We start from the raw sequence: 72089 nt of genomic DNA, 5'->3' as shown, positions 1-72089 counted from the left end.
AACCTCTCATCATCTTCACACCCTCTCATCCTCCGTAATTGCAATGCCCTTCCCCTAATTGGCCCCAAGACAGTCTCATCTCATCACAGTTATCAAATCTCCATGATCAACTATTAGGGGAGTTCACCTTAGATTTTGATGCAAAAGGAGACAATCATAAGTGACTGAACAGTTAACAGAAGGATTTTACTTTGCCCTAAACCAACAAGAATACAGTAGCACTCGGGATCTCTATGCACCCACCTCCCCTACTTCTCATCTCTCTATGGAAAGACATCTGATCAGCAGGACAAGGTATGGTGTCTCTTGTGGTCTTCAGACATCCACCAAGTCCTGACTCTACTTGAATGGGACTTTTAATGCCCTTAGGTAATCAGGAAGCTTTATCAAGTAGGCAGGGGCCAGTGAGGACCTAGGGACAGCTTCGTTTCCTTTTAGGGAAAATTAATTCCTGTTGTGGGAAAATAGAGGAACCCTGGTCCTATCAAAAGCAAATTTCCCTTTGAAGCCATTCCTAATTACTCCAATTCACACTGTTTTTCCACTCTAAACTTCTATTGTGCTCAGTCTATAAATAATCAATTATACGCTATGTCATATCATCAGCTCTTGTGATTTTTCTGAGGTTGTGATGTGTCGTGATTTGCAGCCAATTTTCATCGCCAGGAAAAAAAAAAAAATTTTGGAAGGGTCTGGTCTTGTAATTTCATTATTGAATTCAGCTTCTGGTATGGAAACTTCCAGAGCAGAATAACAGCTCATCTATATGGCCTTAGAAAGTTGCCTGGGGGCACTGAGAGGTTAAGCGACATGTATATAGTCATATAGCTAGTTCATATCAGAGCCAGGATATGAACTCAAGTCTTCCTGACTCCAAGGCTGGTCCTCTATCTACTACTCTATGTTTCTGTCAGAAGAGATGGGCTTGTGAGAAAGGAAGCAGCTTATGATCATCAGATGATCTGGTTTGATTTCCCAAATGCAATCTATCCTATTCTCCTCCTCACAATTGCCAACAACTCAATGTGTATGCATGTGGTAACTGGCATCAGCAATATCATCACAGACATAAAGGACAAGAAAAAGGAAGTTGGTCAATTGTGGTAACTAACATAGCTAACATTCACATATCATTTTAACATTTGCAAAGCACTTTAAATATTTTCTTATTTTTCCTCAAGACAATCCTGTGAGGTAGATGCTATTATTAGCATTTTATCAATGAATAAACTGAGGCTGTAAAAGTGCTGCTAGGTGGCGCCACAGTGCAGAGAGCGCTGGACCTGGAGTCAGGAAGATCTGAGTTCAAATCCAGCCTCAGATACTTACTAGCTGTGTGACCCTGGACAAGTCACTTAATCCTGTTTGCCTTAGTTTCCATAATCAAAATGAGCCAGAAAAGGAAAAGGCAAACCACTCCAGTACATCTGTCAAGAAAACACTAATGGGGCCATAAAGAGTCAGATGTGATTAGAAAATGACCAAACAATAAAACTGAGTCTGAGAGATAAATGACATATGCAGGGTCACACGACTAATAAATGATGGAGGCAGGATTTAAACTCGGGTCTTCCTAACACTAAGTTGAGGAGCAGCAAGAGTGGGGAGATTGCAGGTGGGACAGCAACCTCAATGTTGCCCCAGGATCCACGAGATAGTAAAAGACTCTGAGCAAGGACTCTTAACACATAGAGTTGCTCTTCTAGGGACAATTTATGGAAAAGACTTGAACAAGCCCTGCATGGAGTGGCAGGCATGGATAGGTTGCAATCTGCGCCATTAGAGGGAGATCATAGGTCCACTACAGTACAAATATTCATTCAATATAACAAGCATTAAATGGCTATTATATATGGAAATATGCTTTGCATGACCTTTACATGTACAATCAATATCATATTGCTTTACTTCTCAAGGGGTAAGAGAGGGATGGGAGGGAGGGAAAGAATTTGGAACTCAAAATTTCAAAAATGAATGTTAAAATTTTTTTAAATATAATTGGGAAATATTTAATGAAATAAATAAAAATGCATTTAAAAATGCCTATTCCATGCCAAGTACTAGAAACATAGGGACAAAATTAAAATTGTGCCAACTCTCAAGGAATTTATATTCTCCTGGGGAAAAACATGTACCCAGATAAAGGCATACAAAATACATAAAAATTCCCAAGTAACTTTGGAGTTGGGAAGGGGGTGGGGCATTAACCTTGGGGGGGGGAAGCTCAGAAAAGGTCTCCTTTAAGTGATAGAACTTGAGGTGGGCCTTGAAAAGAGTTAGGGATTCTCTGAAGTAGAGATGAGGAGGAAGAACACTCCAGGCATGGGAGTCAAAGACATAAAGGTGGAATTCTTCTATACAACATGACTAATATGAAAGTATGTTTACTAGGAATGTATCCATAGAGCCTATATCAGATTGCAGGCCATCTTGGGGAAGAAGCGGGGAAGAAAAGGGAAAAAATTTAAAAGTTATGGAAGTAAATGTTGAAAACTAAAAATAAATAAATTAACTTAAAAAAAGACATAAAGGTAGGAGATAGAATGATGTACACCAAGAAGGGTAACTGTGTGAATGAATGATAATACTATGAAATTAACCTAAAATAATAGGTTGGAGTGAGATTCTATGATTTCCTTTGTATTCTTCCTATCTCCCATGAATTCCTTGAAAGTAGAGACAATATCCTTATCCCTTTGTATCCCCCAAACCACCCAGGAAGCACTTGTGCTTTGGCTTGATTGATTTTTGCTACTAAACTCTGCCTTCAAATATATGAAGTAAACTCGAGAAAGAAGAGTGGCCATTTCTCCCTCTTCAATGAGTATTGCACAAGAGACACCAGACAGTCTATCTAGCGCAAAGCCTTGCTAATACATGGCCCTTGGCCTCTTGTCTCCTCCATTAGACTTGAGAGTGGGGATTGAGTTTTTTGTCTTGCTTTGTTTTGTTTTTGCTTTCCTTGGTATGCCCAGTATATAGCACAGTGCCCGTCACATAGTAGGCACTTTAAAAATGCTTATTGACTTTTAAAAAGTGAGCTTGATTAGCTAGGTGGCACAGTAGAGAAAGTGCCAGGCCTTGAGTCAGGAAGACTCATCTTCCTGAGTTCAGATCTGCCTTCAGACACTTACTAGCTGTGTGGCCCTGGGCAAGTCACTTAACCCTGTTTGCCTCAGTTTCCTCATCTGTAAAATGAGCTGGAGAAGGAAACAGCAAACCACTCCAGTATCTTTGCTTTGTTTTCTTGAAAACCTAAATGGGTTCATGAAGAGTCATACAAGACTGAAATGACTCAACAATAACAATATATAGGGACCTAGAAAGGGACCTTAGAGATTATATAATCTAGTTCTTCATTTCACAAAGGAGGAAACTTGGGCCCAGAGAGGTTTAATGATTTCCAAATGCTCAGTAGCCTTCTTCTAAAGTGTTTCAGATAGACATTTGCTTATCCTATTTGTAAAGAGTGTTAGGGGCAAGGGTTCTATTATGACTATCCACCTCTGTTCTCCTGGACCTTCCCTTTGTCAAACTGAAATACCTCTCGCCGTAGTTTAAGACCACGTTTCAGGATTCAGAATCAAAAGGGATCTTACATATCATCTCATGTAACCCCAGCATTTTGCAGATGAAGAAGACCAGAGAGGTCAAAGAGACTGGAGGAACTCATAGGACTGGTCCTGATGGTCATGTGAGTGGAGAAGAAGGACCACGTTCAAAAGATGTGGAAGAAGAATCACGAGGTTTGGCAACTTGCTGCATATGTGGGGTAACAGAGAACGAGTAGGACTTGTTAGGGAATTGTGGGATCGTAAATACTGAGCTGAAAGAGATGTTAAAGGTCATCTAGCCCAACCCTTTCCCTTCATAGATGAAGTGATGTGTTTCGCCTGAGGTCATACAAGCAGAACGGTAAGTGGCAGAGCCAGGACTCAGCCTCAATCCCTCTGACTCCAAGTTCCACACTCGGTGGATACTAGGCTCAGAGGCCTTCCACCTTGGCAGCATCTGCCAGAGCTCAGGCTCCCCTGGCATAGTCATTGACAGCTCTCTCTCTATGGCAATGAAGCAACAGAGGAAGGCTTTCAAGCTCTCTCTCCAATAACCCAGTTACTCAGTTACTGCAAATTTCATTATTCCTACTTTACATGCTGACGGCTAGCTAGGTGGCACAGTGGATAGGGTGCTGGGCCTGGAGTCAGGAAGACTCCTCTTCCTGAGTTTATATCTGGTCTCTAACATTTACTAGCTGTGTGACCTTGAGCAAGTCACTTAACCCTGTTGGCCTCAGTTTCCTCATCTGTAAAATAAGCAGGAGAAGGAAATGGCAAACCATTCCAACATCTTTGCTAAGAAAACTCTAAATAGGGTCATGAAGAGGACTGAGCAGAACTGAAATGACTGAACAACAAAAATTTTACAAACAATGGGGCAAACTAACTCCCACCCAGTTCTTTGGTTGCAGGAGCTGTCACAGCATCTTTACACCATCGATTTGCTGGGAGACCCACATTTTATAGGCCTTATAGCGCTACAAAAGTGTGAGTTATTCTTCTTTCTTTAGCCCCTCCTGTAATGCAGGATCCTCCAAGAGCTTTGTAAACAGCTCACTGAAATGATTTCCCTTACCCCTGCAAAAGCTGGCTGATGTTTTACAGCCGCAGCCTCACTGAGGAATAACTGAGGACTGTAAGTCAAGGGGAGTGTGTGCAGCAGAAACCACTAGGGAAATATTGGAGATGCAGACCATAATGATCTACATCAGGACCCCTAGTGTCCTCCCCATCTCTCACAGAAAGCACTGCCAGCATCTTTAATGCCCATCAGCCTTCAAAGTCACCGCCCTGTCTCCCTGGAAAGATGGGCCCTTCTCTCAGGCCCTGTTACTCCCTCAGGAAATATAGCTCTCTGCCTGCATCTGTCTGGCTGACTGACAGAAGGAGGTGGAATAACATGTCACCGTGAGCCTCCTGAGACCACAATCCATTTCAGTAGCAAAGAGAGGAGGGGAGGGAGGAAGCGAGCCGTGGGAAAGCCAAAGACCTTTCTCCACAAAGAACAAAGGCTCCGGGGGAGGGGGCCAACCACTGTGGAGACACCTCACATCAATGGGTCCCGCAGCATCAGCCTGGCCCCCTGCCTGCTCACTCTTGCCCAGGACACAGAGATGACACCTTCAGGGACAGGGAGACTTATCCTTTCCCAGTCCCCTCAGCTGCTGACCCCCTATCCTTTCAGACCACCTTCATCTTTCCTTCAGACCTCTTCTATGTACCTAGCTATTTACATGTTGTCTCCTCCATTAGAATGTGAGCTCCTTGAAGGCAGGGAAATATATAGATATAGATACACACATGTATATTTTATGGTTGTTGAGTTGTTTCAGCTGTGTTGATTTTTCTGTGATCCCAATTTGGGTTTTCATGGCAAAGATACTGGAGTGGTTTATCATTTCCTTCTCTAGCTCACTTTACAGATGAGGAAACTGAGGCAAACAGGGTTAAGTGACTTGGCCAGGGTCACATAGCTAGGAAGTGTCTGAGGCCAGATTTGAACTCAGCAAGATGAGTTTTCCTGACTTCAGCCCTGGTACTCTTTCCACTGTGAGACCTAGCAGCCTCTTTCCCTGCCCCACCCCACCCTACCCCACCTCTCTCTCTCTCTCTCTCTCTCTCTCTCTCTCTCTCTCTCTCTCTCTGTCTCTCTGTCTCTCTCTCTGTCTCTGTCTCTCTGTCTCTCTCCCTCTCTCTCCATACACACACACAAACACACACACGCACACACACACAAGTATGTGTGTGGGTATTTGCCTTTCTATGCCCAACACCTAAGTGCCTGGCATATAGTAAGTGTTTAACAAAGGCTGGTAGATTAACTGATTATCCAAACACTCATCCTCCTTACAGGAAGGATCAGCTAAGTGTTGATCTATAACCAATCCTGCAGTAGCCCTTGCCTTCTTTGCCTTGGAAAGAAAATAAAAAGAGCTCACATTTCTAGAGTGCTTTAAGATCTACAGAACACTTTCCTCCTAAACTGCAAGGTGTGCATTGCAAGCATTATTTTCCCCTTTTTGCAGATGGGGAAACTGAGGCTTGGAGATAGTGAGTAAATTCCCCCATTTTCACATTGCTAGTAAGGCTCTGAACCCAACCACCTGATTCCAAATCTTCTGCTTTTTTTTCCATTGCCCCAAAGATAAGAAGAGCATGGTGTTATTTTTAGTAATGTGGCGTAGTATGGCATATTGCGTGGTAAAGGGTGGTATCATGTGATGTGAGAGGAAAAGGACTGGAATGAGAGTCAGCAGACCCATGTCAACTCTTTGGGCAATCATTTTATCAATCAAGGTTTGAGTTTCCTCAAATGTCAAGTGGGAATAATAAATCCTGTTTACTTTGTAAGAATCATGTGAGATAACATACCCTTGAAATTTCATTAAAAAATAGCAGATAGTTTTCCATCCCTTCTTGCACAAGGACTATCAGTGTGGAATATTGCATACCCATAGAAAAACATTGCAAATGCTTCGAGGCATCACACTGGTTATTATCTGATTATTATCAGTTCCCTCATCTGTAAAATGAGGATAGTAAGTGGGGTAATAGAAAAACTGCTGAGGTTCAATGCTGCTTCACCTACTAGATATGTGCCCCTGGGCAAGTCGCATAATCACAGATCTTGAGGGTTAGAATGGGCTTCAGTGGTCATCTAATCTAATTTATACACACAAGGAATTTATACTATAATACAGGTGTATGGGGTATTCAGGGAAGAGTTTTTTTTCTCCTGACTAGCCAACCCTAGTTTCTTCAACTAATACTTTTACGTCATGGACTCAAGGTCTTTTAGCATCCTGGGTGGCCTTCTCTGGACTATCTCTTGCTTTTCATTGTCCTTGAATGCCTTTCAATGGCCCCCAGAACTGACAACAACACTCCAGATGTGGAGTCTGGGTCACTTAGCACTTCTCCACCCTCCTTGAGACCCCCTCCACATGGCGATGAGGCAGCCTTTCCTGTGAGTCAGTTAATGTGATTATTATCAGTCTCCTCCTGTGTAAAGGGGGTAATAGCAGCACCTACCCCGTAGGCTTATTGTGAGGATCCATCGAGATAACCAATATAAAGTGTTTTGCAAAACTTAGGAAGACACATAAATATTAGCAATCTATTATATTGTCAGACGTGCTTGCTCTATTAGTTTGGCTGAACAGTTTTCTTTCTGTTTTTTAATTCTTTGTTACAATGGATGACTCTCTGGGTAGGAGGGAAGAGATATATTGAGAAACTAAGATGATGAATAAACAAGACAGCAATACAAATTTTTTTAAAGAAAAGTACAAGGAAATGTAATGATTGAGTTTGTTACTTGTGCGTGAGCATGTACATGTGCAAGTACATGCACACACACACACACACACACACACACACACACTCACCTTGTCTCCTTGTGACCAGCAGCACACATGGACAACGTGGCTGGCCTAGAAAAGGAATGCCTTCCATAGCCACAGAACAGCACAAAGCCACCTCAGCCACCCAGGGATCAAAGGAAACAACAGACCAGGTCCCTGCTCTGTGGGAGCCATGATGCCAGCATACGTTCTGAGCTAGAGCAGCACCCTTCCAGTAACATGACAAGAGAACAGTGACTGCATGTTCATCCTCGATGTTCCATGCATTAGGGCAAAATGAATGGAGGACTGGGCTGGGAGTCCAGAATACTTCAGATACAACTTGGTTCAGTGACAAAAGAACTGGATTACTAGTCAGGGAACCCAGATTTAAACTCCATCTTGGCTACTTACTCCCTGTTTGGCCTTAGGCAAATGCAACCTCTCTCAGCCTCAGTTTCCTTATCTTTAAAATGAGAGGAACTGGATTCAACGACCCTCAAGGGCCTTCTGGGCCTAGGTCTATGATCCTAAGTCTTACGTCTGACACACACTAGCTGTACAATGATGGACAGCTCATTCAGTTTCTCAGCACACCACACAGAGCTAAGTCTAAAAGCACAGGGAGTTAGAGCTGCATCCATAGAAGGAGTTTCCACACTGGGAGTTCCTTATGCAGACTAAATCCCAGGTCAGGTTGGACTCCTCCCTCATGCCAGATATAAATTCCATGTAAGCTGCCACTGGCTTTTTTTTTACAAATGTCTGTCCCAACATCCACTCTGCCCTCCAAAGCCCACCTCCATATTCATTTGGCCACAAAAATTCTACCTTACCACCTAAACAATTCCAATTTACCCACATAGACAGTGGAGTAGAATGGTAAGGGCACTAAACTTGGAGTTGAAATACCCAGGTTCAAGCAGTGGCTTTGCCAGTCTTGGTTGTTATCTTCCTTCTGTGGGCCTCATCTGTAGAATGGGGAGAAGGTAGGAAGGGTGGGATGGGCCAGATAATCTCTAAAGTCCCTCCCAACCCTAATATCCTTCAATTTTAAATTAGTCCAGTCTGGAAAGTAGGGTTTGGGGTGGGAGAGGGCAGAGATGGGTGATTTAGCTCTGGGCCTAGCAAGGCAATTCACCTTATTTGTTCTAGGGGCAGGGAGGGTAGATGGCACGCATTCTCAACCATGTAGGCTGGTTTCCAGAAAGCATGGTCAGGAAGGCAGCTCCTTTGACTTCATTTTTCCCTAAGACCTCTCATTACCCCCAATTCAACCCCCCTTGTAGACACCTCTCTACACTGCCTAAGACAGAACAGTGTGACTCTTCCGGCACAGGGAGAGGAGCTGAGTCAAGGCTGGGATCAGGCCTAAGGATGGAAACAGATTTCTCATCTAGCCTCCCAGACCATGGCAATGACACTTGTCCTTGTCCTTAATAAGGACAAGCTCTCTCTGTCCCACTGAGCTGTGTCTGACCCAGGCTCTGAGCTTCTGGAAATGGAGGTTGTTTATGTAATCAATTTCAAGGATTCTTACCTTATTTTGGGTCATGGACCCCTGTGTTAAGTCTGATGGATTCAGACTACAGCACTCTTTTCAGAATAATGGGTTAAAAAAAAAGATTTATTGATGCTTTATTTTTACACTAGAAACATTTCCAGATTACCCCTACCCAATGAAAGCTGTCCTGTAATAATGTAAAAAAATTCAACAAAACTAAGATTACAGTGTCCTTATCTGAAAGTGCATGTAACATTCTACATCTGTAGATTCACTCCCGAACCGTTCTTTATAATGTTTTCAAGTGTGTAAAATGCACAGTGCCTGACACATAGTAGGTAGTTAATAAATGTTTATTGTTGCATAAAGTACATAGCATTATAAAGGAAACCAATTATACTTAAATGTAGTCATCAAAACATGTTTTAAAACAAGTTTATAGACTCCAGGTTAAGAGCCTCTAACCTATATTATTAGGGCAGTGAGGTGGCACAGTGGATAGAGTGCCAGGCCTGGAGTCAGGAAGACTCATCTTTCAAAGATCAAATCAACCCAGCCTCAGACACTTACTAACTGTGTGACCTCGGGTGAGTCACTTAACCCTGTTTGCTTCAGCTTCCTCAACTATAAAATGAGCTGGAGAAGGAAATGTCAAACTACTTGTATCTTTGCCAAGAAAACCCCACATGGGTGTCATGAGGAGTCAGGCATGACTAGAAGGACTGAACAGCAACAACAATCCATATTATTGCAGAATGATCAGATGATCCCAATGATATAATATTATTCTGTATGTCCTCTGTTCTCCTGGAAGAGGACAGAGAAGAGGAGGGAGAAACAAATACACACACAAAAAAAACCCTAAAATGGCCCAAGCCATCCACTCTGTCATACATATTTACCACACTTGACATAATGACATTTGTCTGGGGGGAATGGCCAGTTGGTCTAGGAGTCTGGAGTACCAAACTGGGGTAATAAAATAGACCACAGCCAGGTCAAAGGGCAAATGACTTAAAGGGTGTGTCTCTCTGGCAAGTAGAACCAAACTGAATTAGCCACCCTGACTTATACCATGGTTTAAATACAGAGAACCTCAAGGGCCCCCTAATCCAATCTGTAACCGAAGCTTGGTAGGCATGGCAGCATAGAGAAAAAACTACTGCTCTGAAATTAGAGAGTCTGGGTTCAAATGGTTCAAATCCTGGCCTTGCCCCTCATTTCCTGTACGATATTGGACAATTCACTTAATTTCCCTCAGTCTCCCTTTCCTCAATTGTGAAATCACAGTGGTGTTAAGGTTTAGTCTCTGCCCACCTAAAGCCACCTCTAATCCAAGTATAGGCATTTATTGAGATTGACACCTCTCATGAAGTGGGCTAAGTTCCAAGAGGAACCAGAAACTTCAGAGAAAGCAAGATGGGTTTTTATAGGGTAAAGATGCTGATTCCACAATCAAAATTTACATGGAATATAGGAATATGATTAATATTAAAAAGGCAGGAGGAGTTTGTTAAGGGATTAGTTAATAGAGGAAGGGTTCCATCTATGGTCCGGTGGTTAAACATTCTGGTCGTGCTGCCCTCCACTTAGCTAGCTATGGCAGTCCTGTCTGGTCAAGATAGAAAGGTAGGTATTGTGGTCCTGTCTTGGGGTAGATGGATGATGTGATTGTGAATGAATACAAGGACACACCTGTTCAAATACGTGGGAATGGGTCTGGGGGGCAGTAGCTAGGTAGAGGCAGTGGCTGAGTTCCTATCACATGGACACACCTGCTGTTTCTGTGGGAACTAAGAGTTCAGGGACACACCTGTTGTTCTAGTGAGCAGTGAGGCATAAGTTAGGACATTGGTGGGGGGGCTAGGTAGGTACAGTGGGCTATAATGAAGTTAGAATATGGAGTCTGGGGGCAGCTCTATTAGGACTCCACCAGTGGGAGTCAGACTCAGTGGCCTCCGAGGCCCCTTCTTGTTCCAAATCTAGGATTGTAAGACCACCTCTGCCAAGTGATCATCCCATTTCTCCTAGAAGACCTGCAGTGATGGAGAATTCTCTATACTCCCAACAGCACATTTCACTTTTGGATTGCTCTGACGCTTAGAAATGGGCAGCTAGGTGGTGCAGTGGACAGAGTGCCAGGTCTCAAACCAGGAAGACTCACCTACCAGAGTTCAAATCTGGCCTCAGACACTTACTAGTTGTGTGACCCTGGGCAAGTCACTTTAACCCTGTTTGACTCAGTTTCCTCATCTGTAAAGTGATCTGGAGAAGGAAATGGCAAACCACTCCAGCATTTTTACCAAAAAAACCCAAAAGAGGTCACCAAGAGTCAGACACAACTGAAACAAATGAACACCAAGATGCTTAGAAAATTTGCCCTATGGATAAATTAGAGACAGTTAAGTGGTAAAGTGGATAGAGCACTGGGCCTGGTGTCAGGAAAACCCAAGTTCAAATCCAGCTTCAGACACTTACTAGCTGTGTGACCCGTATGTCACCTTAACCATTGTCTGCCTCCGTTTCCTCAACTGTAAAATGTGGAGAATAATAGTGTTGGGTTGTTTTATATTGTGTAATACTTGTATTGACTTGAGCAAGACTCTGCCTCTGTGGAGCCTGCCCCCAGCATTCCATCTGGAGGCAAGCAGATCGAGTCTGATCCCCTTTTCATGGGAAGGCCCTTCGTACGATTGTAGACAGTGGTCATACCCTCCCCTGTGAGTCCTCCAGCCAAGCAGCCCCAGTTTCTTTCAGTTAACCCTCACTGAATGTGTACTCGCATCTCCTCCACAGCCTGGTCCCATTCCTCGGGATTTGCTCTAATCTCATCCGTGTCCTTCCTCAAAGGTGGTGGCCAGGATGGAACACAGTACTGAAGATGGGGTCTAACCAGGACAGAAAACAGCAGGATGCTCCTTCTGGACAAAGGCTTCTATTCATGCAGACTAGGCTTACATTAGCTTTTCTGGATGCCATTTCACGTGACTGACTCGGTTGGGCTTACAATCCACTCCTTCATTCCCCAACCTTTTTTTTTTTTGTACAAACTCTGCTCTTCAGATGTCTCTCCAATTCCGTAGTTGTAAATTTGTCTTTGTTTTTTAAATATAAGTTCAGCATTATATATTTGTCCCTATTAAAACTTGTGTTGTATCCATTATATTTAGAGATGAAGTTACCAGAGGTGATGTAGAGCAAGGCTGTCCAACCTTAGGTTTTTATTGAAACAGTAGACAATATATTTTGATTTGCCTTTTTAGTGAGAGCTCTGTGGTAGCTCGGCTTCATTTACTAAAGCATTTTATGTAGATTTCTATGCTTTTAGGTGGGCCCCATTTTGGACAGCCTTGATGTAGAGATTAAAACATTAGAATTCACACCAGAAGATCTGAGTTTGAATCCAGACTCTACTAATTACAAACTGTGGGTCAAGTCATTTCTAAACCTTGGTTGATGGTATAGTGAGCATTAAACTTAGATTCAGAGCATCTGGGTTCAAATTTGGCTCTACTGCTTACTACATATGTGACCTTGACCAAGTGATTTAACATTTCTGGACCTCAGTTTCCTTATCTGCAAAAAGATCTTTGTGTCTAACTCTTGGTGACCCTTTTTGGGGTTTTCTTGACAAAAATACACTAGTGATTTGCCATTTCCTTCTCCAGATCACTTTACAGATGAGGAAAATGAGTCAAACAGGGTTAAAGTGACTTGCCTGGGGTCACACAGTTAGTAAGTTTCTGAGAAATCATCTGAATGACTTCTAAGGTCCCTTCTAGCTTTGAATTTATAATAGGCAGCTACATGGTAGAGAGGATCAAGCACAGGCCCTGGAATCAGGAAGAGCTGAGTTCAAATCCAACCATAGGAACTTACTAGATGTGTGACCCTGGGCAAGTCACTTAATCTCTGTCTGACTTAGTTTCCTCTACTGTAAAATGAGGATAATGATAGTACATACTTCCCAGAGTTATTGTGAATTGCAAACACGAGATCTTTGTAAAAAGTACTTAGTACAATGCCTGGCATTAGTAGACACTTAAGAAAAGGTTATTTGGTTAATAATCCTATGTACTCTCTGAAGTGGGTACTATAAGTATTTATTATCTCCATTGAGGCACAGGCGAATGAAATGACTCATGCACAGTCACAGTGAAAAGTATCAGGTCTGGGATTTGAACCTTGGTCTCCTGATTCCAAGTCCGGGTCTATGTCCCCTTGAGACTTCTGCCAAACAGGAGACCTCATGTGCAATTTGCCTCAAATGCAGAGTTAATGCCCTCACATTTGTCCATGTTGTAGGAAAGTATCATTGACACTTGAACCATCTGGGAGTCATGCCCAGGTGTACACAGTGTGGCCAGGGGAGTGAGAAGATAGTGACTCACTACAGGGGAAAGGAGGCCCAGGAACGGGGGCTATGGGTGATCGGCAGTTTCCACTTAACTCCTTGATGTTGTTTATAAACAGCTAAATAGGGTTCATTTGCAGAAGTGGGAGTGTTTAGCCTGAAGTAGAAAAGACTGAAGGGTCAGAAGGCATAGCAGCTGATACAATGAATAGAGTGCTGGGCTTGGAGTCAGGAAAGACCGAGTTCAAATCTAACCATAGACTCTTAGCTCTGTGACCCTAGGCCAGTCACTTAACATCTCTCTGCCTCACTTTCCTTAACTGCAAAATGGGGATAATAATAGAACCTTCCTCCTAGGGTTTTTGTAAGGATCAAATGGGATACTGTTTGTAAAGTGCCTGGCACATAACAGGTAATAGAGAAATTCTAGTTTCTTTCCTTTCAAGTAGGTAAAGTGTTGTAGCATGGGAAGAAGGATTAGACCTGTTCTGCTTGGCCGCAGCAGGCAAAAAAAAAAAAAGTAATGAGTGGAAAGTTTCAAAGGGATAAATTTAGATTTATACAGGGTGTTCCCAAAGTCTGGACACATAGACAATTGACGGCAATGTGGAGTTATTGCATCGAGGTCACATGAATCTTGCAACCTTTGCATCACAAATGGAAATCATATTGAAGATGTTATTTGTTAATATTCCAGTTAAATAAAATGTTGTTGAAAATTTCATTCATTTCATTTCTTGAAAATATGCATTTTTGCCTATGTGTCCAGACTTTAGGAACACACTGTATAAGGAAAAACTTCCATATATGTGTGTGTATGCATCTTTAGAGATGAGGTTGCCAGAGGTGATGGAGAGGTTAGAACATTAGATTTTATACCAGGACACGTGGACTTGGATCCTAGCTCTGCTACTGTATACATACATATTACACATATACTTATTTTGCTCCAGACCTGTGTTCTCATTGATGTAGGTCAGGAGTGGGGAGCCTGCACCCTCGAGGCCACATGTGGCCCTCTAGGTCCTCAAGTGTGGCCCTTTAACTGAATCCAAACTTTATAAAACAAATCTCCTTAATAAAAGGATTTGTTCTGTAAAACTTGGACTCAGTCAAAAGGCTGCACCCAAGGGCCTAGAAGGCCACATGTGCCCTTGAGGCCACAGGTTCCCCATCCATGCAGGGCTCCATGTTAGGGAGGGATCCTCCTTTCCCACAGCACATCAGAAATTGTTCTGATACAGAGCTGCCTGCAGCACTGCAAGTTTGGTGATCTGTTCAGGGTTAATAGAGCCAGTATATACTGTCAGAAATAGGGGGAGGGAAAGGGAAAAAAAAGAGAAATTTACATGATAACTTTATTATATATGTAAAAGGAATAGCAAGTTGTACGTAATAGATTTGCAGTTTTCTGTGCTATCATCTTTTTTATTATACTATGTTGCAGACATGCTTGTTTTATTTCATGAATTAAAAAAATAAAATAATTTCAAAAAAAGATGCAGGACTTGAAACTTGGTCTTTGTGATTCTGGGCCAGTCCACAAGAAGCAGCCATGGGAGGTGGTATGTTCTTCCTTGTTGGAAGTCTCCAAGCAGAAGTTCCATCATCACTTAACTGGTACGTCAGAGAAATGGATTCTTGTTTGGGCATGGGACTAGGCAGCATTGAAATGAATTTGACTAAGGGAGTTTCATGCAGTCTTTTGACTGGGGTTGTCCTTCCTCTAGTCTGACTGAGGCACGCTCCCTTTCACCACAAAGGGGTGATAACAACAATTTTATTCTTGCATCCCTACCGGTGATTTCATGAATGAGTGAACGAATGAATAAGTGAATTAAAAAACTATTGTAACATGCTTACTCTGCACCAAAAACCATGGTAAGTGCTAGGGAACAAACAGAAAAATGGACACTGCCCCTGATGTCAAAAGGGACACAATCTATTGGGGGAAAATACATCAAAAGGGAAAAGCAAGAGGGAAAGAAAAGCCCAAGGATTCATCAGGAGGGTTGGATGACAAGGTCAGAGGTCAGATGACAGTGCTAGAGGGCTTGAGGGCATAGAGGCAGGGCAAGAGATAAGACCTGGAGAACCAAGAAATAAGAACCTGGAGAACCTCATGCAAAGGCAGAGAGGACGGTAAGGCCTCACTGTGCTCCATTTCACTGCAAGACCCAGTGGGTGACTCATATCCCATCCAAGCTGGGTGAACAGTCGCACAGCCCAGACAGATTTTGGATAAGCTGGGAAAGCATGGGGGAAAGGCAAAAGTATCCAAGATTCCTGGAAAGATATAACCTTGTTTAACAAGCCTCATATCATAAATATCAGATGAGGCATAAATGAGAAATGTATGCTCACCAGAGGCATTTGCCACTGTGGAAGAAGAGACATAGGTGCAGAGTCCGAGAAGAAAAGGTATTTATGCACTGGGAGTGGTGAAGTCCCCCGGATGCTACTAGTAAGTAGGCCTTGGCTTATAAGGATGCTGGTACCTGATCTACTCCCTATATGAGGCCCCCATATGGCCAAAACTGGAATCACTTTCCACCAGAGGAGACCTGTCTGGATGGCTCCCCTTCCCTTTTTCCTCTGAGCTGTTTCTGGTTGTAAGTGACTAAACCTGATAAACCTGTGTACTCTGCCTACTCCCTACTTCCACAGTTGTGGCTGCTTTTGAAGCATCTCGCCAGAATTCCTCTTGGTGCATCTGACCTCCACACTGATTCAGGCATCCCCCCTCCCCTCCGACCTCATAAGCAGAGCCAGTAAGGGCAGCCAGGTCACTAGCAGGTGAAGTGATGGGCCCAGGGTCGTTTATAACCATATTTATCACAGGTAAAACTTGGACCGGGTCTTCTGTCTTCAAGGTCATTCTGTTCTCTATGCCATACCAGACTACATTATAACATGAAAATTAGCATCAATTCTGTAGACAGAGATTTCCAGTTCAGCTATTGATTATAAGAATGTGAGCCCAAAGCTTGAGTACACTAAGATCTTGGGTTAAAACCAGATGAATTTCAGCCACAATAGCTCGAATCGATTCTTTTAAAAATAGAAAAGCACCACAGGAAGAAGTTGTGTGTAAGCAATACTCAGGCATGGCTGTATAGGACAGCGTGAAATGTTAGACTGGAAGTAAGAAGGCCTGTGTTCAAGTCCCAGCTCTGGTTTTTATTAGACTTTATATAGCTTTTGGTTCTAGAGGTTGCCGGGTAGTGCAGTGCCTAGAGTTCAAATCCAACCACTTATTGGCTGTGTGACCCTGGGCAAGACACTTAACATATATGTGCCTCAGTTTCCTCATCTATAAAATTGAGATAATAATAGCACCTCCTAGGGTTGTTGTGAGGATAAAATTATTTGGAAAGCACTTTGCAAACCTTAAAGTGGTATATAAATACTAGATATTATTATCAGCTGTCTGATTTTGGTCAAGTCTCTTAAACTCTCCGGACTTCTGGGCTTTACCCGGTAACCTGAGATATTTTACAACAAAGCTTTAACCACATCCTGGCAGTCTATAATCTCCATGGGTAACGTGGAGTTGGGAAGACCTGGATTCATGTCCTGCCCCTAACAAGCCCCTGCTATAGAACCCCGGGCTAGGCTCTCAGAACCTAATTGCTAATCTTCATTTGTATGGGTAAAGAGATTGATCGGGGAGTATTATTAGGTGCCTACTATGTGCCAGGCACTATGCTAAGCACCTGAAGCTCCCTATACCTGTGAAATCACAGTCTGGTAAACAACAACAAAAACCAGGGCAGAGGTTCGTTTTCTGTTCTTTAACTGTCTGGGTTGGTTGTAAATGAAAAAGCTAAACCAGGAGGCGCAGTGTATGATTTTTAACACAACAGTGTCACCTGGTGGTCTCTTTCCTGCATCACACTTTACTGTGTTAACTTTTCAGCACCTGTGTGGGCTTCTACTTTTTGAGGTCGTGGGTGTGTGCCAAAGCCTGGCTCAGTCTCCATTCCCATTCCTGTCTGTACCTGGGAGGTTGGATTCTGCATGTGGAACACAATTATTCTCACAGTTCTGTCAGCCTAGCACCAGGAAATGACAAAGGATTTGGAGTCAGAAGATTTGGGTTTGAATCCTGATTACAAGCTGCATAACCTTGGGTAAATCCCTTCAACTCTGATGGACCACAGAGGTAGAAACCCCTGAGGTCACTGAGGCCAACCCATCCATTTTACATATGAGGAAACTGAGGCTGAGAGAGGTAAAGTCTCTTGCCAAAGGTCACACAAAATAGAGCTAAGAGTCTAACCTAGGTCCTCTGACTTCAAATCTAGCACCCTTTCTACAGATGCTCTCTGGCCTTCAATTTACTCGCTTATAAAATGAGGGGATCTCTCAGGCCCCGGTCTGTTTGAAAACCCCAGGACCCAATGTCCTAGTCTCCCACTACAGTATCAGAGAGTATTTAATGAAATTGACAGCAAACCAACCACTACTATGTACGACATCACTTGGGTTCATATAATTATCATGTCATGAAGGCTAAATGTTTCATCTCCTCTCAGTGCTGACTTAAATACTCTGAAGGCATTCCTGATTTCACCGGTATGGACATTCATTGCCTCCACCGACAAAGAATGCAGTCCTTCCACACTTTGCTCTGGTCAAAAACAATTCGTCCTCTTGCTGCATTTAGCTAGGCTAGTTTTTAGCTGACAGGAAGTTTGTTCCTAGGCCAAAGCCTTTCTGGATTGCTGGCCCTATTAGAATTTACAGTCTGCTAGCAGAGCCTTTGAGAACCCTGAGTTTCTTCTATAAGAAAGAATTTAGTAGAAATGACTAGAATTATTTTTTTTCTTTTCTCTTTGACAAGGTTAGGGAACCATGTTTTTAGGGGTGCTCAAGACCCCACAATACCGACACACCAGGTCCTGCTCAAATGAATTCAACTCAAGCCTTCTCAGACAAAGAGAAAAACAAAGTTTTTTAAAGATTCGCCATAATGGGTAATCTTAAGAAATCTCACCATTTGTGACACTTGAGCTGGCCAGATTCAATCTGAGGAAGATGAAATCTGAGCACCTTCATGGAGGCAAAATGAAATTTATATACACAAAGGGAGAGATCTAGGGTGGTCCTGGCGTGATGGGAGGAGGGGTTTAGGGAGGGTTTGAGGAGGAGTCTAAGGAGGAGCTTGACGAGACTGGGGTGAGGTCAGACTCCAGGAACCAAGAGAATGGGATTATGGGTGGGAAGTAACTGAAGACTACCAGGAGATAATAGACTACGTAGGGCTAGACTAGTTTAAGGGTAACAGATTTGGGCATAGACACTTTGATAGGATCAAAGGTGGGAAGTAGCCAGACCATGGAGGGCTAGGCTAGGTTAAGAGTAACAGAGATTTGGGCCTCATCTAGTGGGAAAATTCAAGGAGAGTTCAAGGGGGCTCCCACAATCTAAACCCCATCACCCTCACCTGGGGCCACACAACTGGAAGCTATGATTGAGGGCCAGGGATGGAGAGAAAATCCTTACCTATATGTATGTATGTTTATGGGTGTATACGCATATGTATACATACATGCACATACATTATATATAATGTGTATACACACATAGTGGACATATTATAACCTCATGGTATGTTATATGCACATGTGTATGCAATGTATGCATACATACATGTATTACCTACATGTGTAACATGTGCACGTATGTACTTATAGTATTATGAGACTTAAAGTTGAAAGGAACTTTTAAGGTTTTGTTGTTGTTCAATCATTTCAGTCATGTTCAACTCTTCATAACTCCATATGGGGTTTTCTTGGCAGAGATACTGCAGTGGTTTTGCCATTTCCTTCTTTAGCTCATTTTACAGACAAGGAAATTGAGGCAAACAGGGTTAAGGGACTTGCCCAGGGTCATACAACTAGTAAATGTCTGAAGTCAGATTTGAACTCAGGAAGAGGAGTCTTCCTGACTCTAGGTCTGGCACTCTATCCATTGTACCACCTAGCTGGCCCAACTCACTGAAAACCTCCTTATTTTACAGAGTAGGAAACCAAAACCCAGAGAAGCAAAGTCAATTTGCCTTATGTCACAAAGACAGGAGCCAGAATTTGGACTCAATTTTCTGATTCCAGGGCCAGTGAGTTTTCTACTACACCAGGCTACCATCATGGCAACTTAAGAAATAGAAAGGAATATACAGGTCATCTACCTCCCACCCCATACAGGAATCCTCTGGTAACTCTCTCAGGGGGTAATCATATGGGGAGGGATTTCTTATCTCTCAAAGCAGCCTATCCCATTATCAAACTGATTAAAAAGAAAGTTCTTAGAGAACCCTATGATTTAGAGCTGGAAGGAAACTTAGCTATCATCTCAGAGTCTGCCCCTTATTTTATAGACCGGGAAACTAAAGAGAAGTTGACTTGCCCAAGGTTGCACAGATAATAATTTAGCAGAGTCAGGATTAAAATCCAGGTCTTCTGACACTGGTTCCACTACAATTTGGTTTGAGGAGCTACAGGGAGGCAAATGATGACGTCCCTGCCCATACCTGACCTGTGAGGAGTTAGAGGCGGCCCACTGGGATTCTTAAATAGAAGCTCAGGTGGTGATCACAGAGAGATGGTAGGACAGTGCTACAATGATGGGAGTCATAATACTGTTATGGTTGTTAGGTCGGTTTTTTAGTTGTGTCCGACTCTTTGCGACCCCATTTGGGGCTTTTCTTGGCAAAGATACCAGAGTGGCTTGCCATTTCCTTCTCCAGCTCATTTTACAGATAAGGAAACTGAGGCAAACAGGGTAAAGTGACTTGCCCAGGGTCACACAGCTAGTGAGTGTCTGAGGTCAGATTTGGACTCAGGTCTTCCTGACTCCAAGCTCAGGGCTCTATCCACTAAGTCGCCTAGTTGCCTCTAGCTCTTGTTATGGCTTCTAACGTTCCTTCTAGCTCTAAATTTACGAACCTGTGATTTGGCACCATCGTTTGCTAACCGGGAATAGCGATGTTAAGCACAAGTTGAAGAAAGGTCTTAGAACTACAATTCCCCGAACGACCACGGGAAGGCGCGATTTCTGGGACCTTTCCCTGGTGCCGCCATCCCCTCATGGGAGTTGTAGTTTACTATGGTTGAGGCGTTTCCCATATTAAGGTGAGTCCTCCCCACCCAAGGACTCCCAGCCCCAGAAAGCATAGCGACCGCGACGTGCTCAGCGTAAGACGTGGGCCACGTGATTCACGTTTGTGGCGGCAGCTGCGGCCGAGGCTCCTACGGGATCCGCCGCGGTGTTTCACACTGCCCCTGCTCCCTGGCCCAGGCCCAGGCCGCAAGTGGCCGCCCCTTCAGGCCCCGGGCGAGAACCGCCGGCTTGGCCCCGGGCCGAGGGTGTGGCCATGGCGGACAGCGGCGGAGGGAGCGGCGGGGCTAGCGCGGGCGGCGGCGGCGGGGGCGGTGCCGGCGGCTCAGGCCAGGCCTCGGCGGCCTCGGCCTCAGGCTCGGGGGGCGCCGGCGCCGGCGTTACCAACCCTGCGTCGCTGCCGCCCGGGGACTCGCAGCTCATCGCGCTCATAGTGGAGCAGCTCAAGAGCCGCGGCCTGTTCGACGGCTTCCGCAGGGACTGCCTCGCCGACGTGGACACCAAGGTAGCGGCGGCCCCGAGGCCCGAGAGAGGGGCGCTGGGCCCGGAGCCGAGAAGCCCGGCGTTCAAATCCCCGTCCCCTGTGCCATTTCACCTCCCCGGGCCTCACTTTCCTCATCCGTAGAATGGGGAGGATAATGCCTGTAGGACCTCCTGGGTCACTATGTTGTCGTATGAAAGTCGGCCTACAAATGTCAGGTATTACTGCTCCCTGCGCATCCCCCCGGGGCTTCAGTTTCCTGACGTGTGTGTAAAATGAAGGGGTTGGACTAGGGCAGGCGGCTCTCACCTTGGGGTCCCTTGCTTTAAAAAAAAAAAAAAAGATAACTCGATAATTTTCGATACAATCTGTTTTCTTTGTAACCCTTTCTTTCACCTTGTATATTCAAAAACACCATCCCGAAAAATGGGCCCATAGGTTTCAACACGTTTCCAAAGGGGTCCATGACGAACAAATATGTATGTACATATGTATAATATAGTATACATACGAAATATGTATATTGTAAATATACGTTAATATATGTATATTATAAATACACATCTACGTATATATACATATATATGTGTGTGTGTGTGTGTGTGTGTGTATATATATATGTATATATATATATATATATATATATATATATATATATATTTAAAGGTAACCCCTGGAATAGAAAATCTCTGAACATCTCTTCCAACTCTAGGCCCTCTGACCTATGTGATGACTCCAACCTTAAGCTATCACTTCCAGCGCTAAATCTTAAGGAGACTGATCTAATCTCTTGCGGCTCTAAGCCCTGTGTGACTCCCCAGCAGCAGCAGCAGCAACTCCTGGTCTGGGGGGTATTTGTACCAACAATGTTTTGGAGAGCCCTGCTCCTGCTGGTATGACCCATATTTAAGCAGAATGATATTTTTCATCAGTAAGTGGGAGGGGAGTCTGTGGCTCTTAATTTGTTGATTTCCATTTCAGTAATTGATTAAACAAGTATTTTATTAAGCACCCAGGAGCAGGTGGAGAGTTTGTATCAGAACAAAACTTGATACAAAGTTTGTATGGACTAAAAACCTGCTCATAAGTCTATTTTGAAGTTAAGTTCAACATGTACACAGAAAAAGTTAAGTGTAAATTACCATAAAAAAGTAATTTAGGGATGTGGGCTTGAGCAGCTATGAGGTTAGCAGGATAGGCCTCATGTGGCACTTGAACTTTGAAGAAAATGCAGGTGAAGGAGAATGCCCCAGGTATGGGGGACAACCTGTGGAAAATCATGAAGTTGGGAGATTGCATGTATAGAGAACAGCAAATCAGCCAGTTTGGCTACAAAGTAGAGTATGAAAAAGAATTATGTGTAATAAGCTTGGAAAAACCAGTAGAGGGCTTTCCATGCCAAATGAAGGAATTTGTATTTTATCCTAGAGACAAGAAGGAGCTGCTAGCATTTGTTTAGTAAGAGAGTAACATGGCCATTTTATCCTATAAGAAAATCTATTTGACCTCTGTGTGGAGGATAAACTGGAGAGAGGAGAGACTGGAAACAGGAAGACCAAAAGGCTATTGAGAGCCCAAACTAGGATTGTGGCTCTATTAATAGAGGTAAGGTGTAAAATTGGCAAGATTTGGCCAGTGGTTGGATAAGGGGAGAGGAAGGAGTTTTGAGTGACATATTTCAAACCTGGGTACCTAGAAGAATGGTGGTACCTTCATGAGAAATAAAGATGCTCAGAAGAGGTGAGATATTGGCAGAATGGATAAGTTCTGTTTTGGACAAGTTGAATTTAAGATGACTATAAAACAGCCAGTTGGGGATGCCCTAGCAGTTGGTGATATATAGAACTGAAGTTCAAGGGAAAGATTGAGGCTGGGTATCTAAATCTGGGGGTCATCCACCTTTCTGTGGCCTTTGACACTGTTGATAACCCTCTTAATGTTCTCTTGCGGTTTTTAAGACAGCACTCTCTCCTGGGTCTCCTGTCTGAGTGTTCCTTTGTCTCCTTTACTGAGTCTTCATCAAAGCCATACCTACTATCCCCTAAGGCTCCAACCTGAGCCCTTTTCTCCATGTGTACTGTTTAACTTGGTGATCTCCTCAGCTCCTGAAGTTTCAGTTAACTCTCTGTGGATGATTCTCAGGTCTTCTTGTCTAGCTCTTTTCCATGACCTCCATTCTTGCATCACCAACTGCCCATCAGCCTTCTCAAACCAAGTGTCCTGTAGATATCTTGAACTTAGGATGGCCAAGTCTGAACTCATTATTTTTCCTCCCAAATTTCCTCTTCTTCCTAACTTAACTGTTATTGTCAAGGGCATCACCATCCTTCTAGGCAACCCAGGCTTGCAACCCAGGTGTCATCCTTAACTCCTCACTCACAGTCACACCCCCCTCCCCCATTCAATTAGTTATCGAGTCCTGTCATGTTTACTTTAGTAATAGCTATATTATGCCTCCCTTCTCTCCTCTGACACTCACCTCCTTCCTCTTCTTCAAACAAAACACTTTATCTCCCAACTCTTAGTGCTTTCAGTGGCTGTCCTCCATTCCTGAGCTCCTTCTGTCTTAGCTTCCCTGATTTCCTTCAAGAAGCCCTTCTGAGATTATCCCCAATTTATCTTGCATGTCATCTTATTGGTAGATAGTTGTTTGCATGTTGTCTCACCCATTAGACTGAGTTCCTTGAGAGCAAGAGCTGTTTTTTGCCTTTCTTGGCATTGCCTATGTTTTGCACAGTGCCTGGCACACAATAGGCTCTTAGTAAATGCTTGTCGACTGACTGACCTCCATTTTGAGGAAGGGCCCAGACCACCCATTCCTCATTCTCTGGTTTTCACCAGTATGGCCCAGCTACCTCCTCCCTTCATCCCTGCAGACCTCTTCTCCCATTGTGATTTTTTTTCCTGGAACCTCCATTTTGGGCCCAAACCAGATATCCCTCGTTCTCCAGACTGCCATCATGTCACACCTCCCTGCCTTTCTGCTTCCCTATTATGTGTTGTCTCCTTTCCTCACTGATGAGGTGCTTGTGCTTGGACCCTAAATTCTAACAGCCTCTGATGGGTGCCTGTGCCTGAACCCCAATTCCTAAACACATCTAGTTCTCATAAACACATCTAGTTCTCAAAACATATTCTCTCTCAAGCTCTCTCTCTCTAGCTAAAGGGAAGCCTGCGTGAGCAGCTATGCGCAACTGTAGATTGATTTCAGGATGCTGATAACTGACTGTACACTGAGTCATAACCATATTTACTATTCACTGACCTTTCTAACATGTGTCCCAGACATAGTATTTTGTCTAACAAGACACTAAATGAGAAACTATTCCCCTTTAGCCCCGACCAACAGTGAACTTAGTGACATTTTGCAGTAAAAGCCACACCCCCAGTATCCCCCGTGGGCTGTTTCCTAGAGAACTCTGGGTAATATGCCTGCGCAATAGATACTAAATGTGCATGTTCCTTTAAGAACTAGCCACTCCTTAATCCCACCCCCAAACACCAAACTGACATGTTACCCCTTTTAATCTTTTATAAAAACTCCCCCTGCACCTTGTATGGTTGCAGGTTCCCTAAGAACTCTTGCCCACTGAAAAAGCATAATAAATCTTTGCCTCCTTAAAGTATGCTTGTGTCCGTGAATTCATTCCAGGAGGCCTCGCCCTGGGAACTTTGGTTTGGGATCCCTACATCCCTGGGTTTCTTCTCCCCCTCTGCACTCACCTCCATTAGAATGTTAGCTCGTTGAGGACAGGGACTGGCATTCTTTTTACTTGTATTTGTATCCTCAGCAACTAGTAAGCACTTAATAAATGTTTGTTGACTGACTACAAAAAAAACCTGAAAAGGAATGGCCAGGCAGGTAGGAGAACTAGGAAGAGGGGTAGTCAACAGTGTCAACTTGCATAGAAGTCTGGGAGGACAGAGAAAAGGTTTGGGCAATTAAGGGATCATTGATAACCTTGAAGAAAGCAGGTTCAGTGCTGGGGTCAGAAGCTACATTGCTAAGGGTTAATTGAGTAGGAGTTGAGAAGGTTAAGGTAATGAATGAAAAGAAACTTTATTCTAGGAGTATGGCTGGGAAAGGGCAGATCTTGAAGATGGGCAAAGAAGGGATGGGAGTTTAAGGCACAAGTAGGGAGGTTGGCATTGACAAAAATAAAAGTCTTCCCATCCTTTGAATCTGGAGCAAAGGAGGGAAAGAGTGGGGAGGTGACGTTGAGGTGATTTAAAGTTGTAGAATTGGGGAGAAGTAGAAACTTGGCACAGATTGTCTTAGTGAGGCAAAGTCTTCTGAGAATGAGGGGGTGGTGTAAGTCCTTTGAAGAGAAAAGAGGAGGTTTGGAACAAACACTGGGAAGTGGAATAGAAAGTCTTCAGGGAAAAATAAAAGGATTGTTGTGGAACAGTGAGGACAAAGATGAGATTGCATAACTTAAAATTGTAGTCGTCACAGTTGAGTGAATACTTGTGTCACTATTTAGCAGCTGAAAAGTGCATGAGAGCTTTGGAATAGGAATTAATGTCAATAGGAAAATTGGCAAGGGATTTAAGAATAGAGGACCGTGTAAATTTGAACTGGTTAAAACTATAGGATTAACTAACTCTCCACTATCCTGTGCTTCAGCCTCTCTTGCTTCCTTGTCCCTATCACTTGTCAAGCCTTGCCACCCTCAACCCTTCTTGAAACCATGCTAATTGGAGCCACTAAAAGTGATGATAAATAATCTCAGCTCCACCCTCACTGTGGAAGGCAATCCTTTCACCTCTCATTTGGCTGCCTTACTCCCTACAGCTGCTTTTCCAGAGCTGTGATTTGCAAAGAGGACCCTTTTCTCTCACATCACTCAGACATCTTCCCAACTTCCTTCTGTACCCCGTCTCTGATGAAGATATTGCCCTTTTCTTTGCTCACCCTTGATCTCTCCAGTATTACTATTACCCTTATTCCCATTTTCTCTCTTAAATCTAATAATAGTCCTAATCATAATAATGATCATCATAATAATAGATATTATTATATGATGTGCCAGGTGCTTTGCAGATCTTACCTCATTTGATCCTCACAGGTGCTGTTATTATCATCATTTTACAGTTGAAGAAACTGAGACAACTAAAGATTAAGTGACTGGCCCAAGGTCACACAGCTAGTAATACTCTGAGGCTGGATTTGAACTCCTGACTCCAGACTCTGACTATTCACTGAGCCACCTAGCTGCCCCCTATTTGCTGGTTCCTTCCCTGCTGCCTACAAAATATGCCCATTTCTCCTTTGTCCAAAAAAAATAAGAAACCCAACCTTCACCTGATCTACCATTCCTGATAGCTGTCTTTCTATATTTCTCCTTCCCTTCCCTTCTAAACTTAATGGGAAATCAGTCTTGAACTCAGTGCTACAACTTCCAAAGAAAGATTCCAAAGTCTGAGTCTGAATCTGAGTCCATTTTCGCTGCCTGGCCATATTCCCAGCCAACTTACTTGACCCTTGAGTTTTTCGTTGGGGTATGACTGCTTGCAGGGTAGAGAGTGCTTTGTCCCAAGCTTGAGGAGCTATTTCTACACAGCCAGCTCTGCCAGCAAGCAAGCAAGCAAGCCCCACTCCTCCCCCAAGAACCGCCAACCCGGACCAACTCAGATCTAAGCCAGCTCTGCCCTCCCGCTCGGATCCGCCACTTAATTCCTCCCACCAGGTGGGCCTGGGGCTGGAAGCAGCTGCAGCTGTAGTTCTGTCCTCAGAGCTACACCACCTCCCCAAACCTCGTACTCCTTTCACTCTGTCCCCACAGCTTTTCCCACTAACCTTCTCTGTTGTCTTTGGTGTTTGTGGGTTGAGAAGTCTGGTAGCTGCCACAGCTCACTGATTCAGGGTGCTAGGGCCTGTTCCACCTGGCTCCTGGTCTGGCTGGTCTGGGCACAGCCCATGCTGGGCTCTCCTCCGCTCCACTTCTAGCACCATACGTAGACTTTACCCCGCGACCATCCAGGCTGTCCTGGGCTGGAGCCCTGCTTCCCTCTGCTATTTTGTGGGTTCTGCAGTTCTAGAATTTGTTCAGAGCCATTTTTATAGGTGTTTGGAGCGACTTGACTGGGAGCTCATGAAAGTTCCTGCTTTCCAGCTGCCATCTTGGCACCGCCATCTTGGCTCTGCCCTCCAGTGCTACAGCTTCCTCACCCTTCACTTTCTACATTCTACCCTTTGACCTCTTCATTTAACTGAAGCGGCCTTCTCCAGAGTTATCAATGATAACTTTTTTCCCCTGCTTAATAGTATTTTATTTTTTTCCAATTACATGTAAAGATAGTTTTCAACATTCACTTTTATAAGATTTTGAGTTCCAAATTTTTCTCCCTCCCTTCTCTCCTCAGTAAGCAATCCAGTACAGGTTATACAGGTACAAAATGATCTCTTTAATTACAAAATCTAAAGGCTTTTTCTCAGCCTTTTTTATTATTCTGTAGCATTTAACACAGTTAATCATCACTTCCTGGATATTCTCTCCTGGTTGTACTATGACTAACTCATAACCACTCTTTCTCAGTCTCCTTTGCAAGAATGTCATCCACGCCATGCCTCCTATCCGTGAGTATTCCCCAAGACGCTGACCTAAGCCCTCTTTTGTTCTTACGTATCTGAGATTCTCATCCTTTTTTGTGTCATTGTCCCCTTTGGCAGTGTGGTAAAGCCGATAGACCCCTTCTCAGAATACTAGTTTTAAATGCCTAAAATATTTAAGATTATAAAGGATTATGTTGAAATAGTTATAAAAGTATTTTGAAAAAGAAATTCATAGACTTCTTGGACCTCAAGAACCACTAATCTGTACTGTCTTGCTTGATCTTATCAGTTCTTTTGGGTTCAGTGGTTATTTCTATACAGATGTTTTCTCGGGTCTATGTATCCATTTGCAGTATCTTTCCTGAGCTGTAGTCTGAACATGTCTCATAGGCATCTCAAGCATTACATGTTTGAAATGACTCATCCTCTCTGCTCTTCTCCAACTTTCCACTTTTTCTAATTTGCTAAAACTGTGCCACCCTCCCAGTCATGTGGGTGTCCTTCTCAACTTGTATCTCTCCCTCGCCCCACACATCCAGTCTCCTCTCAGATCTTGTCCTTTATACTTTATACCATCTCTTGTATATGTCCCTTTCTTTCTTCACCATCTTAGTATGCAGGTCCCTATCACCTCTTGCTTGGACTACTACACTATTCTTTTAATTGGTCTCCCTAAATCTTTCCCCACTTCATTCCATTCTCTACTCACCAGATTTTCCTAAAATTTAGGTCTAACCAAATCACTCTTAGTCAAGTAAACTCCAGTGGATCCCTATTACTTCCAGGTTAAAATAGAAAATCCTCAGTTTGACATTTAAAGCCATTCTCAGCCTGGTCCCTTGCTCCTTTTCCTGTCTTCTTATACTTGCTCCCTTCCATCAACTCTACAGTCCTGCTACACTGGTCCACTTGATGGTCTTCAACTATGACCCTTCTATCTCAACTCTGGTTTGTTTGAACTTTCTGTCCCGTGTGCCAAGAGTGCTCTTACCTCCACCTCTTAGTTTTCTTGGCTTCCTTAAAGACTCAGCTCAAATCCTCCCTTTTCCACGAGGCCTTTCCTGCTCCCTCCTTTTCCCACCTCCCCCCATTGCCTCTCCTCTGAGATCACCTTTCATCTACTCTGTATGTCTTGTACGTAGTTATTTACATGTTGTCTTATTAAAATGTGAGCTTCCTAAAGGCGTGGATGGAGTTTTTGCCTTTCTTTGTATCTCTAGTGCTTAGCATAGTTTCTGTTATGTAACAACTTAATAAATATTTGTTGACTGATAAAGTCAAAATTAAAAAGGGAGGAAATTGAGTCCAAAGCAGGGTGCAATGAAGTGAATGAAATTGTAATGAGGAAAAATAGCTTTAGAGGTTGTGTGAGGCACAGGGAGGGATGGAGAGATGAATTATGGTAAAGTCAAAGGAATTTCACAGTTGCATATTGTAGAACACAGTGATCATGATGGATGATGATGATGGGGTAGGGAAAAGGGTGTGACCTTCCTGTGTGGTTGGCATGGAGCGAAAATGCCTATCATGGGGGGCGGCTAGGTAGCACAGTGAATAGATCACCAGCCCTGGAATCAGAAGGACCTGAGTTCAAATCCAGCCTCAGACACTTGACACTTACCAGCTGTGTGACCTTGGGCAAGTCACTTAACCCCACTTGCCCTGCCTTCTCCCCTTCAACTCCCTCTCCCCACCCCCACCCCCCAAAAAAAGAAGATGCCTATCATGGACATAGAAGATGTTGATGATCTGTGAGACCAGGGGGCCTGAAGGGATGTCATTTTGAATATTTGTAAACCCCAAATAGTAGGACAGGAATTGAGATGGAGAGAAATATTGTGATCCAGGTATTAAACTCTTTGAGAAAGGTGGAAGAATGACCTAGTAGAGGTCACCTACAAGAACCTGGTTAGGGTGATATATCTGAAAGCTGCTCATGTTGCAGAGTAAAGGTGACAGGAGAATCAGGAAATGATTCGTGCCTCCTTCTAATCCTATGTGTCACAGAGTATTAGTGCGGTCCTTCCACTGCTAAAGAGAGTGGTCACAAATGTAACTTCCGGGGGAAACCAGATGATTTCAAGGATCAGCAAGAAAGAAATCTAAAATGAAGTGCAGCTCATTAACAATAGAATGGGCTTCCATTGGACAGAGTAGAAGGGGAGGATAAAGTGGACATGGAGAGGGAGAAATGCCATGGATATAAATGAAGACACAGAGTGGTAGATGGAGAATGAGACACCCTGCTTAGGCAGCCTGTGACTGACTGGCAGGGGTTCTGGATGGAGCCAAAAGATATTAGATATTACCCTTCCCCATAGCGGCCATTGTGTTGATTTGATTTATCATTCCCTGGGTGAGAGGTAGAAAGGGAAAGCCAGTGTGCACTGGGGAACAGAATGTGGTAGGAATAAATGGTATGTCTTTGCTCCTGTCTGGAGATCAGGGGACCTTGATGGTCAAAGGCAGAGGTCAGAAGGTAAATAAATAAGCCTGAGCCCCCATGGCTTAGCGAAGTAGGAACTGTGACTTTATTATCATGGTTACTCCCTCCGTGAATGTACGTAGCAATCCTGCTCTAGTAGATAGTCTTCATATGTTCGTAGACTTAAAGCTAGATAGAAATTTAACTAGAAATTATCTTACATCTGAGGCCCTGAGAATTTTCCTTGCCCAAGACCAAGATCACACCCGTAGAAATGACAGAGGCGAAATTCAGTTCCAGGTATTCTGAGCCTGTTGCCAGAGAATTCCTCTTCTGCTGATGAACTTCTCCAAACTTAGGCTGGTTCTTGAACAGCAATTTGTTGCTGGTTCATACTTTAAACTTTTCCAGCTTGCTAGTAGTAAATGTTTATTGAATAGAATAAGAACTTCTAGAGCTTAGATTTTGCTGTTAAAATCTCCAATAGTCTAGAGTCACTTGCTCACCAGGATGAGGCACTGGAAGAAGACTTTAATGAAGGTTGTCCATATATGTGAGAATCAGAGTTCCATTTTGAAAGGCCCTCTTCGCATATAATGCATCTGTACTAATTCCTGCATAGTTTTCTTTCTGCCCTATGATCAGGATTGTTCTAGCTAGAGACAGGCATTTTTTTCTGAGACCTTAGACACTACTATAAAGCTGACCATTCCTATGATTGAAATTTGTCTTATTAGAGTCCATGTTCCAAAACTAGTCATCTTGTCTAAGAGAGAAAGGATCTCTGTAATGTTTTTGCAGTCATAACTCATCCTAAATTTTCTTCAACTAGTAAATATAACAAGAATTAAACATAAAGCAAATGCATAGTGTCCTGGCAGAATTTAATAGTAGTTAAGAATTTTTAAAATAAATATTACCCAAAAAATGCACAGAAGAGAACAGAAAAGATTATTAGAAAACACATTAATTTTGCATGGGCACATAGAGGTACATTTTGACCTAGGGATAGTCTAGATAGCTTTGAAAATAACATGTTGAATTTGTTGTATGCTTAGAGGGAGAAGAAAGCTGTGTGTCATGCTGATTGTGACTTCATGTATAATCACCTTTTTTCTCTTCTGTTTTGGATGTGGAAAATTCCAAATAAGAAATTCTTAATAGAATTTAGTGGTTGTACTTTTACATAGTGTTTATATTTTAAAGTAATTCTCATGTAGGTTTTATTGGGTTTTTTTTTCCAAATAACATATTTGCCTTTCCCATAGATTCATAGAATGTTGGAGTGGGAAAGGAATCTTAGAGATCCTCTTGTCCAACCTTTTCATATGACAAATGAGAAATCTGAAGCCACTGGAGGCTAGGTTTATCACCTGGTTACAAAAGTCAGATTTATATTTTGAATTATCTGGTTTGCATAGAGTTGGATTTTCTGAATAATCTGTACTGCATGCATTTAAAGGGGTAGGTAAAATGTAGGGTTAAGCTGGCTCTTCTTTAGGAAGTGATCTTGCATCAGTAAGAAGCATCTAACTTCTCAATTTCTTGGGTTAGCTTAAGCGGTACAGGAGCCTAAATGTATTTGATTATAGAATCGAAGAATGTGAAACCCTGCTTACCTCATTCCCTTTACTTGTCATTACATGGAGGAAAAGGAAATCCCCTGCAAAGGGGTTTCTTCACCTCTGAATCATGGACTCCTTTGGCAATCTAGTGAAACCTACGGATCCCTTCTCAAAATAATGCTTTAAATGCATAAAATAAATAAGATTATAAAAAACTCATATCAGAATAGTAATAAAAATATTTAAAACAAAACAAGTTCATAAACCCCAGGTTAAGAATCCTTACTTAAAACCTTCCCTTAGTGGGAGGATTGCCATAAGGTTCTTACAGTTGCTGCCTGGGCTCTTTAGGAATCCACAGAGATCGGAAGAGTATCATCCTAGGCCAATTATGGAGGTTTGAATCCAGCTCTTTCTGTGTATGGTTAGAAGCCTTCACTGGTGCAGATAATAGGGCTTGAGTACTATAAATGTATCTGCTGTGCAATAGGTTACTTTTTATTCTGATTTTTCACATTTGCTGGCCTTATATGAAATATTTCAATCAAGAAATTCTTCAGTAAGGTATTTAAACATTCATCTTGAAAAGAAACTGAATCTTGTTGGATATTTTTGGCTATCCCACAGCAGTTACAGAATGTCTGGCTGGGCACCATGACTTAAAGTTGTCTGCATTTTTAAGTAAAATGTTAATTTTGCATGGGCACATAGAGGTACATTTTGACCTAGGGATAGTCTAGAGGTGGAAAATATTATGCAGGACTCAATCCTGTTAGAAATTTTGGAAAATGACTTTTCTGACTTTTTCCCCTCCCTCTTTCAGCCAGCTTACCAAAATCTAAGACAGAAAGTAGACAACTTTGTGTCAACTCATCTGGACAAGCAGGAATGGAACCCAGCAATGAACAAAAACCAGTTGAGAAATGGGCTGAGACAGAGTGTGGTTCAGTAAGTAAACAGAATTGAGTAAATAGACAGCAGTCATGAATATAAGTATTTAGTCTCCGTCTATTTGGTCAAGGTTTATGTTATTGTGTAGTAAAATACAAGTTTGGGAAGAAGCAGTAGAATTACTAGAATGTGGACTGGCATAAGCAAAGCTGTCAGTCTTTGACACCTCTAAAGCTCTTTAGTATAGGAGACCTTTTTATATGCATATTTGTTATGTTTGACTAAAATTATTTGATAATTTAAATTGAAGTCTCTTTAGTTTATTATTGCCGTTATTAGCTTGGGTAGAAGATAATGTTCTTAGAACACAATTCACTCTCATTCATATTAGTAGTGAAATTGCAGTTTTCAGTAAAGTTCAGGGTCTTAGAATTTGTCAAGTTTTAAGCATTGCTGCGAACTTAATGAATTTGTTAATGATTGTTGGTGCATTACTTTCTCCTGTGTGGAAGGTTAGTGTCAAAATATTACACCGGCCAAACTCTGTTATTACCAGTGACCGAAACATAACTTTTTGTCCTGAAATGGAGTACAGGTTTTTTTGTTATTATTGTTATCATGAAAATGAGAATCTTTTTTTCTATTATAGAAGAGCCAGCACTCTTCAACTTGATGCGGGCTTTTGACAGTAAAAGCTAAAGTCCAGGAAAAGCCTGTGATAGTTTTTTTTTGAGTGATAGACAAGAAAGACTAATGATGCTGAAAGGTATAAGATACTTTATCTCTTTAAAATCATAATAATGTACCTTTCTTGCTTTTTGTCCAGGGAACAGATTGTGGCACGTTAAAAGTGGAGAGGGAGGGAGATAGAGATTAGACAGCGGACTGATATTTGCACTAGTTTCCATTGGATTACTACGTATTTCACCAGTATGTTGTGAGGCTTTTGTACATGAGAAAAATACTTTGAGAACTTTGAGGGAAAGGTCCGAAAGTAATTCAAGGTGTTATTATTATTATCATTATTATTATTATTGCTGTAACAATTTTTGTAAAGAATGTAAATGTTTTGCCCATTATGTATAGACCTGGAAGAATTTCTATAATTGCCCTGTAAATTTTGATGTTCCTTCAAACACTCAACCTCCCAGTTCCTCAAATTTGTTCAACTCCTACTGTCTGTTCTTTTATTCCTCACATTAGAACGGTAACACTCTTCATCTCACTCATTCACAAGTGTTACACCTTTGTGTTAAAGAATTCTGAAGTTTCCCAAGCATTTTGTTGCATGTCTTATGTCGCTCTTCTTTTAAGCCTATTATGTCCATTTCCTCTATACTTTAGTACTTTCCTAGTGCATCACCTTACCCTGCTTTACTACCACTTCACCATTACATTGTCTTCTGCTCTCAGATCTATTGTGCCCTTGTTCCTTCTGCCCTGCAAACCCTTAGCTTCAGTTACCGTACTTAACTTGGTTTCACTACACATTTGTTACCTAATCTCAGCTGTGCCCTCGCTACAGCAAGGCAATCATATTACTCTTCCCCATAACCACTACTCTCAGGAAAAGACCTTGCCTCATATTTTGATGAGAAAATAAAAACTATTCCCCATGATTTCCCTCTTTTCCCCTGCTAACACCTCCCAAATAAGCGATATCACCCCCATTCTCTCTTCTTTTAATCTCGTGTCTGATGCGAAGATTGTTCCTCTTACCAGCGCCAGGCCTTCTATTGATATTCTTAATCCCTTTCTCTCCGGTGACTGCAGCAATTTTCCCCCCTTTCAAGGCTCCCTCCCCTCCCCCCCATTAAACCTCCTCTTATCTCTTGGCTTATTCCCTGCTGCCTACTAGTATGCTCATGTCTCTCCAATCTTTAAAAAAGAAAAACAAAGCCCTCCCAGAAAAACCTATCTTACCACATTCCATCATTCGGTGTCTCTTCTCCTTTTCTTAGCCAAACTCATGGGAAAAACTCTCTCTCCTCTGTTTCCTCTCATCTTTTCACCCCTTTGCAAATCTGGCTTCCAGCATCTCACTTACCTTAAATTTCTCCCTCCAAATTATCAAGGACTTCTAATTGCCAAATCTGATGGCCAGTTCTTAGTTTTCCAACTTAGCTTTTCTGTGATATTTGACATTGGCCACCCTTTCCTTTTAGTTATTATCCCTGGGTTCTCCTGACACCATTCTTTCTTAGTTTTTCTCCTTAAATGGTTCCTCTTCAGTCTCTTTTGTTGGTATCCTCATCGGTCTCATGACCTCATCTTTCCCTCTACTTGTTCCCTGTTCTTTGTTCTTACTCTGACCTCCACTCCCTCTAACCATCAGTTCTTTTCTAGGCTATCACCATTACACTGCTTATACTCTCCTCCTTTCTAGTCTTGACTCTTTGGTGAACCAGTTCAACTCTACGTTATCTTCTCTCAGATACCTTGACCTCTTCTGTTGATGGTCTTGTCTTGCGAAGCACCAGCTTTGGATTACTTCTGCCATCCATCTGCTGCTTTCATTCCTGTTCACATGTAGCTGAACAAAGCTAGAGGAAATCCTGTAATTTGTAAGTCAGTCCACTCCATAAATCTCAAGTGGACCCTCCCTTTAGCAAGGCAATCCTTTTACATCTCCTAATTGACTGTCTCACTGACCACAGAAGATTTTCCAAACTTTTTTAATCTTTCCTCAAATCTCTCATGGCTTTCCCTCCCCTTAACCTTTCAGCTGGGAACCTTGCCCTGTATTTCATTGAAAAAATTGAGGCCATTCACGAAGAGCTCCTTCTCTTCTCCTCCTCGTATCCTATCACTCAATATGCTGTTTTGGGGTAAGCCTGCACAGGTCAATACCTTTGTAGTTTAGGTTCAACATTGGAATAGAATGAGATCCCCTCATACGTCTTTCAGGAGTTAGCAAAAGGAGATTTATTCAGCCATAGCAGGAGAAGACTATTCAACAAAGGCATTGAGAATCCCTTGATTTCATTCAGCTAAATGAAGGTGTCATTGAGATCCACCAGTCCAGCATCTGAGAGCCCTGCCAACTCCTCTTGGCTGCCCTGTACTCAGGCAATGAAGATGTGATGTCAACAATATGAGTCCTTAGACTCCTGAGTCAACCACTTCTTGAGGAATGTCTTAGTGCCTTTTAAGAACACACAAGCCTAACTTGCCCCCATGGGGGGAATAATTAGGTACTGCTTAGTCCCTTTGAGAAAATACCTTTTCCCTGCTATCTCTTCATCCCATCTCATATGAAGATGTGGCTCTTCTTGCTAAGGAAAGCTCCTCTACACATGCACAAGTAATTCCATTCCATCCTCCAGCAGATTTCTTTCTTTCATCCATTTTGTTGAGTTGTTTCAGTCATGTCTGACTCTTTGTGACCCCATTTGGGGTTTTCTTGGCAAAGATACTGGAGTGGTTTGTCATTTCCTTCTCCAGCTCATTTTACAGATGAGGAAACTGAGACAAATAGGGTTAAGGGACTTGCCCAAGATCACACAGCTAGTAAGTGTCTGAGGCTAGATTTGAACCCAGGAAGATGTCTTCCCAACTGCAGGCTTAGCACTCTAGTCAACCTCTTTCATTCCTGCTATCTTACTAATCTTCAGTCTCTTCCTGTCTTCTGCTTTCCTGCTGCCTACAAATACACTCATAACTCCCTCAAAAAACCCACACTTGATCTCTCCTCCCTTTTGTGGCTAAACTTTTTGAGAAGGTTTGTCTACAATAAGAAGCTTCCACCACTTCTTTTTCCCTTCTCAACTTTCTGTAATCTGACATTCGACCAATGGCTCTCCAAAGTTACTAATGACACTAGTCTCTCCTGGTTGTCTTTCCACTTCTCTGACTGTTCTTTATCAGACTACTTTGCTGGATCTCATCTAGGTCATGCCTCCTAACCGTGACTCTAATCTTTCCCTGATCTCTCTTTTGTCTCTCTGCCTATTGGACAGAACCAGATAGACATCTTAAACTTGTTATATCCAAATGTCAACTTAGTATCTTTTACTCCACAACTCCCTCCTCTTGTTAACTTCCCTATTACTGTCAGGGGCACCATCATCCTCTAGGTCACCCCTGCTTATCACCTAGCTATCATTCACTACTCTTCACTCCCCACCCCCATAAAAAAATCCTTTCCCAAGTCCTGTTGATTGTACTCTCAAAAGATCTCTCCTGTGCGCCCCTTTCTTTCCTCTGACACAGCCACCACTCTGGTAGTCTCATCACCTCACACCTGGACTATTGCAGGTTGGTTCCTCTACCTCAGTTCTCTGTCCTTTCTAATCCATCTTCAACTCAGCTGTTACGTTGATTTTCCTAAATTGCAGGTTTGACCATATCAGCACTGCTACCCCCACCCCACCCCCATCAGTAAATTCCAGTGGTTTCCTATTACCTCTAGGACCAAATATAAATCTGGCTTTTAAACCCCTTCATAACCTGCCTCCTTCCTACTTTTCCATTCTTCTTACACCTTATTCCCCTCTACGATCAGGTAGTACCGTACTCCTTGTTGTTTCTTGTACAAGACATTCCATTTCCTAACAGTGCCTTTCACTGGCTGTCTGACCACTATCCCTGGACTTTCCTCCCTCCATATATTTGGTGCCTGATTTTCCTAGCTTTCTTCAAGTCTCAGCCAAAATCCCACCTTCTTTCCCAGTCTTTTTTTAATGCCAGTGGCTTCTCCCATGATTATCTCCAATTTATCTTGTTTGTATATAGTTGTCTCTCCCATTAGACTGTGAACTCCTTGAAAGAATGAGCTGGGTTTTCTTTTTTGCCATTCTTTATAACTAATGCTTAGTTAGCATAGTACCTTGCATATGGTTGGTACATAATAAATGTTTCTTGACTTGATTCTCTACTCTCTAGGCTTCCTTTTGTCAGTTATCGCTATGCAGATGACTCCCAGATCTATGTATCCAGTTCCTTTATTTCTCCTGACTTCCAGTCTTCCATCTCCAAATGCCTAGTGAGCATTTTGAATTAGATATAGCACAGGCCTCTAAAATTCAGTATGCCCAAAATGACTCATCACCTCCCCCCCCCCACCAAAAAAAAAACCATGCCTACCAAATTTGACTATTTCTGCTAAGGATGCCACCATTCTTCCAGGTTCCCAACCTCAGTCATCCTCAACTCCTCATTCTCCTTCACCCTGCACCCCACTTTCAGTTGCCAAGTCTTGCTGTTTCTGTCTCTGTGCTATTTCTGTCCAACCCCTTCTGTCTTCACACTGCCACCACCTTAGTATAGGCCCTATTGTAATGGCTATGACAGCATGTGGCAAGAACCAGATTAAAACGTAATTGGGAAATATTTAACAAAACAAATAAAAATACAACATATGTAAGGTTAATTTGTGTTTTCTAAATCAGTGTGTGGCCACAGGGAGTTTGACACCCACCGCTCTACTCAGTTGCCAAAGTTATTTAGTACAAATTTGATCCTATTTCCCTACTCAGCCAACTCCAGTGGCTCCCTACTGCCCCCAAGTTCAAATACAAACTCCTCTGGCATTTACAGTGTTTCACAACCCAGTTCCAGACTTTCAACTTAATTATACATTATTTCCTTCTAAATATTCTTCAGCCCAACCAAACTGGCCTTTTTGCTGTTTCTCAAACTTGACAAAGAAAAGGAAGGAAAGAGAATAAGCATTTATATAGGATCTACTATGTGCCAGGAACTGTGCTAAACCCTTTACAAATATTATGTCATTTGATCCTTACAGTCACCCCAAGGTAGATGCTGTTATTATACCCTTTTTAGAGTTGAGAAAATTGAGTCAGAGGTTAAGTGACTTACCCAGGATCACACCTAGTAAGTATCTGAGCCAGTCTTCCTGACTCAGGCACTGCCTAAGTGAAAGACACTCCTGCACCTTTGCACAGGCTGTCTTCAATTCCTGGAATGTACCCTAAGCTCAACTGAAATCTCCACCTTATCTGTGAGGCCTGTTCTGATTCTTGCCCCTCCCCAACCCTAATTACTAATGTTTTTTCCCTGAATTATCTCATATATACTTATTTTGTTTTTGTTTATGCTCTTAATCTATAAACATGTTGTTTCTCCCTTTAGAAGCTCCTTGAGGGCAAGGACTATTGTTTTTTGTTTTTGTGTCCTTAGCGCCTAACTTTGGCACAGAGTAAGCACTTGATAAATTTTGATTGATTGAAAACTTCCGGGCTTTCTGTTGTTTTTTGCTTTCTTGTCCCAGATTGTATTAATTTAGCCTGGGCCATAATGTTTAGAATTGATCAGAAACCCTGGTATGATTGTTTTAATCTTTCCTAATAGATTTACCTTAATGTAGCAAAATGATATTGAATATGACACATGGTTCTAAACCTGCCTTAGATATGTGGCTACACAGGCACTTCTTACTGGATGTGCAGATCTAGTAATCAGTATTTTAAATTATTAACAATCTGCTATATTATTAAACCAGCAAGGTATTGCAAAGGAAAAAAGTTCCATAATTATAAGAAATTAATTGCCAAATGACAGTTATCTGTTTAATCTGTTTGGTTCAGTTCCCTGATAAGATTACACATATTATCCATAAGTTCTGTCAAAACTATGACACAAGCTCACAAAGACTTTTTACTTAAGAAGCAAGCCCCTTTTCATGTGGTTTCTCATGTTAGTCCATCATCTTGGACTAAAGTTAACAAAGCCAATCCAGAGAGATTCACTCCCGTTTTGGCTTCTGACAGCCTTACAACCCACCCCTTTCCCCCCACTGCTCACAAAATGGAGGGACATTCCAAGTTTCAGTTTCTCTTCAAAGGGCTAATCTGATTGTCTGCAGCTTAGAGTAAGTGGCATGAGATAAGACTGGAGGGATAGGTACCACTTGTTTGCAGGGGGCCTTGCATACCTAGGTAAATTTGGACTTTTATTTTGTAGGCAGTTGGGAGCCATTGAAATTTATTAAGCTAAGGATATAAACAAATGTATTCATAAGGAAATTAATCTGGCTGAATTGTGTGGGAGTTCCAGGGGAAGGATGGAGAGTAAGAAGACTAGATAAAGATAGATCATCCTTGAGGCTATTGCAATAGTTCTGATAGATAAAAGAAAAATCTGTATTACAGTGGTAGTGATTGAAAGTACTGGAGAGTAGCTATAAGTTTGAGAGATTTCAAAGGTAGTCTATGTAGTATTTGACAACTCTTTGACTACAGGAAGTGAAGGGGAAGGAAGCATCCATATATAATAAGTACCCCAATTTTGAGCTTTAGAGACTGGATTAATTTTGGTCCTGTTAACACAAATAGGAAAGCCCTCAAATGTCATGAGTGAACACAGAAAAGAGTTAAGTTAGGGAGTTTATGTGCTAGTGGTTCAGTCTTTGGGGAGAGAATTTTAAAAGTAAGACATGTTAGATTGCATGTGGCAACTGGACTGCTACTTGAAGGAATTACTCAAAAGGACTTTAGTTCTCACCATGTTGACACTCATTTGGGTGGACATAAGGACTCTCAAATTACTATGGTTAGGATGAAGGTAATGGTTCTTACAGGAACTGAGTAACAATATTTATTTGTGTTTACACAAGGTCAGGAATGCTGGAAGCTGGAGTAGACAGAATTATTTCACAGGTAGTGGATCCAAAACTAAACCACATCTTCAGGCCACAGATAGAGAGAGCAATTCATGAGTTCCTGGCTGCACAGAAGAAAGAGGACACTATACCAGCTCCCCCTCCAGAGCCTGAAAATCAGGATCCACCTGCTCCTTCTCAGGATTCCTCTTAAGGTATTATGTCACCCATGCTTAAACTTTCCAGTAGCGATTTACTTTGCCTAACACTGTCCTGTGTGATGATTTATTTTGTACACCACATTAGCCAGTCATTTGGGGTGACACTGAGATGGCACCTAAGCCATTATGATAAATTATCACCAATGAGTCACACAAGGTCCTTCAAGAACTGTATTTCCCTCAGTCCATCAGTTTGTTTTTGCTGTGGGTGTTCTGTATAAAACTTCACTGTATCAGTAACTATTTGAGAGATTGTGACACTGGAGCCAAGAATTAAAGCTATGAATAGTCTCTTCATTTTAAAAAACATCTGAAATGATCAATCTGTACAACAGATCAAATTCCAAGAAAAACTTTTTCCATCTGAATGAATGTCTGTCCTAGAAATGAGTTAGCCTTTTGTTTCATAATATTAAATAACATTTAGCAGGCTCTAAATGCTGTCCTTGATGGAGTGCAACCTATCTCCCTGTACCTACTGGAGTTATCTTTCATTGCTATCATATTTGAAGCTTGACCATTCAGGTGTAAACAATTCTATGATTTCGTATTTTCAGCCCTTGAATAACTTTTGATCAAGTTCTGAACTAAATTGGTGAGGCACATTGTAGCAGATTGACTAGTGTTTTGCAAAATGGATTTAATAATAATAGCTGATGTTACAGCCCTTGAGGGTTTGTAAACATTGCTTTTGATCCTTGAGATACATTATATGGGCTATTTTTTAACCGATGAGAGAATGAGACTGAGAGACTAAGTGATTTGTGATAGCTTTACAGCTAGTGAGAAGCAGAGGTGGGTTTGTATTGTCATTCCTGATTCCCAAATGCAGCACTCGTTCCACCTTGCCATGCTGCCTTTCTAATTTGGTTTAAATTTATCATTCAACTGGAAAAATATAAATAACTTTTCAAAAGACAGAAAACTGGTATTTGGGGTGAAAGTTAATTACATTTTGAGCTGTACAAATAGAAAGGATCATATCTATGTAGAGCAACCTATGTTTAAATTCTATTTCTGCCACTTCACCATATGTATGATATTTGGGAAGTGACCTGACACCTTGGGGCTTCAGCTTCCTTATCTGTAAAATGAGAGAATTGAACTAGATGACCTCCAGTGTTCTTTTCAGCTCTAGATCATATGATCCCATTCCTGTTATTAGGGTCTTCTTTGTAAGATTTCCTTTTATCTGAACTCAGTCAGATGAAAACTAAGGTTAGTCATCATTTTATCTAGTACCATGAGTTAAATGATAGTGGAAGACCCAGACATATGGAAGTTTTTCAAATAGGAATGAGAGAAGAGTTTCTCTGTCACCATAATTTTAGTTCATGTGTTTAGTATATTCCTTAAGTTTGTGGAGTATTAAAAAAAGGCAAAAAACAAACATTCTACTAAGTTCTGGGACATCCTATTTTCCCCTTATTTTTCTGGCTTAACTATGAATTCTTTGGTTACCAAGAATTTTAAGTGAGTATGACATTTTCCAAAAAGTGGTATTTGGATCTGATTGTACTTTTTTTTTCTTTCAGCCTTTTTTTTTATGCCTTTGATGACAGCTGCTAAAAATTCCATGTAATTGAGAGTGAATAAGCTTATTCATCTTGACAAGACTGCAGCCTCATAATGAAGACTTTCAAAGATTGTATAGCCTTCAGATTTCATTCCTTAGTGAGAGCAGTGTAACAGTTTGAAGGGGGAAAATGCAGTTTGCCAGTAGAGAAACTGACATGGGACCTTTCTAATCTGTAAGAAAGCTACTGGATTGATAGGTGTGAGGATCAAATCCTTACCGGCACTCAGGAAGTTGCTTAGAACTTCTGCCTTTTATGTAAGTTTTGGGGGAAAGGGGTGGGTAGTACATATCGTAGGGGTTTTGTTACTTTGACATGGGAGGGATTTGAATTGACTTGTTAAATGTTCTTTTCACTTTTCTAATAAAATTTTTTAAACATCATTGTTTTGAGTCCTAACCACATTCCATATTCAGCTTTACATTTTCGGCTCTAATGTTTCCTACCACCTCTAAAAGTGATTCTTAAGTGTTTTTATCGCTGAGTTTTGTGATATGAAATTCAGAGTCATAGGATCTGGGTTTGAGTCCCAGTTATGACCTTGACCAAGCCGCCTCTGGGCCTCAGTTTCCTCATCTTACAAAATGAAGGGCTTGAACAGGATTATCTTCAAGACATCTTTTAACCCTGATTCCTAACTTGACTATTAACGTAGCTTTCTACTGTTAAAAAAACAAAAAAAGATTTTTTTTCTATCAGCTTAATAAAATGTAAACATAAGGGCTTGATAGTTTAAACTCTAATTGTTGTTAAAGTACAACACCTAGTTCTTGCTCTGGGTTCTCTTTGCACTAAAGGAATTAAAGGCTTGACTGTTGTTCCCACCCCATACTCTTTTAACATAAAACTATGCACTAAGCGTTTACTCTGCTGGAAGATAGGACAGTCTTTGCCCTAGTAGAGCCTAATATGTAGTAATAGGGTAAAATATATGTGGCTTAAGTAGATGGTGTTCAATTTGGAATCAGGTAGACCTGAGTTCTGCTACCTTAAATGCAAGCTGTATGACCCTGAGCAAGTCACTGAAGAAAACAGCCCTTAAATTACCATATGCATTTTACCTATTAGTATAATAACAGTATTATAATTAACATTATTTCATGACTTTTATTCAGTAAGTCCTGTAGCCATTGTGTAGATAAGGAGAGATCATGTGTGAAGACTACAAGACTCAAATGAGGATTTTTGTATACCATTAAAAAGATTGTGTGTTTTTGCAGGAAGCTTCAGAGTTTGTTTGCTAGTAATTGAGCAGATGGAGCTAGAGCCAGGCTTTAATGTAAAGAGGACCTAGGTTGCCTGCCTGCTTTTTCGTCCCTTGGAGTGCCGCTCAGACCTAATCCATAAATGGCTTCCTATCCAAGACATTTCAAGAAGGAAAAGTATGTGCATGCTTGATTAGAATTATCGTGGGGGAGGGGGGCAGGGGGCGAGAGTTGGACATTCCAGAAGTCAAAGGAGGCTGTGTCTTCGGTTCCCTTTTGTGCATTGTTCCTATTACGCTAGAAATGAAAAGGTGAAGTTGTGAATCTTATTAAGCCTCTATAGAGTTGAGTCTGCTTTTAAAAGCTGCCCAAAGGTACTTTACAACACTTAAATTTGAGGTTAAGAATTTACAGAATTGAATTTGAAACTGAAGGGTAGTTTGTTCCAAAAAGCTCCAACTAAGTCTTACTGGGGAAGTCAGTTTTGAGTATCTCAAATGTCACTGACTCTGGGCTCACTCCCTATGAGAAGTGTTTGCATATGCAAAATCTGCATTACTTCATTTTGAGCTCACCTGAGTCCCCTACTGTTGGCGCTACCCTATAAGATGAGGTGTTTGGGGGTTTTTTGGGGCGAGGGGGGCAGGGAGGAAGGTGATGTGACATTTAAAAAGTTCAAGAGACGTTTCTGTGTAATTAGTCATTTTATTAATAATGCTAACATAAAGGATGGGCATTTGGGCATTTGGCTGTCTCTCTTGGTCCAAAGACAAATCATGGAGGTGGGCTCACAATTTATATGCCCTTGGAAGAGTGGGTGTTCCTGATGGTGGCATTCAACTCTGATTGGTTAACAAATAATGAGAATGAATATTATAATGAGAAGTGGGCTTATTCCCATGAGGGTCTTGGAGTATGTGACACTGAGCACCCAGGCTTGGTCAGAGAGACTTAATTACCGTATCTAACCTGTCTGACAAAAGGGAAAATCCACATCTTCTGAGATTTGTCTTGAGTAAATAAATGAGGAAGAATCCACCAATTCACCTAAACTTAGAATTTCTTCATTGTCTTTGATTAGATCTTAGCCTACCTGGCTAAGTCAGTTTATTTATTCATTCATTCATTCATTCATTCATTCATTCATTTATTTATTTTTGGTTTTCAGCATTCACTTTTAAAGATTTTGAGTTCTAAATTTTTCCCCATCCCCAAGACAACATGCCATCTGATATAGGCTATTCTTGTACAATCATATTAAACATTTCCACATTAGTCATTGTGAAAGAAGAATCAACAAAAGGGAAAAACCATGAGAGAGGGAAAAAAAAGGAAATATTATCATTTGATCTGCATTCAGACTCCATAGTTCTTTCCCTGGATGTGGATAGCATTTTCCATCATGAATCTTTTGTAATCGTTTTTGATCCTTGCATTGCTAAGAAGAACTAACTTAGCTATCAAAGTTGGTCATCACACAAAGTTGCCATTAACTATATACAATGTTGTGGTTCTGCTCACTTCACACCTGGCTAAGTCTTGCCCAAGATTTCCCACAATGCCTGATTTCTGGATGAGGGAGTGGAAAACCCTTTAGTCCTAATTCAATAATTGCTTATTAATATATGAAAGAAAAGATCATTTCTCTAAAGGAGATTTGTCATTTCTTTAGTATGTGCAGGAAAAACTTCACCAATGCCTGTCTGCTCTTGTTAACTTCCTGTTAGTTGCTTGGGATGTTGAAGTTAATCAACTTGCCCGTGGTTACACAGCTGGAAGGGACATAGGCTATCAAACCAAAATCCCCCTCTCCCCCCAGCATTTTATGAAAGGGAAAGCAAATCAAGAGATCTGAGCCCAGGTTTTCCTGCCTCCTAAAGATTAACCCTATCTACCTACAGTGTCATGTCTTCTGTTTGTTATAAAAGGGGGGTGGGGGGTGGTGAATGACAATTTCCTTTTCGAAATAAAACAAAAGAAGCTTCCTTTGAGGTTAACCACACCTGAGCTTTTAAACCTTGCTGTTCTAAGGCTTCAGTATCTTTAGAAAAAAATACTGAAAGGTCCTCAACTACTTCACACTGCAGACTGCTCTGAACTTCTTATTCTGCACCCATTGGCATCAGTGAAAAGCCTAGATTCGGAAACAGCTAGTCAAAAAGCACTAATGTGTAAACACCTCAAAACTTGGTAGATAAATTGTTAATTTAATAAATTGATCCATCATGATGTTACATTCTTCATTCTTTTTGTTTTCCCTCACTTTAAAATTGAGAAAAAAGCATTTCCTGTGAAAAGGAAGGGGATGGAGCATCTCGTTTTGAAGGTTCAATATCTTGTGTTAGCATCCCCATCTTGTGGGCTTTTCAGATATCACAGCTAGTGACCATCATGATGGGTGTATTGCATGTTTGCATTTGGGTACAGTAGAATATTAACTGAATTACCCATACCTGATCACGTATGTAGCTTAGTTTGACTCCGTCTCTTGGTTTTCCTACCGACATCCTTAGTATCTGTGGTGTCAGAAGGGTTCTTGACTCCATTTTACAGAATCTCAGAATTATAAGGACCCTCACAAGCTACCTAACTTAGCCGATATGAAAAAAAAAATCCCTTTTACAATGTTGCCAGTGAGTTGTCACCAAGCCTCTCCTTGAAGACCTTCAATAAGGAGGAGCCCACTTATTCAGATTTTCCCATCAGCAAGTCAAGGTAAATTATAGTCTTTGAGAGCTGAGGCACTGAGGTTAAATGGTTTGCCCAAGGTCTCACAGCTACCATGCGTAAAAGGCAGTACTAGAACCCAGGTTTTCCTGACTCCCAGGTCAGATCTGTAATAGACTGTGCTGCTTCTCATCGGTCTCCTTGTTTTGTGATGTCTACAACTGAAGGCAGCATTCAAGCTGTTATCTGACCAGTAGATTCTGAATCCTTTCTATCCTTTCTCTGAAAGCTTTAAAATTTTTTCTCCACAAATATAGGGTAGGTGTCAGCTTATGTTTAGATTTTCCTTACCTTTGTGACAAATTCTTAAGTGGTATAGTCACTTTCCCACAAGGTTCCCATCATTTCTGCCTCAGCAGCTGGCCTCCCCCTTTGGATGAAAATCAGATCTAGAATAGAATATTCTCTTTAGTTACTCTACATTTTGAAAGATGCTAGTATCATTAAGGCAAATCAGGAAGATATTAGCTGCTCAGATTTCATCACAGAGTTCCAGCAGGCATAAATGAAGTCCCCATCAGCTCTGTAGCATTCAATTCGTTTTCCATACCTCATCAGTTCCTCTTTTTGTTCTGGGTGGGGTCTGTAGTACACTCACATGACAATATTGTTACTCATTCTGCCTCCATTGATATCTACCCAAATGTTCTCCACCATGGTTCCACTCATCTGGTTCCTAGATTTTCATTTACAAAGCTGCTCCTCCACCACCGCCCCCCACTTTACCTCTCCTGTTCCTTTTGAGTAAAGTATACCCTTCTAGAATTATATACTTGGCAAAGATCTCATCCCACCAAGCTTCAGTGATGAGGTCAAATTTACTTCTTTCTGTTAGCTCGATTTGCTTATCATCCATACTTTTTATAAACAGCTGAGACGGTAGGTTTTATTTTCATGCTCTTCTGTGAATTTGCATGTATCTCCTGTAGTTCTTCCTACAGTATAGCATCTCTTTGGTATCTAGCATTGTTTTCAGTTTAAAGTACTTTGGATAAGATTTGTAATAGTTTAGGCAAATACAAGTCTTGTGAGGAGTCTCTGTCCTCCCGTGAAAGGAGTCTTTCCTTCCTATATTTTTAATCTGTGGTCCAGAAATTCAAATCCTTTTCTCAGACATCATCTGTGGAATTATTTTTTATTGGTAACTTTTGTTTTTCACCATCTAAATTTCTCCCAATATACCTCTCCCTCCCAGAGAGCCATCCCACATAAAAAGATTTTTTTTTTTAAGAAAAAGAATAAGAGGGTGAAAATCAGCAAAACTAATCAATGCTTTGAAAAAGTCTGAAAATTTTTATAACGTTCCACACCTGTGGACCTCCCACAGCTGCTGAGGAGTGGGGGGAAGGTGTTAGGTAGCATCCTTTGCAGCTGTTCACTTCTCACATTGGCCTTTATTTTGTCTTTGTCTGTGATTGGCAGATGAAAGCACCACCTACGCCCCTAAGGTCTTCTTCCCTAAGCCTATAATCTTTGACAACACTTCCAGATTTGTTCTGGTTGTATCATTTGTGACCACATGAAACACCATAAGTGTGTAGTAATCTGACTTAAGTCTTTGGAGGTTCTCTGCCATGTCCCCCTCCTGGCTTGCAAGCTCCAGGAAGACAAAAAACCCCTGCTGTTGTTATTCGGTTGCTGTTCATCAACCCCCACTCCTCATTTTTACCCAGCAGCACCTGTAAATCCACGTTCATCGCTCATAAGAGAAGGGGTTGCTTTCTCCATACAGGTTCTAGTTCCCTTCTTTTTAGAAAAAGCCCAAAACCTGTTATTTCCTGGTGTTCAAAGTTCCTTCCCTTTCTCCATTGCACCAAACGTACCTACCTGACAACCTTTTAACCGAGGTCACTATTTTTCTCTGCCTCTTACTATTTCTTTTCTTCTCTGCTTTCAAATGGAAATGTGTGGTAGCCCAGACCTAACTCAAGATGTGAGCAAAATAAAACACTTGTAAACCATCTGGCAGTTAACAAAAGGAGGCTTGCTTAGCCCTAGCCGAGGAAAGATTTTCAGAGCAGGGAAAGGATAATTTAGTGAGGATATAGCATTGATTCAGCTCAGGACTGCTTCCCCTGTACTGGTGTTAATTTTGCTGATTTGCTGGTCAGAATCCTTGAAAAGCCTTAGCTTTTCCTAAGGGTTTCATGAAGTTGCATCATAGCCTGAGCCTTCAGTCCATAATCCAATTAAATCTTGAGGACAATTTTGGTACCTCTTAAGGAAAAAATGAGCTTAACCTGCCCAGGGCAGGGCCTTAGAATTCCACCTCCACCACAGGACCTTTCTTTCTGTTTTTCAAAGGAACGTTTCACCCTCCCTGATAACCTGGAGAAAGGACACATGTTCCTTAGCCCCCTTTACAAACACTGTAAGCCTCCAAGCAATCTGTGCTTAGAGAATAAATGATTCATTTGTCTCTGGCAAAAATACAAACATTGCGCACTGAATATAGGTCCCTTCAAAATTTGTCTTGATTCTCTTACATGCTGGTCGCTAGTAGCCCCTCTGGAAAACTGCTGTGGTAGATCTCCAAGAGGAGCAGAACTCTGGATTGTAGTCACAGAATCATATTAGAACTGAAAGGTTTTCTCAAGACCATCTTATCCAATCTCCTTGTGGTATAGGGAATGGAGAGAAGGTAAGTATTTTGCTCAAAATCACACAGCAAGCTACGGGTAGGGCTAGTATTAGAACCCAGGTCTCAAGCTTCCAAGTAGATCTCTTTCCAGCACAATATTATACTGTCCCTGATGCCCTGAGTTCTTAAAAAAAAAACATAATGTATTGTGAAATCTAATATCTCTAGATTTGCTTTTTATTTTTGTTTTCATTTCCAAATTCTCTCTCTCCCTCCACCGCCTCCCACAAGGCAAGAAATACAATACTCATTGTACATATTAAGTCATCCAAAACATTAGCCATCTTGCGTGGATGAAAAAAGAAGCCAGAAAAATAAACTAATACATACTTCAGTCTGCACTCAGTCCATCAGTTGTCTGACTGGAGGTAGATAGCATATTTCATCAAGAGTCCTTTGGAACTGTCATGGATCATTGTATTTATCAGTGGTGCCGAAGCTTCCAAAGCTGATGATCATTACAGTAACAGAATCTCCAATTGGAGATTGGCTGTAAGGTAGATATTCGGGGTTCATACAGCTGCATTTCCCAATAGGTAGAAAAAAAAAACCCACTGCTGAAAATCAGTCTGTGCTATAATGGCTGATATTTGTAGAAACAATGCCCCAAACATTCTTATCAGCTTATCAAGTTCTATCCCTGGATTTTCTCTTCCTCCTTTCTTCTCCAGGCCAATCAATACTTTTGTAATTCTACAACATCTCAAGGAAAATCCATGACTCCATTGTGTGTGGACATTTCACTAATGCACATTCCAACCCCCCTAACAGTCCAGTTAGGTGGCCTTTGAGAAGTGCTGTGGCTGAAAAAGGAATCACTCCAAAGCCCATCTGTAATCGTTGCCGTGGTAAGGCTGCTGCTGCTTACAATAATTGGTACCTTAACAGTTCTTTTTAAAGTGTTTTTCACACACATCTCAATTCTCACAACAGCTCTGTGATTCAGATAGGTAGAGATTATCATTTCCATTGTACAGATGGGAAAAACTGAGGTTCACCAAAGCCAAGAGACTTTATAAGGAAAGTGAACACATCTTGAAATTGATGTCTATGTGTCCCTTACCCCCAAATGTCTTGCGAACAGGAGGTGGTCAAACAATCAGTATTCAGTTGAATTGAATTGCTCTTCCGCCTCTCAATTGACTACTAGTAGCTACAAACTTTCGAGGGGAGATGAATCATGTAATTAAAAGACACGAGGAACCACAACATAAGGCAACTGAGGCATAGGCAATTTAGAATCAGAGAATCTGGGTTTCAGTATTGGCTCTTCCCTTTATTACATGACCTTGGGGAAGACACAGAGCTCTCAGTTTTTTCATCTTTAAAGTGGGGATAGTAATACGTGGCTTATCTTGCAGGGTTGCTGTAAGGGAAGTATTTTATAAACATTAGAGGGCTACATCAATGCATTATTAAGGCCTATAAAAAACCCTGTGAATCAACAGGCATTTATTAAGCACTTATGTGGCAGGCATTGTGCTAAACACTGGGGATACAAAGGAAGGCAAGAACCAGTCTCTGCCTTCAAGGAGCTTACGTAAATTCTAATGGTTGGAGACTCTGAACAATTAACCGTTCGGTACCTCTGTTTCCATCTCTGTAAAAATACAGATTAGCTCTAAGGTACCTTCCAGCTTTCACATATTATAGTCACTTGAAGGATGGTAGACACCAAAAAGAATATTGACCACTTTTCTCAAGGGAAAACCTGAGCTTTTTTCTTTGTCAGTGTGTGGCGGTAGGTGTGTATGTATAGGTACTGCAGTTGTATAGCAAGGGCCAGGTCTGAGGTCTGGACTTGAAAATCATGTCTGGATTGTGGCTGGCAGGGGGTAAGGCGCTGTCTGGTCTGGCAGCTCTTCATAATGCCAAAGATGGAGAGGGAGACAGGAAAGCTGGAGCGTCTGAGCTTTCGTTGGCAGGCCACACTAGGCGCTGTCCATCATTTTATTCATGGAGAATCTGGGCAGTCAACTGTTTATGGCTTTGTCATTGGGGATGGATTGGAACCAAAACTGCATACAAATAATTGCCTCCTCCCCAAAATTCATCCCTCCCCCATTCCCTCTGTCACTGGTCTAGGGTCAGGCCCACATTGCTTCACAGATGGATCAAAAATATGTAGCAAGAGCTGGATTAGTATGTATGGTATAATATAAAGACCATTGGGCAGGGAGTTAGGAGACTTGGGTTCAAGTCACAAGTTTTTCCACTAATACCTGAGTGATCTTGAGCAAGTTATTGAAGCAATTTCCCTATCTGTTAATTAGATCAGAGATTTTTAGACCTTTTTTGGTATGTCTTGGGCAGTCCAGTGAAGCCTATGGGCCTTTTCTCAGAATCATGCTTTTGAATGTATAAAATAAATTACACCAGATTACAAAGAAAACCAAATCTGTCAAAATGCAGTTGTCTAAATATTTTATCCATCCAAATTCACAGGTCCTCCAAACTCTATCCACGGACCCCTTAGGAGTCTGTGAACCCCAGGTTAAGAATCCCTGGAGCATACCATCTCAAAGATCACTTCCAACTCTAACACGATATGTTCTAAGGTACCTTCCAGGTCTGACATTCCATGTTCTAAAGTGCCCTCCCTCCAGCTCTGACAGTCTGGGTTATGATTCCAGTCTTTTGAGATGTGGAGGTTTCTTCCGGTTAGTTCTACATCCCTTCTTTTCTAAGGGCATTCAGGGAAATTCTCTGAGTACTATGAAGTAGGGGAATCCGATATCAGTGAGGGTAGCTTAGCTTAGTGTTTCCTTTTCAATATACCTAATCAAATACCCAGTCACCATCACCGTCGCTATACCCTTCACATAAGAGCCCCCCATTCACGTAGTCTCCCTCTTAAGAGGAACCTGAAGTGCCAAGGCACGAGTTCCTCCTGAGTCAAAGCAAAACTGGGTGGCCACAAAATCACACTGGGTGGAATAGTGGAGGGAGCATTGAATTTTGAATGAGAGGATCTGGGTTCAAATCCTGACTCTGCTACTGAATGGATGTGCAGCCTTGGGTAAATCACTCAGCCTCCTTCCTCCCCACCCGTCACCACCACGCTGGCTCTTAGTTTTCTTCTCTGCAAAATGAGGACATTGAACTAAATGGCCCCAAGATTCCTTCTAGCTTTAGATCTGTGTTCTGTGATTGATATGCTATGATCCCTCCTAATTCTGAGTCCTATGACCCCATAACGGTTCCAATCTGCTGGCCTCTGAGGGGCCCATTAGACCTCCAGCCTCCTTCCCCTGTTTCTGTACCTGGAGAGCATAAGGTAGTGACTGAAGAAATCACTGGTGCCTCTAGTCAAGACAACCAGGTAGTTTCTCCTGTTTTTCAGTCTTCTCTCCCCTCAACCTTTCCCCAAACGAGAGCTCAATTGTTTTATCCAGCCAGGGTTTAAAAGAGAACTTGTTCCTACCCAACACCTACATGCGTGGAGCTAGCTCTCCTGTGCTCTCACTCCCCTGAGGGCTGTGAGAATATCAATAATCGTTACACTGAATGTTGCTGTCTAGCAGAGGGAAATGATTAGCAAGACAACCAAATAACAGCCATAATAATGGTTCCCATTTCCCTGGTTTGCAAAGATGCAACAACCCTGTGAGGCAGGTGAGGCAGGTATCGCTATCACCATTTTACAGATGAGGAAACAGACTCAGATATGTGACTTGTTCTAGGTCCCACAGCCAATATGAGCTGAGTTAGGATATGGACTCCAGTCTCCTAACTTGAGTCCAGTTCAGCCTCTCCCACACATCTTTCAATTATAACTTTGTTATGCTCAATCAATTCTCCTTGAATGTGCTAATAGCTAGTGGTAAAGATGTAGCAACTCACTTATAAACAAATCATAACAACTCAGATTTCTACTATATTTTAAAGTTTATAAGTATTTGCCTTCTGCCAGCTATGTAGAGTGACTCCCCATTTCCCAGATATAGAAGCTGAGGCCAAGAGAAAATTAACTTGCCTAATGTCTTACTAGCTAGTAAGTAGTAGAGTCAGGATCTGAAATCAGGTCTTCTGGCAACAAGTTCATACCCCAAGCTATCCCTATGTCAGGTTGAAAACTGACTCGTTGGCACAGACATAAACTCTGCATTTGTCAACCATTAATGAAAATTAACTAAACTTATGTATCTATCAATATGTTGCATGCAAAAAATATTTATATTACCAATATATGTACTTCCTTATATATCTGGATCAAGATGCAGTACAAAACAAAATTAAATTCTAGTGGTAAAGTGAAATTTTAGGCCCAAAGAACATCACAATGAGCAAATCGACCTTCAGTAACTGCCTTCATATCTTTTCTGCCGCCCTTCTTTCCTCCCTACTTCTCACACTACTCCCTCACTTAACTCCTTTCTTATTTCTTTTCTTCCTCCTATTCTTTCCTTCCTCCCTCCCTCCTTTCTCTCTTTTCTCCTTTCCTCCTTCCTCTTATTCTTCCTTCCTTTTCTTTCATCCTTCCCTCCTTCCTTTTCTTCTTCCTGCCTTCCCTCCTTCTCTTGATGTGCACTGATTGGATATGTGCAAGATGACACAGGATGAAGTCATGGTATGCAGACTGCAGTAGAGATATTAGGATATTAAGAGTATAAGACTTACCAGTGGAAGGAAACTTAAAGATCATATAGTCCAAACCCCTAATTTTTAAAAAATTACATTCCAATCTACAATCTTTATTAAGCACCTACCATATTCCAGGCATCACGTTAAGTGATGGAGCTGCAGAAACAAAAATGAAAGTGTTCATCCTCCTGGAATTTTCATTCTACAAATGAGTCCCCAAAGGGCAGTTGAGTTGCCCAGGGTCACATAGGTAGTAAATATCAGAGACAAGCTTCAAACCCAAATCTTCTCATTCCCAATTCAGTGCTCTTTCTAAGACTGCCTTTATTACCTAATCACACTTGTGCCTCTAAAAAGGAATCCATTTACTAGTACACTCCTACTATGACCCTGTAATAAGAATCTGACATATACTTAGAAAGAGAACAGTGATCCCAATGAGCCACCATGGCCTTAGTAAGAATGGGTAGAGACAAATTTACTTTTTTTTTTTTAACCAGGGTTGCTAGACTACAGAATCGCATCATAGTATAGACAAAGCAGACTTGGATGTCAGATATTTAGTGAATACTCTCAGGATCTCCCTGGGGACAAGATAAGTTGGGTGATGGCAGAGTTAGGTGGATCTGATGCTACTTCGATAACTGGCTACAAAGAGTGTCCAGGACTGATGAATCACCATCACTTTGGACAGAGTTCTGGAGTATCCCCGTGATACGTCTTTGGTCCTGTGCTCTTCAACGTTTCTGTCAAGTTTAGGTTAAGATATATAGCGTCCCAGTCTATGATGCAAATAACATGAAGTGAATACAAGAGAAAGCAAACATTTGATGACATAGTATGGATCTAAAAGCGTCTTGACAGACTCAAATGATGGTTTAAATCTAAGTGGATATAATTCATTGAGAATAGCTGAGGATTCCCCTTTCACATTTCGACAGTTTTACTAATTGAAAGGAACATGGCAAAGGACAAATGTGAGACTTGTACAACTGAGAGTCACTAAGAGAGCAACCAACAGAGACAAGGCGCTTATTCAGGATAAAGACAGCTACAGTTCCCCAGTTCCCAACATCTAACTTGCATATGACTCACAAGAGAACTTTACAATAGGTCTCTGAAAAAACCTGAACCCCACAACTGTTTTGAGGACAACTGTACCTTACTGGAAGAAATGAAGACTTGGTTAATCACCATGAGCTAAAAAGAAGGTCTCTCAATGAAAAAGTCCTTCATAACCTAGCCCCCTTCTATCTTTCCAGTCTTCTTACTCCTGTCTTCGATCCTCTCCATCCTCCTGATCATGGTTGGGTTATGCTGATGTCATGGCCATGCCAACATAATAAGTATATAGTAAGATGATATGTATAGTAAGATGATACTATCGAAATTTATAGATTTTGTGCTATACTGATTAAATTGCTAATGCTTTATAGAACTAGATAAAACAATAACACAGTTCATTTGGAGGAACAAAAAGTCCGTAATCTTAAGGGAAATAATGAAAAAAGTAGAGACAAAGAAGGCAAGATGTTACCAGACCTCAAATTATTTTATAAAGTACTAATCATCAAAATGATTTGCTTAAAAAATAGAAAATAGATTGGTGAAACCAACTAAATTAGCAAGAACCTGAAGCAATCAGAGTGTCTCATTGTTTAATAATCCCAAGAACATTAATTTTATGGAGCTAGACTCTGCATTGGACAAGAACTTCTAGAAAACAAGCTGGCAGAAATTGGGTTTTGACCAGCTCCTTGCACCATATACCACAATACTCTCAAATAGATATTTGCATAAAAAAAACTAGAGGGGAGAGAAGATTCACAGCTATCATTAGGGAGAGAATTCTTAACCAAGCAAGGAGTAAAGGTGATCATAAAAGCAAAATAGATCATTTCAGTTAGATTAAATTGGAACACTTTTGCAGAAATAAAATCAGTGAAGCTAGAATACGAAGAGAAACTATCAAGTGGGGGAAATATTTTCATTAAATATTACTGATAAAAATCTTATATCCAAAATATAAAAGGAATTAATACAAATTTATAAGACCAAGAATCATTCCCTAATAGGGAAGCAGTCAAAAGATGCAAACAAATAGTTTTCAAAAGACTTGCAAGCTCCAAATTACTATATGAAGACATGCTCTAAATCAATAATCATTAGAAAGATGTTAATTAAAACAAGTTTAGGTTTCACCTCACACCCTACAAATAGGCAAAGGTGACAAAAACCAGGAACTATCTATCATTGTGGAGGGACCTATCGGAAGATGTGCACACAAATGCACTATTGGTAAAGCTTTAGTTGGTCCCATCATTTTGTTAAACAGTTCAAAATTTTACAAGAAAACTGACTAAAATGTTCCCAAGGTATCCTGCTACTGGGCGTATACCCCATGAGGTCAAAGGCATGGTCAAAGATCCAATATATACCCAAATATCCATAGCAGCTCTCTTCTTTTTCCCTTAGTGGGTAGCAAAGAACTGAAAGCAACATCGGCACTCATTCATTGGGGAACCTGTGAACAAACTGGCATATGAATGAAATGGAATAACACAACTGTGTTTTTCCTGTGTAGCAATACAATAGGAAATGATACGTATGAGGAATTCAGAAGAACATAGAAAGATTTGTATGAACAGATAGAGAGCAAAGTAAGTAGAACTAAAAGGATAATATACTCTGTGAAAGCAATGATATACATGACAAGATCACTGAAAGGAAGCTGAACTCTGAATGACTGAAGAACCAGCAAGCCTTCTGGAGAACAAATAGTGAACAAAGAGAGGTAAGGACGGACTAGGGCAAGGTGTTATATACATTGTCTGACACTGTCACCGCACTAAGTATTTTGGCTTAACTGTTTTTCTTTGCCATGAAGGAGGGTTCAGTTTAGAGGGAGAAATATTTCCAGAAATGACCCCAATGTAAAAACCAAAAGTACTAGAAAATGAAGGAAGGAAGGAAGGAAGGAAGGAAGGAAGGAAGGAAGGAAGGAAGGAAGGAAGGAAGGAAGGAAGGAAGGAGGGAAGCAAGGAAAGGAGGGAAGGAGGGAAGGAAGGAAAGGAGGGAAGGAAGGAAAGAGGGAAGGAAGGAAGAAAGGAGGGAGGGAAGGAAGGAGGGAGGGAAGGAGGGAAGGAAGGAAATGAAGGAAGGAGGGAAGGAAGGAAGGAAAGAGGAAAAAAAGGAAGGGAGGGAGGGAATTCTTATTTCCTCTGATTTGTCCTAGTCTTTTTTTCCTGGACACCTGCTTTGCATTTATATCACTCCCCCCCCCCCCCCGCCCCTTGTTGGTTGTGTAATTGTTTAATTGTTTGTGTTCCATTCCTTTTGGATTATAAGCTTCTTGAGAGCAGGACCTGCATCATATCTATCTTGGTGTAATTGAAAGCAAATAAAGTTTATTTCGTAGTTAAGTTTACTGATAAATGTTTCTTTACTTGAATTAAACTGAATTAAATTGAACTGGATTGAATTTGCAAGGAGGCTAGGCGAAATGTGTCAGGGTGGCAGAAGAAGGACCAAATGACCTTGAGAAACTTTCTGTGTGCCAAACCCCGTCTCCTGGGTTGTAAAGACCCAGACCTGGGTTCTGCATGCCATGGACCTCTCATCATTCAACTCAACCTCTTGAGCTCGTGTTACTTGAGAAGACATAGCAGCCTCCTTAGGGTGGTAAGGTTCAGTCGAGTCTCCTCTTAATGCTCCCTTTGTGGAGAAACCTTCCACCAGCACAGGCCATAGAGAGCCTGTCTCAACAGGTCCACTGTAAACAGGACTGAGACATTCTAAATAAATACTCCCACTCACTCTGCTGTGAGGGAATGACCTATCCTCTCAGGGAGGCAGTGAGGGTTTATGGAAATAACAACAGGGCAACTTGGAGGGCTATGAAGGACAACCTGGCTTGCTTGCCTGAAATGACCATTGCATGGGGCCAAGAAGCCAGCCAGTGGTGGCTGAAGGCTACAGCTATGACATGTCACTAGCCTCTGTTCCGTTCCTCTGACAGTCTGCCCCTAAATAAGTGATAGGGTCTTTGGACCTCTAACCCTTCTTGGGGCCTTAATGGTGATAAAGTCTACCAGGGGTGGGGAACTTGTGACCTTGAGGCCTCAAGTGCAACCTCGAGGCCACAGGTTCCTCACCCCTGGCTGAACCCCCTAATTTTACAGATAGGACAACCGACGTCCCAGACCATCTAATCATTGTTTTAAAGCTAGAAGAGATCTTAGAGAACATCTAGTCCCATTCTGCCATTAATAGATGAGGGAACAGAGACCCAGAGGTAAAGTAACATCCCCACACCAAAGAGCTGGTGAATAGCAGCAAAGATTCAGACCCAGCCTACAGACCCCTCCCTCAGCTCCATCTTCTCTTCTGATGTTTCCTGACTATGCCTCACTGTTATCCTTGCTTCCCAGAAGCCCCTGTAAGCCAGGACCCCTTCTCCTTCTCGCACTCAACAAGTTAAGACGACAATGATAGTGATACAGATCTCCCTGAAGCATCATCATATATGCCTCAGCAGCAGCAGCAGCAGCAGCAGCAGCATCCCATTCATCTTCACTATGGCTCTGGATGCTGGAAAAGGATATAGGAAGGAGAGGACTTTTGGTAGTACCAGGACTGGATTCCAGCTTTCTTACTCAGTCTAGTTCTCAGGTTACTAGATCAATACTAAAAGATCTAAATAAAACAGATAGATATCATCCCCCTGATCTTACAGCTTAGTAAGCCTGCCCAACAAGGCAATCAAGTCATTCTGGCATATACTGGTTTGATGACATCATGCTAACTCTTTGAAGTTAACACTTCCTTTACTAGATGTCCACTAACCATCTCTCTGCTAACACAAGTTCTGTTCTCTAACATATCAGCTATTCTTCCCATCTTTGTATAATCGACAGAGATTTTACTAGCCTGCTGTCTATGTCTTCATTCAGATAATTGACTAAAATGTTGAATAGTACTGATCTAGGGACTGATCCCTGGGGCATTTCACTCCACTACTTGACCATCTCTCCAACATGACATAAATTCATCAAGCATCCTTCTTTTGGTGTAGTCATTCAACCAGTTCCTAGGTCACCTCAATGTGGGAATTTCTGTTACTTAGAAGTGTCAATTGAGATAAAGTTTAGGGTCCAAAGAAATATTTTTTTCCCTTTCACACTCCTCAAATCACAACATCAACTCTGGCTTTAGTGGAGCTTCTAAACTTAGGTTAAGCACTGATTTTAAGACTAGGTCTCCCCATCTCAACCAGCCTGGGAATGCAGGGGCTACTCACAGGCCTCATCCCACTACTGTTTGCTTTGACCTCTTCCATTACTGACCTGGGCCAGTTCATCTTTTATTATTTTAATTTTTTTTTTGGTTTCAACAAATTCATTGGTGCCAATATTTAGAAAGAAAAGTTTTACAAAAAAAGAAATTAATATATACAGGGAGGAAGAATTCATATAAAAATGTCAGACTACTTAAAATATGTATTACAGAAAAGGCTAATGTCTTTTTGATTATCCATAAGATTTAGCTCAGTCTTCTCAAGGCCAACTATACTGTCGTAGAGTGGCTGTTTAGAGATGGTGGTTGAGCCTACAGCCATGGTATGTGGCTACGTATTAGCTGCCTTGATGAATAGTCTTACCTTCAAATCTCCTTACCTACCACTGTACCTACTGATTTATTCAAAGTTAACGCAAAGCTGCCCATTTGTCACTATTTCTTCTGGCTATCTTAAAATCCTGACTTTAGATTTGGAAAGGGCCCCTCATGTAAGAACCTGGGGCCCAGTAAGTTGCTCAGTGTTGCATAGATAGCAAGCTGAGTCAGGATTTGAATCTGGGTTCCCTGGCTCCATATCCTGCATTCTCTCTGCCACAGTGTACTTCCTCTCTTGGCAAGACAGTTTTGGAAAATTAAATAGTTATAGGTCTGGAGTCTAGAGCCAGAGGGGGCCTCAGAAGTCATCTCATTCAGCCTCCTCCCTTACAGGGGAGAAAATAGAGCGAGAGAGGTTAGGACCTACCCATTACCTGCCTCGCAGATTGATTTTGAGGAAAGGACTTTGAAGACTTTAAAGCACCAAGTAAATGGGAATTACTATTATTAATACTACTCTTGCCTAAGGTCACAGAGCTAGTCAGTGTCAGATCTGGGATTCAAACTCACATCCTCTGATTCCAGATCTAGAGCTCTTTCCACAATGATGCCTCTTCTACCTGTGCTCTGCTTCTCGTTATGATCTGGGCTGCCTTCCTTCGGGTGAGTTCCCGCCGCTGCTGCTCCCACTTCCTTCCCTACAAGGGCATCCTTTGAAGTCCTCACTAATCAGAAGCATTTCTGCGTTCACCTCAGGCCTCTGAGAAGCTGGGATCCGTGCTTTCCCCTAGCAACGATGAACACTCAGAGCTTTGGCATTTTATATAAAAAACCCTATCCTGTGGGTTCCCTTTTATTTCCTATTGAGCATATTTGTATGTATGTGTATGTGTATATATACATAAATATGTATACACACATACATATATACATATATTGTATGTATATACACATATATACAACACATGTGTGTTATATGTTATGTATGAGTATGTATGTGTGTATATGTATATGGGTATGTATATGTACATACATATGTATTCTTTTTAAAATTCTATTAATAGCTTCTGTTTATATATCACCTTACTTTGCAAATATTTATTTCCCCCTCCCCTAACTGGAAAACCATGTACTGTGATGTCCAGAGACAGGTAAGTATAAGTGGGCAGAGAAGAAGACATTTCTTCCATAATAAGAAATCTGAGTTGCCTAGAGGCAGCTAGTGATGCAGTGGATAGATCCCTGGGCCTGGAGTCATGAAGACCCAAGTTCAAATCTATCCTCAGACATTCACTAGCTGTGTGAACCTGGGCAAGTCACTTAACCTCTGGCTCCCTCAGTTTTCTCAGCTGCATAATGAGGATAATAATAGAACCTACCTCCCAGGATTGCTGTGAGGATCAAATATGGTAAAAATATGAACAAAGCACTGAGAGTGCCTACATGGCAGGTACTTAATAAATGCTTGTTTCCTTCTTCCATTCCTTATGACATAGGATAAAAAATAAAGAGAAGAAAAAGGTTCAGTAAAACCATATCGCATGGCAACTGAGCAAGTCTGACTATGTATGCAGCATTCCACACCTAGAGTTCCCCATCTCTGCAGTTACAGGAAGGAAGTGTGTTTTTCTTGTCTTTTCTCACATGCCAAGCTTAGTCATTATTATGAACACATTATAAATAAACAATATTCCATTTCATTTTTTTTTGCTTTTAACATTTAAATTGTTGTGGTCATTGTATAGATTGTTTTCCAAGTTTTATTACTTAACTTCCTTCACTTTCCTGGATCTACATCAGTTCACATAAGTCTTCCCATCCTTCTTTGAATTCTTTTGCTTTGTACTTCTTATGGCAGCTAGATGGTGAAGTGGATAGAATGCTGGTTCTGAAGTCAAGAAGACCCATCTTCCTGAGTTCAAATCTTGCCTCTGTCACTCACTAGCTGTCTGACCCCGGGCCAGTCATCTGACCTTATTTGCCTCAGTTTTCTCATCTGTAAAATGAGCTGGAGAAGGAAATGTCAACCACTCCAGTATCTTTTCCAAGAAAACTCCAAGTGGGGTCAGTAAGAGTCAGGCACAACTGAAAACGAATGAACAAAAAAAATGTTCCATTAACCACGTGTTTGCTGGTTCGTTTTCAAGAGGAAAAAAGTACAGATATAGAAACTACACCTCAAATGTGTGAATACCTGATGGTTATATTTGCATACAGTGCTCATGAGGTCCTAATTCCAAGTCAGTATATTCCATAAAATCACGGTTTGTGTTCTTGGATTGGGCTTCGGGTAAAATGTCTCGTAATTCTAAGGATTTCAAGATTTAAGGGCCTTGTTCATCCACTAGTGCAAACTTCCTACTGCAAAAAGAAACTTCCTTCTCTTAAAGGTTCATAGGATCTTAGGATTAATATCTGGAAGAAACCTTGGAGATGATCTAGCTTAACACTCTCATCTTTTAGAGGAGGAACCTGGGACCCAAAGAGGGGAAACAAAAATACTCTAAATCACTATAGATCAGAGAAATGCGAATTAAAACAACTCTGAGGTACCACCTAACACCTATCAGATTAACTAACATGACAGAACAGGAAAATGATAAATGTTGGAGTTGTGAACTGATCCAACCATTCTGGAGAGCAATTTGGAACTATGCCCAAAGGGCTATAAAGCTGTGCCTACCCTTTGATCCAGCAATACCATTACTAGGTCTGCATCCCAAAGGGATCATAAAAAAGGGAAAAGGACCTACATGGGCAAAAATATTCATAGCAGTCCTTTGTGTGGTGGCAAAATATTGGGAAATTGAAGGGATGCCCATCAATGGGGGAATGGCTGAACAAGTTGTGTTATATGAATGTAATGGAATACTATTGCTCTCTAAGAAATGATGAGCGTGCACACACACACACACACACACACACACAAATTAAATCAAAAGCCCTTCTAGGTCTGGTTCAGACTGTACTGATGAGTTTTGCAGGTGGCTTGCTCTTGAAGTCCATGAGTTTGACAGCACTATTCTAGTCTGAGGTTGGGATAGGGACACTGAGGTTCAGAGAGTCAAGGTGACTTGTCCACGGTCACACAGTGTTTTGGGTCAGGCCTGACTCCAGACTGGACAGAGGTTCAAGCTTGAGGTTGGAATGGAATGCAGCACTTCTAAGTCACTAATAGTGAACAAAAGAAGTTTATGTAACAAAAGCAAGGAAAATATGGGGCAGCTTAGGTGGTACAGGGGATAGAGTGCTCTCCCTGGAGTAAGGAAAACCTGAGTTCAAATCTGGCCTCAGACACTTACTAGCTGTGTGACCCTGGACAAGTCACTTAACTCTGCCTCAGTTTCCCTATCTGTAAAGTGAGTTGGAGAAGGAAATGGTAAACCACGCCAGTGTCTTTGCCAAGAAAACCCAAAAAGGGTGAGTGAAATGACTGAACGACCTCCACATTCAAATCCAGAAATCTTTCCACTGCATGGACATTCCCTTGAAGCTTTCCAGAGATGTTTTTAGGTCAAATAAAAGGAAAAGCTTCTTACCTTTGGTTATACACATTAAAAATATAAATAGGTTCTATAGAGACCTAGGTAAATTAGAATCGTAGAACTTCTCATTGGAAAAGGCCCTGAGAAGCCATCTGATCCAATGAATATATAAACTGGAGTCCTCTCTACAGAAGGTCTTCAGAGATGGAAAACCCTTCCAAGTTCACTTTTAGACAGCTTTTATCATTAGGCAGGTTTTCCTTATATCAGGCCTCATGTGTCTCTCTGCAACTTCTACTTGTCATATCCATTAACAGACTCAGAGATTAGTGATGGTCAATTAAAAAGAACTACCAATTTTTGAGGGGAATGTCTCTAGAGTACCATATTTAGAGTCTGATGACCTAGGCTTGAATTCTGTGTAACCTCAGGAAGGCCTTAATGAGCTCCAGGTTTCTTATCTATAAAATGATAGCCTTTTCAGAAATGGGGGAATTGGTGGGTATGGAATATAGCATAAAATGTCATTTTTTCAGTATTTTAATGGTTTTGCTGAAATTTTTATACTTTTTAATCTTTGAAAACAATTTGAGACTTCTGGGGGCAGAGCCAAGATGACGGAATAGAGAAATCATTTAGGTGAGCTCTCTCAACATTCCCCTCCAAACAAGACTAAATTAACACCTCTAATTGAATTCTGGATCCACAGAGCCAACAAAAGGTCAGAGTGAAACATTCTTCCAGGCCAAGAAAACTTAGAAGGTCAGAAAGAGATATTTGTGACATGGAGGTAAAGACCAGCAGTAGCCCACATGGATAAAACAGCAGTGGTGGGACCAAGTGGTGGTGACAAAAGCAGCAGCATCTTCAGGAGCTCTCAAGCCAGAGATGGTAAGGGGACCTGGACACTGGTCAGAAAAAGATTGCAGGGGGCCCCCGTACTAGCATTAGATACAGAACCAGATGTTGTTGTCTATACCCACTTGTCCATATCTCCCTTGTCTATACCCACTTCTAGTCCATGGCTCAAGGGTGGAAAGTAGTGCTGATAATCAAGGGAGTGGAAGCCCTGAAGTGCAGTATCGGCTTTGGTCATAAGGGATCAGGAGCCCAGACAAACAGTATCAATTTCAGTCCCAAAAGATCAGGGTCCTTCCTGGGTAAGGATAAAAGTTCAGACCAGGAAAGTAATGGCCACACCTCTCCCTAAATCACACAACCCTGGAAGCATCAAAGACTTTGAAACCCCCAGGACTAGTTGTGAAAACAGCAATGTGAAAAAGTCTAAGCTTGAAACAGTGCTCTTCCCCCTCCCATGCCAGGAATAAAACCTAACTTTAATGCAAAGTTCAAAATTAAGGAATAGGTAGGGTGAAGAAATGAGCAAAAACAATTTTAAAAACTAACCATAAAATGCTACTATGAAAACAGGGAGATGAAGATAAACTCAAAACACAATAAAGTCAAAATAGGTACAAGCAAAGCCTCAAAGAAAAATTGTGAATTAGACATAAGCCAACAAGAATTCCTGGAAGAGCTAAAAAATTATTTTCAACACCAAATAAGCATGGTAGAGGAAAACATAGGTAAAGAAATGAAAGCAAAGGAAGAAAATTATGAAAAATGCAATTAATATCTTTATAAAAAGGCACAAAAAATACTGAAGAAAATAACTCCTTTAAAAAGCAGAATTGAGAATTGGCCAAATGGAAAAAGAGGTCCAAAAGCTCACTGAAGAAAATAATTCCTTAAAAATTAGAATGGGGCAAATGCAAGCTAAGAAATCAAGAAATTATAAAATAAAACAAAAAGAATAAAAAAATAGAAGACAATGTGAATATCTCATTGGCAAAACAACTGACCTGGAAAATAGATCCAGGAGAGATAATTTTAAAATTATTGGACTACCTGAAAGCCATGATCAAAAAAAGAGCTTATATATCATCTTTCAAGAAAATATCAAGGAAAACTTCCCTGATAGTCTAGAACCAGAGGGTAAAATAGAAATGGAAAGAACCCATTGATCACCTACTGAAAGAGATCCCAAAAGGAAAACTCCTAGGGATATTGTAGCCAAATTCCAGAGTTCCCAGGTCAAGGAGAAAGTATTACAAGCAGTCAGAAACAATTCAAGTATTCTGGAAACACAATCAGGATAACACAAGATTTAGCAGCTTCTACACTAAGGGATCAGAAGGCTTGGAATATGATATTCCAGAGACCAAATGAGGTAGGATTAAAACCAAGAATTACCTACCCAGCAAAACTGAGTATAATACTTCAGGGGAAAAAATGGAATTTCAATGAAATAGAGGACTTCCAAACATTCTTGTTGAAAAGACCAGAGCAGAATAAAAAATTTGACTTTCAAATACAAGACTCAAGAGAAGCATAAAAAAAAGGTAAACATGAAAAAGAAATTATAAGGAACTTAATAAGGTTAAACTGTTTACCTTTCTATATGAGATGATACATGTACTTTCTAAGATCTTTATCATTATTAGGGCAGTTAGAAGGATTCTACATAGAAAGAGGATACAAGAGTGAGTCGATCATGTTGGGTTGATGTAAAAAAATAGATAGTTGAGAAAGAGTGATGCCTTGGGAGAAGAGAGAAGAAGAATGGGGAAAATTATCTCACATGAAGGAGGTGCGCAAGGAAGAACTTTTACAATGGAGGTAAAAGTGGAATGGAGGATGGTAACACCTGAACCTCACTCACATCTGAATTCATTCAAAGGAGGAGTGTGTGTGTGTGTGTGTGTGTGTGTGTGTGTGTGTGTGTGCACCTATGTATGTATATACCCAATTGGTAATAGAAATCCATCTAATTCACCAGGGAAGTAGAAGGGGAAAGGAATAAGGGAAAGAATAGGATGATAAAAGGGAGAGCAGATGAAAGAAAACAGTGGTTAGAAACAAAACAGACTTTAGAGGAGGGACAATATAAAAAGAGAGAAAAAGATAAATAGAAGAAAATAGGATGGAGGGAAATGCACAGTTAGTAATCATAATTCTGAATGTAAATGGGATGAACTTGCCTGTAAAATGGAAGTTGATAGCAGAAATGAGTTAGAAATCAGAATCCAACAATATGTTGTTTAAAAGAAACACACTCCAAATGCAGAGAGACACACAGTTAAAATAAGAAGTTGGAGCAGAATCTATTATTCTCAAGTTGATATAAAAAAGGCAGGGGTAGCAACTGTGATCTCAGACAAAGCAAAAGCAAAAACAGACCTAATAAAAAGGGATAAGCAGTGAAATGACATCTTGCTAAAAGGAACCATTGACAATTAAGTACTATTGATACCAAACATACCAAATAACATAGCTTCCAAATTCTTAAAGGAAAAGTTAATTGGATTATAGGAGGAAATAGACAGTAAAACTGTACAAGGAGGAGACCTTAACTTTTCCCTTTCAGAGCTAGATTAATCACAAAATTAATAAGCAAAAAGTCAAGGAGATGAATAGGATCTTAGAAAAGTTAGATATGATAGACCTCTGAAGAAAACCAAATGGGAATAGAAAGGACACCTTTTTCTCAGATTCACATGGCACCTTCACAAAAGCTGATGATGTATTAGGGCATAAAAACCTCACAACCCAATGCAGAAAAGTAATGTATCCTTTTCAGACCATAACGCAATAAAAATTACACTCAATAGAGGGACATGGGAGCATAGATTAAAACTTTATTGGAAACTAATTTAATCCTAAAGAACGACTGGGTCAAGAGACAAATCGAAGAAATAATCAGTAATTTCACTAAAGAGAATGACAACAATGAGACAACATTCCAAAATTTGTGGGATGTAGTCAAAATAGCACTTAGAAAAAATTTGTATTTCTAAATGTAAATATATGTCTAAATGTGAATAAAAGAGAGAAAGAGCAATATTGGACATGCAACTAAAAAACAAACTAGAAAAAGAATAAATTAAATATCTCCAATTAAATACCAAAATGGAAATCCTGAAAGTCAAAAGAAAGATTCATAAAATTGGAAGTAAAAAAGCAAAACAAACAAAAAAATTGAATAAACAAAACTAGAAGCCAGTTTTATGAAAAAAATCCAGTAAAACAGTTGAATGGTTAATTTAAAATAGTAAAATGGTTAATTTGATTTTAAAAAGAAGACCAAATTACTAGCATCAAAAGTGAAAAGGTAGTTGCACCACCAATGGAGAGGAAATTAAAGCAATTATTAGGAATTATTTTGTCCAATTATATACCATTAAAAGTAACAATCTAAGTGAAATGGATGAATATTTATAAAAATATAAACTGCTCAGATTAACAGAAGAGGAAAGAGAATACTAAAATAACCTTATTTTAGAAAATAAAATTGAACAAGCCATAAATGAGCTTCCTGAGTAAAAATTCCCAGGAGCAGATGCCTTTACAAGTGAATTCTACCAAACATTTAAGGGAAAATTAATCCCAATTCTAGATAAACTATTTGAAAAAGATAAGCAAAAAGGAATCCTACCAAATTCCTTTTATGACACAAAAAATGCTTTTGATATCTATACCAAGGAAATTGAAAACAGAGAAGGAAAATTATAGCCCAATTTCTTTAATGAATATCAATGTAAATAAAACACTAAGAAGGTGATTACACCAATATATAGATCATATGCTATGACCAGGTGGGATTTATACCAGGAATGCAGAACTGGTTCAATTTTAGGAAAACTATCAGCATAACTGACCATACTGATAAAAACAGCAACAAAAAAAATCACATGATTATATCAATACATGCAGAAAAGAAGCCTTTGACAAAGTACAATACCCATTCCTATTAAAAAACACTAGGAATATAAGAATAAATGGAGCCTTTTTAAAAATGATAAGTACTATTTATCTAAAACCAAGAGCAAGTAAGACCAAAAAAAAAAAAGAAATCAAAAGAATAAAAACAATCAGGAAACAATTCTCACTCTTTGCATATGATATGATGGCATACTTAGAGAATCTTAGAAAATCAACTAAAAATCTAGTCAAAACAATAACTTCAACAAAGTTGCAGGATATAAAATAAAACTAGATAAATCATCAGCATTTCTACATACTACCAACAAAACCCAGCAGCAAGACATAGAAAAGAAATTCCATTTAAAATAACTGCAGACAACATTAAAATACTTGGCAGTCTACCCACCAAGAGAAACCCAGGGGTTATATGAACACAATTACAAAACACTTTTCACAGTAAGAAAAACAGCTCTAAACAATTGGAGAAATATTATTTGATCATGGGTAGGCCAAGCCAAGTTAATTTACTTATCCAGTGCCATACTAATCAAGTTACAAAGAATTATTTAATAGAGCTAGAAAAAAATGATAACAAAATTCATTTGGAAGAACAAAAGGTCAAGAATATCAAGGGAATCAATAAAAAAATGTGAGAGGACAGCCTATTAGTTCCAGATTTCAAACTATATACAAAGCAGTAAGCATGAGAACCATCTGTTACTGTCTAAGAAATAGAGTGATGGATCAGTGGAACAGACTATGTACATAATACACAGTAGTAAATGACCATAGTAGTCTAGTGTTTGAGAAACCCAAAGATCCAAGCTTTTGGTACAAGAACTCATCTTCTGATAAAAATTCCTGGGAAAACTGGAAAGCGGTTTAGCAGAAACTAAGAGCAGACTGACATATCACACCATATGCCAAGATAAGGTGAAAATGGATAAATGATTTAGACATAAATGACATTTAGACAATTATGACATTTAGACATGGCAGATCTATGGGTAAGTGAAGACTTTATTACCAAACAAAGGTTAAGGAGGATCATGGGAAGTAAAATAGATAATCTTGGTTTCATGAAATGAAAAAGCTTTTGCACAAACAAAACTAGTGCAGCCAGAATTAGAAGAAAAACAGGAAACTGGAAGAAAAAAAAATTTACAGAAAATTTCTCTAATAAAAGTGTCAAATTTCTCAAATATGTAGGGAATTGAACCAAGTTCATAAAAATAAGAGCCATTCTCCAGTCGATAAATAATCAAAGGACATGGACAGGCAGTTTTCAGAAAAAGAAATGAAAGCTATCAATAGTCATATGAAAAAATGCTCTCAATCATTACTGATTAGAGAAATACAAATTAAAACATCTCTGAGATATCACCACATACCTGTCAGATTGGCTAACATGACAGAAAAGGAAAATGACAAATGCTGGAAGGAATGTGGAAAAATTGGGACAATAATGCACTGTTGGTAGAATTGTGAATTAGTCTAATCATTCTGGAGAAAAGTTTGGAACTATGCCCAAAGAACTATAAAACTGCATGTACTCTTTGACCCAGCAATTCCATTACTAGATCTGTACTCCAAAAAGATGAAAGAAAGGGGGAAAAGATCTATTTGTAAATGTGTGTGTCTGTGTGTACAGACACACACATACACATACACACACACACACACACACACACACACACACACATATGAACTCAGGCAAAGTGAAGTGCACAAAACCAGGAGGTGATTGTTCACGGTAACAGCAATATTGTAAGCACAATCAACTATGAAAGACTTAGCTACTCTGATCAAGATAGTGATCTGAGACCCCATGATGTAAAATGCTCTCCAATTTCAGAAAGAGAACTGATAAACTCTGCAGATTGAAGCACACTTTTAAAAACTGTATTTTTATTGTTTTATTTTCTCTGTGTGTGTGTGTGTGTGTGTGTGTGTATGTATGTATGTGTGTGTGTGTGTTTGGTAACATGGCTAATATGGAAATAAGTTTTGCATGGCTTCATGTCTATAATCAATACCAAATTGCTTGCCTTCTCAAGGAGAAGGTAGGGATGGGCAGGTAGGGATGGGAATTCAAAACATTTTTTAAAAGATAGTTAAAATTTTTTACATGCAATTGGGAAATATTTAATGAAATAAAAATATTTTCAAAAATTAAAAAAAATTTCAAATGAGATAATATTTGTGAAATGCTTAGCACAATGCCTGATATATAGTAGATGCTATGTAAATGTTTATTCCCTTCTTTTAAAAGAAAATTCTTTGTTATAGGGGATGGTTCTCTGGGAGGAGAAAAGGGGAAAGATACATAGGGAAATCTGTGTAATATAAGAATAAAAGATGTTAATACAAATATATTTTTAGTTGAGGGAGTTGAATTATAGTCAGTAATCTTTAAAGTTCTTCTAGCTCTAAGCCCTGTGATTCTCCAAACCTTTTGAATTTATACATTACAGTCTCTTTTTCAAAACTTCCGCTCTGTGTCCCTGTTAGATCATATGAGGTCATAAATTTAAAGACAGAAGAGACCTCAGAGACTATCTAGTTAAACCTCATTTTATAGATGAGGAAACTGAGACCCAAAGAGTTTATGTGTTGCTCAAGGTCACACAAGTACTACGTGATAGAAGCAGGATTTGGACCTAGACCCTTTGGTTCCAAAGCCACTGTATTACATTGTTTCAGAGACAACGTTGAGCTGACTGCACCCTGGGTCTCAGTCAGGGTGGTATTTCTGTTTTTTCTAAGCTCTTAGCATCCTACATGAGAGGGGTGGTCACTGTAAGAGATCTGGTTCTCACCTTTGATTAGGAAGGTGCTGAGAACAGAAAGTTTCTCTGGTCTCAGCCTTCAGAGCAAGGCAGTGTGCCCTCATCATGGATGCTCTCCACTCAGCCAGAGCCAGATCAAACAAAGAGGGTTTGAGAGAGCTCTCTGAAAAGTATAAAGGACTACACAGGCAGAAGTTATTATTATCATTGGAGAGACTTTAGCTTTCTTGTGGCCTGAGTGTCTCCCACATGAGAGGTCTACCTGCCCCCAAAGAAAATAATTATTGGGCTCTACCGCAGTCATGCAAGCAAGGTAATTGTTTGGAAACCATTTCTTCTCTCACTGAAGTATCATCAAAGACATTTAAAATTACAGTCATGGCTTATGAATTTCAGGCTAAAGTAATTTTTAAAAAATTATTCTTTTTTATAACCCACCTTTTTTTTACAGATTGAGAAAATTGTAATTCCAAAAAGATTATATATAAAAGCTTATTTAAACTAACAATAACCCTGCCAAATCAAGATCTTGTTTTGGTGGGGAGGGTTTTTTTAAATTTTTATTTTTTAATAAATTTATTTTTTATTTTTAGTGTATAACACTCAGTTCCACAAGTTTTTGGGTTCCAAATTTTCTCTCCCTCCCTCTCCTCCCCCCTCCTCCCAAGATGGCATGTAATCCAATGTAGGTTCTACATATACCTTCACATCGAATTTATTTACATAGTAGTTCAGTTATAAGGAAGAATTATAACTAATGGAATGAATCATGAGAAAGAAGAAATTAAACCAAAAAAGAAAGGAAAAATAGGGAGCAAATAGTTTACTTCAATCTGCATTCAGACTCCATAATTCTTTCTCTGGATGTGCATAGCTTTTTCCATCATGAGTCTTTTGGAGATGTCTTTGACTCTCACATTGAGAGCAGCCAAGTCTATCAAAGTTAGTCCTTATAGATACCTTGTGCCTGTAATTGTGTATAATGTTCTTCTGGTTCTGCTCCCCTCACTCAGCATCAGTTCATATAAGTCTTTCCAGGTTATAATGAAGTCCAAATGCTCCTCATTTCTTATAGCACAATAGTATTCCATTACATTCATATATCACAATTTGTTTAGCCATTCCTCAATTGATGGGCATCCTCTTGATTTCCAGTTCTTTGCCACCACAGAAAGAGCTGCTATAAACATTTTTGTACATACAGGTCCATTTCCCATTTGTGTGATCTCTTTGGGGTAGAGCCCTAGTAGTGGTATTGCTGGGTCAAGGCGTATGCACATTTTTATAGCCCTTTGGGCATAGTTCCAAATTGTTCTCCAGAATGGCTGGATCAGTTCACAACTCCAACAACACTGTAACAATGTTCCAATTTTCCCAAACCTCTCCAGCATTTATGATTTTCCTGTTTTGTCATGTTAGCCAATCTGACAGGAGAGATGTGGTACCTAAGAGTTGTTTTGATACGCATTTCTCTAATCAAGAATGATTTAGAGCATTTTTTCATATGCCCATAGATATCTTTAATTTCTTCCTCTAAAAACTGCCTATTCATATCCTTTGACCATGTCTCAATTGGGGAATGACTTATATTCCTATAAATTTGGCTCAGCTCTCTGCATATTTTACATATAAGGCCTTTATCAGAGACACTGGTTGTAAAGATTCTTTCCCAATTTTCTGCTTCCCTCCTAATCTTTGTTACATTGGCTTTGTTTACACAAAAACTTTTCAATTTAACATAATCAAAATTATCCATTTTGCATTTTGTAATGCTCTCTATCTCTTGTTGCATCATGATTTCTTCCCTTTCCCATAAATCTGACAGGTAAACTATTCCTTGCTCTCCCAAATTGCTTATAGTATCAGCCTTTATTCCTAAATCATGAACCCATTTCGACTTTATTTTGGTATACGGTGTAAGATCTATGCCCAGTTTCTGTCCTACCATTTTCCAATTTGCCCAGCAGTTTTTGTGAAATAGTGAATTCTTAGCGCAGAAGCTGGATTCTTTGGGTTTATCAAAGAGTAGATTGCCATAGTCGATGACTACTGCATCTTGTGTACCTATCCTATTCCACTGATCCACCACTCTTGTTTCTTAGCCAGTACCAGGTAGTTTTGATGACTGCTGTTTTATGTTACAGTTTAATATCTGGTATGGCTAGGCCACCTTCCTTTCTTTTCATTAATTCCCTAAATCAAGTTCTTTTTAAAAACTTTGATCAAGCATTTGATTTGCAAAGGATGTCATTTAGGAAATATGTTACTGAAAAACAGGTGGGCATCCCAAATATTCCTCACAATATCAGAAAGAATTGAGGGGAAGTCTTTAGCAGTTGTGTCAAATTCAAATAGAAATGAGGCATCACTAAACCATACAGAAAAATCCCTGAGGGCTGCAGATTGACTTAGAGAACCACATATTAACATTATCTATGTCCTCTTTCATTTTTACCTCTGATCTACAGGACCTTGAATGAATATCCAACGGGAGGGTGGGGAACGACACAAACAAGAGTCCCACAGTATGAACAGCTATGGATGGATTATCGTCTACATTAATGGAGGGATTATTCAAATCAATAAGCTTACATTCAACAATTTAGGCAATAACTACGTGTTTCC

The 72089-nt window shown here is 40.7% G+C and overlaps 1 protein-coding gene across 1 annotated transcript; it reads left to right on the top strand.

Annotated features, from left to right (window-relative positions):
* Positions 1–20511: 20511 nt before the first annotated feature.
* BOD1 (biorientation of chromosomes in cell division 1) lies at positions 20512–42014 on the top strand. Its single transcript, XM_036748319.1, has 4 exons — positions 20512–20884; positions 32230–32354; positions 39874–40073; positions 41615–42014. Exons 1-3 carry the CDS (start codon positions 20636–20638, stop codon positions 40070–40072), a joined length of 573 nt encoding a protein of 190 aa, XP_036604214.1. The 5' UTR covers positions 20512–20635; the 3' UTR covers position 40073; positions 41615–42014.
* Positions 42015–72089: the final 30075 nt, after the last annotated feature.

This window comes from Trichosurus vulpecula, chromosome 3 (assembly GCF_011100635.1).
Source record: "Trichosurus vulpecula isolate mTriVul1 chromosome 3, mTriVul1.pri, whole genome shotgun sequence".
NCBI lineage: Eukaryota > Metazoa > Chordata > Mammalia > Diprotodontia > Phalangeridae > Trichosurus > Trichosurus vulpecula.
This window is presented reverse-complemented; position numbering and strand designations above follow the sequence as displayed.

Coding starts and splice junctions, on each gene's coding strand:
- BOD1 (XM_036748319.1), top strand. CDS start 20,636: ATGGCGGACAGCGGCGGAGGGAGCGGCGGGGCTAGCGCGGGCGGCGGC. Junction 20,885..32,229: donor TCGCCGACGTGGACACCAAG/GTAGCGGCGGCC, acceptor TCCCTCTTTCAG/CCAGCTTACCAAAATCTAAG. Junction 32,355..39,873: donor CTGAGACAGAGTGTGGTTCA/GTAAGTAAACAG, acceptor TGTTTACACAAG/GTCAGGAATGCTGGAAGCTG.